This window comes from Miscanthus floridulus, chromosome 7 (genome assembly GCF_019320115.1).
Source record: "Miscanthus floridulus cultivar M001 chromosome 7, ASM1932011v1, whole genome shotgun sequence".
NCBI lineage: Eukaryota > Viridiplantae > Streptophyta > Magnoliopsida > Poales > Poaceae > Miscanthus > Miscanthus floridulus.
The window spans coordinates 124,696,219-124,767,154 of record NC_089586.1 but is presented as its reverse complement, the minus strand read 5'-3'; the positions used below and the strand labels follow the sequence as shown (position 1 = coordinate 124,767,154).

General features: G+C 47.8%; 3 protein-coding genes across 5 annotated transcripts; 1 reads left to right on the top strand and 2 right to left on the bottom strand.

Annotated features, from left to right (window-relative positions):
* The first annotated feature begins 13,012 nt into the window (after positions 1 to 13,012).
* On the top strand, positions 13,013 to 15,468 carry LOC136464609 (uncharacterized). Its single transcript, XM_066463560.1, has 5 exons — positions 13,013 to 13,248; positions 13,389 to 13,555; positions 13,931 to 14,042; positions 14,464 to 14,796; positions 15,127 to 15,468. Exons 1-5 carry the CDS (start codon positions 13,059 to 13,061, stop codon positions 15,396 to 15,398), a joined length of 1,074 nt encoding a protein of 357 aa, XP_066319657.1. The 5' UTR covers positions 13,013 to 13,058; the 3' UTR covers positions 15,399 to 15,468.
* A 363-nt stretch (positions 15,469 to 15,831) lies between these two features.
* LOC136467847 (uncharacterized) lies at positions 15,832 to 25,089 on the bottom strand. 3 transcript variants are annotated; one of them, XM_066466639.1, is made up of 11 exons: positions 24,491 to 25,089; positions 22,818 to 23,217; positions 22,262 to 22,597; positions 21,558 to 22,161; positions 21,302 to 21,470; positions 20,251 to 20,608; positions 19,673 to 19,783; positions 18,398 to 18,752; positions 17,662 to 17,884; positions 17,051 to 17,272; positions 15,832 to 16,463 (listed from the first exon to the last, which is right to left on the bottom strand). In XM_066466639.1, the coding sequence occupies exons 1-11, from the start codon at positions 25,006 to 25,008 to the stop codon at positions 16,310 to 16,312; spliced, it is 3,450 nt and encodes a 1,149-aa protein (XP_066322736.1). In that variant the 5' UTR covers positions 25,009 to 25,089; the 3' UTR covers positions 15,832 to 16,309. The 3 variants fall into 3 exon arrangements, with proteins under 3 accessions (XP_066322736.1, XP_066322737.1, XP_066322738.1); XM_066466640.1 differs by having other exon boundaries at positions 20,251 to 20,593; XM_066466641.1 differs by lacking the exon at positions 22,262 to 22,597.
* Positions 25,090 to 41,394: 16,305 nt separating this feature from the next.
* Positions 41,395 to 45,473, bottom strand: LOC136464608 (homeobox-leucine zipper protein ROC8-like). The gene is made up of 10 exons (XM_066463559.1): positions 44,952 to 45,473; positions 44,727 to 44,844; positions 44,410 to 44,595; positions 43,828 to 44,301; positions 43,592 to 43,690; positions 43,246 to 43,461; positions 42,927 to 43,113; positions 42,558 to 42,820; positions 42,322 to 42,411; positions 41,395 to 42,116 (listed from the first exon to the last, which is right to left on the bottom strand). The coding sequence occupies exons 1-10, from the start codon at positions 45,050 to 45,052 to the stop codon at positions 41,727 to 41,729; spliced, it is 2,124 nt and encodes a 707-aa protein (XP_066319656.1). The 5' UTR covers positions 45,053 to 45,473; the 3' UTR covers positions 41,395 to 41,726.
* Between the last annotated feature and the right edge of the window lie 25,463 nt (positions 45,474 to 70,936).

The window sequence follows — 70,936 nt, the reverse complement described above, 5'->3', positions numbered from 1 at the left end:
TCGTGCCGTTGTGATTGTCGGCCTTCGTGCCGTTGTTTCTTGCAGGTTGGAAACCTCCCCGTGCAGGGAAGGTGCTGCCAAAATTTTCAATTTTGAGTCTAACACATGCAATCTCTTCTCTTTTGTGCAGCCTCCGTCTACCGTATCACCGGCGGCTGATCGCGTCAACCCTACGCTGCAGTCCCATCCTTCACCGTAGTCCGGGGGGCCACACCTGCAGTCTCCGTCGCCGCAGTAGGGATGTTGAACTTTGTGATGTTGAACTTGTAATAATAAACTTGTGGTGTTGAACTTTGGTGCATTTGTGATGGATTTTTGATGGATTTATTAAATATGTGTGTGCTTGTGATATATAATGCATGTTGGTGATATAGATGTGATTACAATAGAATGTAAAAAAAATTGTAATTCTCGGGGTCTTTGTCGAGTGCCATGGGCAAGGCACTCAGCAAAGATAAGATTTTTCAAATATATATATATATATAATTTATTTGCCAAGTGCCTTGCCGCGGCACTCGGCAAAGTATTTTTTTTTAAAAAAAATCAGAAATTCTTTGCCGAGTGCCTAAACAGGGGCGCTCGGCAAAGAAATTATTTAAAAAAAATAAAAAAAACTTTGACAAGTGCCTGGGCAGGGGCGCTCGGCAAAGTACTTTTTTAAAAAAAATAAAAAAAAACTTTGCCGAGTGCCTGGCTGGGGCACTCGGCAAAGTAATTTTTTTTAAAAAAAATTTATCGAGTGCTGGGTCGGGCACTCGGCAAAATAACCGTTAACGGCCGGCGCCGCAACGGCCGAAAATATTTTGCCGAGTGCCGCCCCAAGCACTCGGCAATTTTTTTTTTATTTTGCCGAGTGCCCGAATAAAAAACACTCGGCAAAGACCCTTTGCCGAGAAAAATTTTGCCGAGCGGACTTTGCCGAGTGCTACACTCGGCAAAGCCTTTGCCGAGTGCAAAGGGCTCTTTGCCGAGTGTAAAAACACTCGGCAAAGCCGTGGCCTCCAGTAGTGAGACAGGTTGAAATTTAGCCCCCTCAAAAAAATTGTTTTACTTTTCCCAAAAATTTTTTTTATAGAATTTGCAAATGAGGCAAAAAAGAAGAAGCAAAAAAGACATTTTTAACCCCGGGGAGCGTACCAGCTAATAACCCCTCACGGTAGTGGTCACAAGTTTTCACGCAAAATATAAGCCTTGCACGTTCCTTTCTTACCGGTTCATCTCAAAGTCACTTAGTCAAATATGACGTCAGCAAATATTTTTCTTCTACTAAAATTGCCCATCAAGTGATCACATAGGTGACATTGGTCAAAAGTAGACGGCCCAACATTAATTTTGGCCCATGAGCAGAGCATTCTGGCGGTGGCGCCGCACGGTGCCGAACTACCGATGGGTCGGTGCATATGAGCACCCGCTGATTTGCTCGATTTGAAGGTCGTGGAGCCGATCTGCGAACTCTCATCCTAACGAGGAGTTCCGAGTTCGACGTATTCGGTGAGCACCTGGTTTGGCGTCATCTAGCTCCGTTTGAGCCTCTTTGTTTGCAAAGAGAGCTTTCTGAGACGAGACGTGCATGCGCCCACTTGTGTGAAAAGAGAAAAATCATCATACTTCCCAACAATCTGACACCTGCTTAGAGCAACGCTAATAATATAACCGGTTTATTGGCTGTAAGGTTCTTTGCAGCATTCTCTTAGCTCGCCCATTTAATAGTTAGCTCTTCACTGTTAATACATGGCCCACTTGTCTCTCTCACAGAGTTTCTTAGTTTATGTACCCAAAATGACTGTAAGGTTATAGCCCACTTCTCCTCTCTCTCCTCCTTCTCTTATCTATCTCAATATTTAGCCAGCTTACAACGTGTTATTATACTCTTACGGAGCCTCTTAACGTGTGGCGCTGACCACGGCGCGCTGGCATATGGGAGCAAGCGTCAAGATTTGATGGGCCCCACTGTAAAGCTACCGTCAGAATAATTTGCTTGCACTACTTTGTGCTGGGGTGAGAAATGATGGTGTGTTTGATTAGTGGAGTCATCACATGCTTCATGAGATAATGCATCATAAGTTCATTACATGAATTTTGATGAAATCAACCCATTCCTTGTGCTTATACTAATTATTAGTTTGCGAGGAATGAGATGGTGATGGATTAATTCATTCTATTTCACGAACCAAATAAAAAAATGAGGAGTGATAAGAAGATGGATCCGAATCAAGCGCACCCGATGTGTCATTGCGTCGCCCACGATCACCACAGCTCGACCTCCAGGGCCTTGTTTAGATCCCATCCAAATTCCAAGTTTTTTCACTCTCTCTCTATCACATCAATTTTTAGCCGCTTGCATGGAGTATTAAATGTAGGTAAAAAAATAACTAATTACACAGTTTAGTTGGAAATCACGAGATGAATCTTTTCAACCTAGTTGATCCACGATTGGACAATATTTGCCAAATAAGACGAAAATAATACTATTCATCAGTTTGAAATTTTTTCACAATCTAAACGAGGCCCAGATTTGAACCCTTGCTCGTTGAGGGAAAGAAAAATATGAAACTTTGCATGCGTGTACAGAGATCGTTTTGGATTTTCCTTGGCTGTGACCTGTTGGCGAAGGCACACGCAAAAACGTAGAACTTAGACTCTCTCCAACGACGAGTACCCAAATCGAGACCCATTCACCGATTTAGGTCACGCACAGTATCTAGAGTCCGGCACCTAGAACCGGTCTCCTCCAACAGCGTATGCAAAAGTAGAGCACGCTGGCCTTCACGAGCATGCTGACCTCCGCCGGCCTTCTTCTCCAGCTCGCAGGAGCCCAAATCGAGCCTCCCGGCGCCCGAATCGAGCTTCCCCGCCTCCGAATCGAGCTTTCCCGTCCCCAAATCGAGCTCTTCTCCACCACTCGCGTCGGCCGCCAGGTGCCTTCCATGGCGGACAGTGGGGGCAGTGGCGGCGCTCGACGCGGGAAGGAAGAAGAGGAGTCTCCGGCAGGCGGGCACAGTGGCCGGGCTCTGGCGGGCGGGTGCAAGAGTGGGGCGGCGCTCCAGACGCGGGGCGAGGCGATGCTCCAGGCTCCGGGTGCGGCCGGGTGGGCGAGCGGCGCTCCAGGCTACGGGCGCGGGCGGGCGGGCGTGCTCCGCCCCCAACTCCGGCGCGCGGCCATCCGGGGCGAGCACGCGGCCGAGATCCGACCCGCCGCCTGCGCGCTACCGAGCGATGGGAGGAAGGGGAGGCGCGGCCGGGCGAGCGGGCGGCTTTTGCGTAGCGAGGAGAGAGGGGACGCGTTTTTGCGTTTCCTTTGCGCCGGTATTCAAAATGAGTCGTATGAATGGGTGATCCGTTGGAGGCGGTAATGTGATAGGTAAAGCACTGTGCGAGACTTATATTTGGGTTTGGGTAGCTTTGTTGGAGCCAGTCTTACCCTGCATTTGTGTGAGTGGTAAAAGGGCTCCTCCTTGTCCTTGATCGGTTCGATCAAGCGGCCGCTTCCTTTCCGAAAGGCACCAGGCGGCAACAAAACGGAGTGTAGGCGCGATCGTTCGTCCGAATGTCCGGACACTAGCACTACTGTACTGTAATACATATTTTGGTTAACTTACTTTTTCAATTATAATTCGGTTAGTGAAATTTTGTCCTCCCTTACAGCGGCCGATGCAGCAGGACATCTTCTCGAGGCGCGCAACGGCGGCGATGGACGGACAACCCAAGCCGTGGACGTGGTGTCGGTTGGTTTGGGCAGGGAGGTTCGGCAATGGAGTGATGATGGCCGCATGGCGGTGGACTCGCAGTCCATCAGCCCAGCATCGGTCGTCGTCGCCTGCGGGAGCAGCGGGCGGGAGGAAACAAAGGGAACAACGACTTCCGTGCTACGGGCGCTGCGCTGGTGCGTTGCATCGAAATTTCGAAACAGGGTGGCCGGGCGGGTCGGGATCGGGATCGGGATCGGGGCCGACGGCCGACACGACACCTCCTGCCCTTGCGCGTACCGATCGCGTCGCGTCCGACCTGCGGATCGCTGGAGAACTGCCGCTGCCCTCGGGCCGCGTCGTGCGTTTCTTTCCAACCCAACTGCCGATCGTCGGGACGGGACGGGTGCGCCAGTTTCCTGCTCCGCTCCGGGCCTCCAGCCACCGGGACTGGAAAATCGTTAATCATGAGGTGTTGCACGCCGGCACCCGTACATAGCCGCGGACCACGTAGAGGAGTCAATAGTCTTTCAGACGGGACGAGACGGGCCGTCACAAACCGGGCTGGCGAAGAGGAGACCACCCAGGCTTCCCTGACGAAGACTGTCGCTTTGGCGCTTTGCTTATGTATCTTTACCGAGCTTTTACCGATTACCCACCCACTCCGTGAAGATTCCTAGGGATCATACAACCAACCATCCATTCCCGTTCCCGAGCTGCTCTTTCGGAATTTGGATGGTTGCCCTTGCCGTTCAAATCGGCAGGAGCAAAAGAGGCCGCGGCTGGGCCCCCAAAGCTCAGATCGATCGATCGATCCTTCGACGAATCATTTAGGCGTTTCCGCGTATTCCGCGTTCGCGTTGCGAGTGAGCGAGGAAAGCGAGATAATCCCGCCGAACGCCCCCGCGACCAACGCGCGACCGGGAATCGCCCACGGCATGGAACGCGCGAAACTTAACTACGACCCGTGATTCGCAAAATGCAGCCTCCGAGCCCCGTTCGCTCAAACGCGAAAGCGCGATACTGTGTCGCGGAAACAAACAGGGCCTTAGGACGCCGCCATATGCTTTTCCCCCCCTACATCTCGCGCGCAGTCCAGGCCAACTCCAAGCCTCCATCTACCTACAACTGCATCAACAGCGACACACACATGCCGGCCGCGTACTACGTTCTCCGAATACCTGAAAGCAAGACGATCGCTACAGTAACTGTCGCCTGCACGCAGGCAGCAGAAACGAAACGAAACGCTTGCAGGCAGGAACGCAGAGAGAGGGGTGTCAGTTTTCACCACGCCTGCGCCTGTCGCCTGGCGCCGGGCAGTGAAATGACGAATGCTGCTCCGTCCGTGGATTCAGGCAGCAACGCGCGTCGCTGTCGATCTGCCGATGGCCAGCCAGCCGGGTACTGTACTGCCGATCCAATGTGATCCGTCCATGTACTACTCGTTCGTTTGTGCACCGCCGGCGCCTCTGGTTTCGTTTCAATGCGGCGCGCATGCAGCTCAGCTCAGCTCGCTGCTGCGTTAGGTTTTACTCCCGTGCAGTGCAGTCGCGGGCGTGCTGCGAGCGAGCGAGCACGGTCGTATCGAGCTGGTAGTGGCGGGCGCAGAATGTTTCGCTGCGCGCGACTGCATGCGAACCATAAAGATGCGCACGTAAAGGGAACCAACCAGAGACGGTAGGTACGCTTGTGCCCCCCGTGTCCGCGCTGTTAAGACGGCGACAGCAGCAGCGGAATGGTCCTCCAGTGGCACTGTGCAGTGCCGAGGAGGACGAAGGCGCGGCAATCATCGTCAGGGCCCGGTGCCAATGGTGACCAACAGTGGCGGAGTTCAGGCTTTAGGGGTGGCTAGTGGACCGTGGACGTGGATAGGAATAGGACACATGCATTGCAGCAGTGGGATCGCCGGCCCTTTCAATTCTCGCTGTAGGGTTAGCGACAACAACAGTTGACTCTCGGAGAAAAAAGTTGGTTGGAGTAGGGCAGTCGGCAACAGAAACAAGTGTCGACTTCGAAAGTTTGTTTGCACATAAGCTTGCTAGTTGCCTGCTCGGCTCGATCGATCGGCCGCACTGCAGTTCACTGCAGCTGCAGAACAATATGTGCAATCTCTACCCAGCACAGCTATAGACAGGGAGATTTATATTTTTACCATTATTAAGATTGACGCTCGTCTGAATATCACTCTTAGGATGACACTTACAACTTTACTGGAAGAAGTTTTATTTTTAAATTTACCACATTTACGCATTGGCAATGCCACGCCAGCTCGACACGCTAACGTCCAGTCAGAATGGGCACGTGAAATGTCCTTGCTACCCCTGCCTTGCTCCTCTCTCCCCCTCTCCGGTAGCTAGGTCCCACAGCTCCTGTCATTGTCAGGTGGGCCCCACTCGTCATCTTCGTCTACTTGTGGTCCTCCCAAGAGGTGTTAAGCTGAAATTTGTGGTTGTTTCCCATTCGTGAGCAGAAGTTCTTGTCGGTCATCAGTTCATCACCCCCACCCCCGCTGCTGTGCTTATACTCTCTTGATGCCAACCGCAATACGATCATCTCTTGATGAAACATTGAAACCATGGGAAGGCATGCATATTACTCCTCATCATTGTACAACAAACAGCACAGCCTGCAGAGCCCCGATAGAACGTACGGACGATGCTTTACATTACTTTTAATGCAGGCAGCATGCAGTGGTAACAACGTAGAGTAAACGGCTTGTTAGGCCGCTACGCTAGGCGCACTGTTCTTTCGGCCAGGACGTAACGTAGCGCTGCCCTGAGTGTCTGGCACATGCTTTGCCGCTCGGAAAGTCGCGCGCGTTCGACTGCTCTTGGAGTAGTAGTCTGGCCTCTTGGGCTGCCAAAAGCTAGCACTCGGAAGGTGAAAGTCGCCGATCAGCCTGTTTGTTGTTTTCTCGACTGATAAATTCAGTGGGTCATGGTTTGTTGCGAAAGAAAAGTATTTTATTATAATTGTTAAGTTCTGATTGAAATCAATAAGAATAATTCCACGCTACCTGCTACCGGATCCTAACATCGATTGCCTTGTCGCCAGCGGCAGTGAAATTGGTCTTGGTGCCCATGCAACTGCAACGGCAACATCTCCATCGCGGCCTCTGCTATTCACGGTTCAGTTCTTTTATCCAAGCAGCAAGGCATGCATTTGCCTCGCCTCGGGATTCGTGGCTTATTTTTGCCGCGTATGAATCATTTGTTAATCAGCCTGTTCACTGATTGGTTTTAGCTAGGGCTTATCAGCCAGCCAACAGTGTTTTTGTCTCATAATAAACTAGCATCAGCCGGACTTATCAGCCCAGAAACCAAACAGCAAACAGGCCAAATGGTTCTCCAACATCGCAAAAAGGTGCATTTACATTTGGGACAGTATCTTGCCGATGATATCAAATGGCACACCAGATACTTCCTATAGACACAAGTGTAAGCTTATCTAAGTTTGTATGAAGTCAGGCTTTTGAAACTTTAATAACCAGCAGTGCCAATAAAATCACATTATCTTAGATAAAAAGAGTTACAATTACAAATGTAGTATTCATAATGAACAATGAATATACTAATAATGGCAATCTAAATAAAGTTTAGAACATGGGTGATCAGTTAGAAAAAGGTTAACTTGGAAGAAATTAACCTAGGTGCATTCCTATTTATGGTAGGAGGAAGTAAGCTAGCACGTAGTTCTACTAATAACCAAGGTTACATGTGGCAACAATTCACTAACCAACTGTAGTAAGTACGTGAATCATTGGCGTCAACACAGGGCCCAAGAATGTCTTTCCGAGCCGCGCTATGGCCACCCCTTCTTCACATAGGAATAGGAGACTACGCTACACTCACAATAGGACGGCCTCCAACCCAGCCCCTGCAATATGCGTGTCACCACCAATCATTCACAGAGTAGGCAAAGGCCATCGTAAATATATGCAAAATGTCACCAAGAGTACAGGGGAAAAAATGTTTCCTCAAGATGGAATGGGCAGCTAGCATGGGAGGAAGTTAAGATAGGGCATGCAACTGCCATTCTTGCGGTATGCACAAAGGTAGATGCATATACATGTTCGCTTGAACTTATCAGCCGATTTATCAGCTAGAATCTATAGTATTTTTCTCTCATAACAAAACAGCTTAAGCCGACTTTAATACCAGCCGAACAGACCCGATTGCCCATGACACATGAGAGTGGAAGCAGCTCCCAATGCAAAGAGTGGCAAATTTATGCCCTCTTTGGCGCAACTTCTGGGGGCTCCGACTCCTCGTCTCACGACACTGTAGATGAACTAGGAAGAGTGGCAGAAGCCGTTTCGGAAATCGAGACAAAAAAAATGAACTAGGAAGAAGAGGAACCAGAGAAGCCACGATTTTAAACTTCTCTAGCTCCGTACTACAGTAGTAGAACCGGAGCTGGTGAGAGCCGTGCCAAACCAAACGGGCCCTTACCTTGCTTTTGCATTGACCGTTCGCAAAAAAGAATGGGCAAGTAAAGACGAGAAGCAGTACTGTTCTGTACTAGCACTGCACTGAAAAAGATAAGAGGTCACGCCCAACTTAACTTGTCTCTAAGCTTATGGGTTTAGGGCGTGTTTGGTTCTATGGACTAAATTTTAGTCCATGTCACATCGGACGTTCGGATGCTATTTAGGAGAATTAAATATGAGTTAATTATAAAACTAATTACATAGATGGAGACTAATTTACGAGACAAATTTATTAAGCCTAATTAATCCGCCATTAGCACATATTTACTGTAGCACCACATTGTCAAACCATGGACTAATTAGGCTTAAAAAATTCGTCTCACAAATTAGCCACAATCTGTGCAATTAGTTATTTTTTTTTATCTATATTTAATATTTCATGCATATGTCCAAACATCCGATGGGACAGGGACTAAAATTTTTCTGTAGTAACCAAACATGGTTACACGCACAAAAAAAGAAGTCGTAGTATCAGGTTACGGATACTCATACATGTCAGTGTTAAGTACTCGTTGGCTGCCTTTCTTGACTCCCTCTAGGGAGCTCATTTCTGTTCCAGATCAGTTTGATCTCCCTTTTGGACCATGCTTTCTCGATCAATCTGCAAAGTCTGCATGCATGTCTCTCTCGATGCAAGATACATACATCGGGAGATGTTTGCTGGATGATGAGCAACTTTAGTTTTTCGGGATTTACAAAATTTGGGATAGTTCATCAGGCAAGGCAAGGCAATCAATGATAGTTTTTTGGTACCGTACAGTACAGGGGATGCTTTCCACAGAGAAGTTCAGAATACAAGCAATGAAGTGAGAGCTGAGATTCATAGAATTAAACCCGTTCCTTGGTTATTTCCTCGTATTCATACATAACAAAGTTTGAAACTAGCCATGTATATACAGATCAGACATCAGTAGATTTCAAAGCAATGATGTCTGGTGGTACCGGAGACCACTGTCTCTATGATCCGAGCAATCTCTCACGCACTGCAACTGCCACTGCCACTGCCACTGCTGTGCACGTACTAGTAGTCCTTTGGCCATTATTGGTGATTCGTGGAGCCAATAGCCAAGCCCCACACTTGGGTCCTCCGGCTACGTGTTGGTGTAACAAGTACGTGGGGGCTATGATAAGCTCCGCTGTTCTACAAAAGGTCGCAGTAACATACTGTACATATTGCAGACGCCGGGCAAGCCTATCCTGCACCAGCAGTGAAAACTAAAAAAGCGAGATAGAGACAACAGGAAACGAAAATATTTTGGGCCTCGTCCAAAGATTTTCATGAAAGCATGCTAAAGCTACCACACCTACTGGTGCTGCTGCTGTCCCCGCCTGCTGCGGCACAAGGATACGAACAAAACATCAACGTACCCACTAGCAAGTACTCGTTGTACGTACCAGGAGTAAAGATGGCAACGTCCGATACCCGACGGATATTTGATCTATTAGGGGATGGGATGGGATCATATCTTTACCCGCGGGTATCTAAATGGAAAAGAATCCATACCCGACGGGTATAGCGGGTACCCCTGTTTACCCGTCCCCGTTACTCGTTGGGGAACCCGACTATTTGAGCTGTCATGCGAGTATTAGGCCCCAAGAAACTCAACATAGGTATTTTGGTCCAAATCTGATCAGTCATATATATAGTTTGTGTATTCTAGGAACCCTCGTTCAATTTTTCTTCACCATCTCCGCCAGCAGCACAAGCAAGCATGTCTCACGAGCGCTCGTGCCTCTCGCTTCCTTAGTTTGGTCTCTCTGCCACCTTTGCTCGTCCTCCTCGCAACCTCGCTCCTTCTTCTCGGCATCTCCGAGACTCCGACACTTATATCCGGGTGAAGAAGAAACGTCTCCGATTGCAAAGCTGCGACCCCAAGTGTCCTTGTTTATCGGGTATGCAGTTCCGTCGGGTATCTGTTACCCGACCGATACCCGACGGGTATGGGGATGGGCAAGAATCTATACCCGAGACAGTTAATGGGGATGGGGACGGGATGAATTCTCCGTAGCGGGGAAGAGAACGTTCCAGCGATACCCGACGGGTATATCCCCGTTGCCATCCTTAAGCAGGAGTGTACTCGCTCCGTCACAAAAGAAGTACGTCGTGGGATGCATCCAAGTCAAACTTTTTTAATTTTAACTAAATTTATAAAAAATATGTGCACTAGTTAGTAGCAACTTTTCTATCGGGGAGCAATAGTAGGGTACTCGAAGAAGAGAAGTAGATACCCATCAACGCTAATTCATCGTAGCGATCAAGAACGCGACTACATTTCTCAGTGGGCCCCGTCTCGTCCAAACCGCCAAGGCCGCAGACTCCGTTTCGTCCGATCGTCCGACCCCTCAGGGGTTGGGAACGCCTCAGGCCGACCCCCAGGTGGCTCCGCCTCGCCCGACGTCTGGGGGCTGGCTCTGCCTCGCCCGACGTCTGAGAGCTGGCTCCGCCTCGCCCGACCCCCGAGGGTTGGCTCCGCCTCGCCCGACGTCTGAAGGATGGCTTCGCCTCGCCTGACGTTTGAGGACTGGCTCCGTCTTGCCTGACCCCCGAGGGATGGCTCCGCCTCGCCCAATGTCTGCGCGCGACTCCTTCCTAACGACGCGCGCTGATAAGGCACGACACTCAAGTCACCGAGGACCATACCCTACACGCCTGTAGGAAAGTACCGTCAGGATATGACAAGAAGGGCGCTTTGAGACCTTCCAGGCATGTCAGAGCCAAAACAGTGTTGTAGACGCCGACATTTATCTTACAGTGTTGTGGGCGCCGCCATCTGCCCTCGGGCACGGATCCTGACGGAAGCTCATGACAACCACTACGGTTGAGGAGAAAACTCGCGTCACCTACAGTAACGGACATACGATCACTACGCCATCTGCTCCCTGTATAGCCGCGGATCAGCACCCTGGTTCGTCGCGCCGCCCGCCGGAGCGGGATGGGACGTGACAACTTGCTGACAATGCCAGGACATGGCATCATCAGCGGACAGACGCCCAGCGCGGCCCTATCAGGATCAGCGAAACATGCACCCGACGTGGAGTTATCCCTGGCACCGCCTGCCATATCAACGGGGGCCGCATAGAGGAAAAGGAAGACCCGGCATCTTTGAAGGACCTCCTTTGCCTCTATTTTTTCTCTTTTCTTCCATCTGTAATCCCTACTCTCCTTTGGCCTATAAAAGGGAAGGTAAGGAACCCCACTAAGGGGATCGATTCAAGACATCACGCGTCATATCTCATATAGCTGAGCAGCAACCAAGCTCTCAACACCCATTCGACCCTTCCATCAGAGACTTGGGACATGTCCCTCTCTCACCTGTTTGTAACCCCTACTACGAATTTTTCAGTGCTAATAACACGAGCAGCAGCCATGAACTGGACGTAGGGACATTATGCCCGAACCAGTATAAACCTTGTGTCTTTTTAGCACACCATCCGGACCAGACATGCAATAACACAAATTTACTCGTTGGTGTTTACTCGAAACACTGACATTTTCTTTTACCCCTTCCCCAAAAAAAATTACCACGTCCTCATAGTCTGCAGTAATTTTTCACTACTGAAAAATATTTCAATATCTCATGACAACTAGGGCTACCACCCTATTCGTTGATGTTGAAATTTGGCTTATGCTGATGATTATGTTAAAATGTCATGAGAGGAAAATATTGTTTCATGGCTCAAAAGTAATTCTGAATAAGCTCAAGCGAACATTGCGTTATTACGACCATGTGTATAGTACTCCTACGTTCCAAATTATAAGATATTTTTTTTAGATATATTGTATATTTATATATAGCAAAAACTATGTATCTTGATAAGCCAAAACGTCTTATAAGTTAGAATAAAGGGAGTATTAGCCCTCTGCTTTTGAAACACATTGAATATGTATATGCAGTGCAACTATTCATGACCAATGTTTACCGCGCCCTCTGTCCCAAGATACTTGACCTTATAGAATTTAAATTTTTATCCTAAATAATTGTCATTCTCACTTCCTAGCTATTACATCTTTCTCTTCTCTCAGTATACCTTTTTTCCATTTCTCAATACACCTATCTGTGCTCCACGAGGAGCATTTTGGTCTTTTAGTTTCGACGTTGGTTTTCGTGGGAGATTCTAAAGCGTCATCTAATGTGGGACGGAGGGAGTACATACTTTCATCTATGAGCAAATTATGGAGTGTGGAGACATATCTCTCGATAGGGTTTATTTATCCAGGGCAAGGCGGAGCTTAGTGTTGGTCAACATAATGGCCCCTCTGCCCAGGGTGATTCACCATTAGTGTTGTGCCTTATGACTTATGAGCTTGTTATGCTTGAAAGTAATCACAATTCATTGTCATTGATACTTGCACCCCTCCGTTTTAGTCCAAGCTCTGCCGCTTTTATATACTACTAGAATCTAATATTCAAAGTCTCTGCGCTTGATGCATGTTATAGCAACATTCTCCGATGACAATGGAAAGGAAGTAGAGCATCAAACATAACGAATCACGAGAAAGGTGCAAGCAGTGACAAGCCCCGGCAACTGCAACTTTTGGCCCTTTGCTCTTTTGTTGCTATCCCTTTTCTTTACTTGTTTACTGGTTCTTTTCCATTGACTGGTTTGCTGCATCGCACTGCTTGCTAGTTGCCTCTTCTCTCCTGGAGCCTTACCTCCTGAGAGAGAGAAAAAAAAGGGAATGCAAATAGAGCAAAAGACGACCTCCTCACATTTCCATCCACCCAATTTGACACAGCTTTTGGTGCTCCGCCAAAAGGGCCGGGCCTCCTATTTAAGAGGGCTAGAGGAGACGCCCCTCTCCCAGCAGCCAGCACGCACCAAGCCATCAATCCATGACAAGCCATCTCAGCTGGCCCCGGCTACACTGCCAACAACACGCCATGGCCCTAGACACCCGCTCCTACGACTGTTGCGTGTCGCCTCCGCTGGATTGCTTGGACTGGGGCTGGGACTGGGACTCCGAGCTGCTTCACACTCATCACTACACTCTCGGAGGAGCTGCAGCTGGAGCTGGAGCTGGAGGTGCCGCCGTCCAAGCAGAGCCCACCTTCTTCCCGACGACGGCAACGCGTAAGTGCTCAGCTCTCAGCTGAGAGACAGGCATGCATGGCATGCTCTCGCTGCTAGACCTGCTACTGCTACTAGCTAGATGAGTAGCGGAGTAGTGAGCTGAAGTATGTAGCCGGCTTCCGGCTTCGTGCTGCCTGCAGCAGGTGTGCAGTCGCCGGTGTCGTCGGAGGCGTCCAGTGGCTACCTGCACGACGCCGTCGCTCACTGGAGCGGCCGTCGCAGCAAGCGGCAGCGGATGGCAGCGACGACGACGCTTCCCTCTCGGCGTCCGGCGACCGTCAGCGAGGACCTTCAGTGCCTTCTTGCGGTAAGTCCTACATACTATACCAGCATACAAAAATGGCAATGGTGTGGATATCGGTTACTCCTCATGTTGAATCACATAGATTGTAGAATGCAGAGACGGCACTACAACATGTGTGTGTAGGCTATGTTGTTCTTAATTTTGCTCCCAAGAGTTTGCCCAATGCAAATCCATCTTCTGGTACTCTAGCCACTGTCGATATCGATTCACCAAACGAAGCGAAAAGCTGTAGCCTCGCCGTCTCGCTAAACGATAAGCATGCATGCATCGCACGCAGAGACAGAGAGCGCCACTGCGGGCAGTGGCCTTGTGCCCTTGTCCTCCTTTTCTTTTCTAACCTGTAGCGTCGCCGCTTGTCTGGTTGTTCTCGGCTTGCAGGGCTTCTGGGATTCTAGCGCCGACGCTGAGGAAGGAGGAGCAGATTTCCGCCATGATTTGAACACCACCGCGACCGCGGAGACGGAGATACGCTGCAGTTGTTTTGTCTCAGGTGATCCGTTCGACACGTCCTTTTCAATACGCCGCACACATCGCCACACGGCCTGCTCTGCTCACGTTTCACAGTTCACTTAACCACTGTTGGCTACGCACGCACTTAAATTAGCCATTGTTTGTTAGTACGCCGATACTGCAAGCAGAGCAGCGTAAGCAGACAATGGTAGCAGTAGACAACAACAGCTACAGACAAATTAGTGGTTACTACAGTCGTACTTGTTCTTGTCAGTTCTGATGGTGATCATCAGATAACCCAGCAGCCAGCCCACTGGATTCGCTGGGCTGCTGCGGCTGCAGAGCACTCTGCTCTAGCTTAATTGCTGCGTAGCGAAGGTGTTCGGCAGCAATAGTCGCACTGCCACTACTATTGCCTCCATACAAACATAAAACTTGAAACTAAAGCTCGGACGGGGCAGGTGCATCGGGCAGGGAGGAGCAGCAGAGGGGCCCCAGCGCGCAGGTGCAGATGCCAGCGCCAGCCGCAGCGGCGCAGGGCGGAGATGAGGAGGCGGAGGAGGCAAAGGCGACGGCGGTAGTCCCCCCTCCTCGCGTCCCCGCCACCGTGCGAGCCGCTGCTCCCCCCCTGCAGCTGCAAAAGGCAGCGGCAGCCGCGGGGGCGCCCCACGCGGCAGCGTGTCGCGACGATCGCTCGCGGCCCGTCGTCGACTTCTGCGACCGCGAGCACCCTTCCCGTGCGGGTGCGGCCGCCACGACGGCGCCAGCCTCTGCCTGCCCCTCGTCGCTGTCAGGTGGGTTGGGTACTTGGGTCGATGACCGGTGAGGAACCATTATTACTCGCCCGCGCCTGTGTGCACTGCTGGGACGGGACGCTGACAGGCACTGGTGCGAGGAGTACAGACTACAGAGCAGCAGTTGCAGTCGCTGCAACATGGCAATATTTTGAACGTATTGGTGCCCAGCCAGACAAAGTGCCAAACTAGCTGCTCATGTCTGCGCAGGCTTCGGTTTATTCGTAACTCTACACGTTTCGCGTTCACAAACCTAAAGTTTGTTGAATTCTGTGACTAATTTTTTTTTACGCTTCGTTATTAAAATGCATGCGTTCGAATATGTTTCAGGGGAGGAGAAGAGAGGCGTCGGAGTGCTGTACCCCTTTGCAGTCGTCAAGCCGCTGGGGTTAGACGACGGCAGCATGACGACGCTGGACGACGTCAACCAGCGAATCCTCAAGAGACCGGCAAGACCAGTTCGGCACCCCGTTGGCCCGTTCGCGTGCGGCCCCGCCGTGTCGGCTCACGGCCTGGGCCTGTCCGGCAAGGCAGTCGTTAGCCTGACCAAGATCAGGACGGGAGGAAACGGCACCATAACCATCATTAGAACAAGAGGCTGATGGATGTGATCAACCATTTCCTTTTTTTTCTTTTTAGGTTGCCTGCCTGTTGCTCAGGATAATCATGGTAGCTTAGTAGCTGCGGATGTAAATACACCCTCGGGTTTTCAATGCAGGCTTCTGCCTTCTCTAGTTTAATAACTAGCTAAAAACACCCACTGCATTTAAATTGAATAAGCTGCAGCCTAGAATTTGCACCGCGGCACCGTTGTATCATGAGTTCATGACTCATGATTGTCAACATGACTTGTGTCTTGGGTTGAGTTGGTGAAATAACCATAGCATGAGTTATGTTGTGAAACATATCTCTTCTTGCTAGGCCGTCCCACCGCTCTCTTGGGGTCATAAGGGTCTTCAAACACACACAAACGGTGAACGCCAGACGTTGGGTGAATTAATCACACAAACAACAGATTTGAACACAAGTGTAAAGTTGTATTCATTTCCTTGATCGTACGGTACATGTTAGATGAGGTATTTATAGAGGTCCTAGTCTTCGCAATTTGTATACAATTGACTATTATACCCCTCTCTAATCAATACAACCCCTTTAAACTACAGGAGCGAAGTTGTCTATTTACTCTTTGAAACTTCGTTCTTCGCGTTATCTTGTCAATCCTCAAAGTTGCTTTCATCAGTGATGTCCTTGCATCTTTTGACTTGAAAGTCCCTGCACTGAATCTTGTTGTCTTCGCGTCTCAAGCGAAGTCGAAAAGTTGTCTTCGCACTTGAATCTCTTCACCTCTTTTGCTTGTTTCGAGCGAAGTCGAAATTTCTCCTTCGCTCTTGACTCCTGCAAGCAAACTTTGACATAAAATTTTGGTGATCAACTCCGAAGTCTCGGGCTGTGTTTTTTGGCGAAGTCAAATCCCCGACATCATGCGAGGCAGTTCCAGGATCTTAATACAGAATCATGTATCTGTTTCCTCTTCTAGGAGTATCTCGTAGATGTCAGTGCGGATGTTTAGTTCCTTGTCACGCATCACTTCCTGTAGATCTGACAGCTCCTTCAATGTCAGAACCGAGCCTAACTTTTGGAAACCATCAAGCCATAATCTTTTAGACCTGAAAAATTTTAGTGTTACAATTGATAAGGAATAGACAGTAGAAACTAAAATGAGCAACCACAGAAGGACCCAATTATCATTCAGATCTGACCATAACAAAAAATACAGATAAAGGAATAGTCAATATCAGATAATGACAGCTGCCAAAAGAATTTATAAACAGGATGAAACTAAAATGCACTTGGTGTCCTCAACGTTTTTTACAAATCACATGGGAAGTAAAGGAATGCAAAAGCTGCAACATGTCCCTAGCAAACAGTTCATAAGCTGCTCAGGTATTGTGACAACATAAATTAATAAAAAAAACATGGCCTTTCAGTCCCAAGCAAGTTGGGGTAGGCTACAACATAAATTAATAGTGACTGCATTTTTTTCTTATACAGGAACTTAAAAGCAAATATCATCCTCTAATAAGATCAACTTTTCATGGTCCAGTATCAGGAGAAATTGTAGATCAACTGCCATAACAATAAAATAACTTCGTTTTTATTCAATTGACTACATAACAATTATTTAGGAGAAGTGGAAAGGCAGACATAAAACCACACCAATATCAAATTAGAACACTACATGTCAGCATCATACCATGGACAGGCATGTATAGCTCTGAAGAACACACGCCGTGCTGCAGAGGAGTTGCAGGCTATTTCTGCCTCATAGGCTAGATAACAGCGCCACAACAGAACAGACTTCTGCAACTTATCATCAGCTAGAGCTCTCTCAAAGAGGCTGTGTATTCTATTGTCAGATCCGGCTTTACTCCATTCAAAGGACAAAGCAAAGAGCAAGGTGATTATGGAAGGATCCCTGTTGCATTCAAATAAAAATAACAAAGTCAAAAGGCAGGTATACAACAATAAATAGGCTTCAAGATATTTAGTGGAAGAAAATGCACGTATCACCCATGAAAACTGCATACAGAAAACAAGGCTATGCCATAATGAAAGCTGAATAGACAAAAGAAGTTGGAACTTAGATACAAAAAATTTTCGTGGAAAGGAGGATCACGTTCACCTTTATTTGCAATATTATTGTTTCCGAAAGAAAAACTTTCTGAAAGTGGAGATATGAGGCAAGTAATAGATGGTAAACAAAAAGAAAGAAAGAAAGAAAGAAAGAGAACAATATGCATTCGGAAATGAACTTGGAACTCAGATATGAAGAGAATTAATATGGAAAAAGGGTGGAAATTTCACCTTTGACTACATTTGTCGAGTGTGAGACGGAGATTGTTGGATACACTGTAAAGATAGCTCAGGGTTAACATGGCTGAATATGATTTTGGATTGTAGGGATATTTGTGCACTCCTTGTGATACGCTTGGCCAGACCCTTGATAGACTCAATCGGTTAAGATTTTTCTGAAGCAGTTTTATGTAGTACACCCACAAATCCTCACACTCCAAGTTATGACTGCTCTCTGAACCGAACAGATATACAATTAATATAAGAGCATTTACAAATTGAAAGTTTCGGCAGAAGAAACAAATTTGCAATTCACAGACATTGTGCAGCAACAGAAAAATTAAAGGGTGTAAAGGTGAAAAATAACAAAAACAGAAATTATCAAGGACATAGAGTACTCTAAACGAATAGCACAGCACAAAAACAATATAGAATTTACACAAGTATGAGTTCATCACGAAAGCCATCGCACGTTGGCTGTGCCGGTAACAGTGATCTGTGAGAGGGACGGAAGTTGGGTGGTTGCACGCTCTTTATATATATGTATAGATTTACACAAGTATGAGTGGCTACAGTGCAATGCAACAACTGAGTCCTGACTCTGACTGTCAAACCAGTACAAGAGGGATTAAACTTGGTTCATGCAGATAAAAAAAAAAATTATGTAGTCATGTACAGTAGCCAAATAGAAGCTTAAAATAATGCCACTGAAATCTAACAATATAAGAAAATGAGAAGTATGCTAGACCTGAAAGTGCCATTGGGAAGATCTCCTCTATCACTTCAAGCCCCGAGGAACAGCCTGTTGTCATGCTTTCAAACAAAGAAGCTGAGCAGATCAGAGCAACTGATTCTTCTTTTATACCACCACAGGAAAATGCAGATTGTAAGCTTCTAATCTGCTCTTTAAACCCTTGGCGAGCCTTCAAGACCTGAAGCCTTGAAATAGGGTCAACGAAAGGGGAATATTTTAGATTGCTCCCTAAGCAGGATAGGATGTAAACTGCACGATGCATTGAATCAGAATTGTTTCTTGAAGCGGACACTGTTATCTCCATCTCAGCGTACCAAAGATAAAGGATCGGAACCTTCTTCCTAAGATCCTGCCCAGCAAAGGCAATGACCATCAATCATAAATGAGATTAAGGTACAACTAGTACAAACAAAATTATTCTACTTGAAATAAAGGGACTTGACCATGAAGCTAGTGGCATCTGTAACTGAAATAACAGTGTTGCTGATATAGCTGACCATTTGCCAACAGCATTACCTCCTTAAAGAGATTTACTCCCTCACTTCCAAATTATAGGTCACTTTAGCTTTGTCCTAAGACAAAACTTCTTTAACTTTGACCAAGTTTATAGAAACAATACATCTAAACAACTTAGCTTCATTAAATTCTCCATGAAATATCTTGATAGTGCATTTATTTGAATTTGTAGATGGTAATATATTTTTCTAAAAACTTGGTCAAAGTTAGATAAGTTTGACTTTATGACAAAACTGAAGTGATCTGTAAGTTTGAACTGAGGGACTATTCAAGAGAGCAGACGATACACTATCATCAAGATACTTAAAGCTACTTTGTCTTCCTACAGTCAAAATTACTTGTTAGCTCCGTAAAAGAAAACAACGAATGAGCTAGTGCTTTAGTATTTTAGATAAAGCTTGCCCATGTTAAGTGTATACCCATCTCCCAGATATAACTAGCAATAAACTCTACAATACTACCAATAACCGTCTTTTGGTGTAAGAAAAGGTAACCGTGTAAATCAAGAATGGCATCAATTCACAAATCAAAAGAAAATCCCTAAAGTGACATATTTTGGACTGAGCACACGGTTGTTACCCAGACAATGACAAAACCTTAACAACAGGAACCCATGCTTGTAAACATGCATTCAAGAAACAAACTATGCTAAACCAGCAGCATTGCACATTACAACTGCAAATTCAGTAAAGGATAATTGGAAGTAACCATGTGAGCTTCCTTAAAAATAGATATAATGGTTCATAGTTTTACCTCAGTAGTTGCTTCAGTTGATAACAGTGCTGTGTCAAATATCTTCCTTGCTTGTTCAATGTTCCCATTCATTGCCTCAGTTCGTCCATATATCCCACAAAGCAAAAAATCCTGCCAAACAAACAATTATGGTAAAAAATTTTACACCAATCATCCATTAATGGGTTCATGTGAAATTATCCCAACCAAAGCATGTTGGTTCAGTTTTTACTGGGTGAATGCAAGCTCTCTTTTTACAAATAAAAACATGTATAGAACTGGAAAGAAGCACCTAGAGAATTATTAGTACAGTTAAATTTCAAAGAAGATGTAGGATGGAATTCTATCACAAATATCTAAATGCATTTCTTATTTTTAGTTCCAAAAGTGCATGATGTGTTCATTCCATGAAGCAATACAGATTACACTTAATACCACCAAATGACAAACTAATCAAATGAATAAGCTGGTCGAAAAATGACAAGCGCGTTATTGTCTTCTGTAGCTAGCTAACCACACAACTAGGCACTACCACCTGAGTTTTAGCATGTTACACTCCTCAACAAAGCAATGCAAGAAAAAAAAAGAACAAATCATACCTGTCTGTCTTTCTTCAACATACTTTTGGCCAAAGCCCGTGATGCATTAGCTTGAGTAGAGGAAGAGTTCTCTTGAGGAGTAAACATTTGGGTAGTAACAAGAACAGCTTCCTCCAAGACATGATTACGAGGGAAAACACCAAGCAGAAGCAGTATCGCATTTCTGAGAAACTTCATAAGGCCCGGCCTTTGTGAAAGGTCATGCATGCTTCCCAGTAATGATTCCAATTTATAACTATATGAACTTTGGTTCTTGTTTACAACGTCAGATACAGCACTTAGATCTTCCAGGATGTCATTTGTAATCATCTCTAAGCTCAAAATTCTATCGAGCCAACTCGGACTGTTTGTGGATGTCCTGGAATTTAAGAATTAGTGGTGAATTCACTGACCAATAATAATATCAAAGTTCATAACTGAGGAAAAATTACATAGACAGTTGTTGGCTTGGCTCTGTATGTCACTACTTTAGATTGACATATGTTTGCAAAGAGTTAAAACAAACAGAAGTAACACTATACAACCAATACTCCAGCACATGACATGAACAAAATAAATAGTAGGGACCAATAAATAGCTCCTGATATTAGATAATATATTGTCATATCGTAAGCAACTAGGGATACCATTACATTCTATGAATTTTTAGGACCATGGACTAAAAATGAGAGTATGTAAATTCGTAAAAGGAACTGGGTTAATTTAAGAATAAAAGCATCCAATTCCAATTCAAGGAGGACCCGTACCACGGTGGTAGGGGCGCCTCCCACCAAATTAGCAAATGGCAAGTTCAATTCCTTTTGCACATATTGGCTGACCATAAAAAATGGCTGAAAGCATATCACCATGGCTTATAAGGAATGGGTTTCGACAACAAAAACTGAACTACATGCATGACATATGCACTATGTTATGGGGAAAAAAGAGTCATTGATACAATATATTAACTTTGTGTTTGAACACATCTCCAGTGAAAGAATGTCTTGACTAATTTTCTGTTGTGTGAAGAGGATGATCATAGCTTATATAAACAAGAAAGTAAGAAGAATACCATCTTGAGATTTTGCCACCATAAAAATCAATAAATTGGCATATGAGAGAGAAGCGGGCCTCCTCTGAAGATAGCGAAAACAGGAACTCAGATACATCCTCAAACAAAATTACTCTGGAAAGCTGGTCATTGTCTTCCCCAGATGGTGCATCACCAGAATGAATTGATCCTATTTTTATAAAGTAACATCCAGTGTTAGCATTAAGTTAACTTCAAACAAAAAAATCTAGTAATAATTGAGACAAACTCCGATTACCAGATTTTTCATGAAGAGGCATCCATTGCTCATTGTCCCGTGACAACTCCATCGAGGCCCATCTATTCCAGGTTTCTGCATCTTTAACTTCACTATTGGACTCTGCACCTACATCAATACCAAGCTTTTTCAGCAAGGATTCAACATCATCTTGTGCAGGTGAGTCCTCAGCATCATTTCCATCGCTCAATGATGGTTCCAGTGATTTGTTTGACAAATCATTTGCGTCAGTATTACCCACAGAAGGATCAAACCAACCACTCCAGCCTCCTGTTTCAGTCTCTTGTGAATTTTCTTGCATAGACAACTTCTGTCTACTCTCCTCATCTTTTGCTAACCATTCAGACCATCCAAGAGCTCCATCTTCCCCTATTCTGGCACCGCCACTGTTCCAGAAGTGTTCAAAGAGCCTTTGCTTACTGCTTGTCGTCAGATACAGAGGAGGGGCGAATAAGCTAAACTCCATTTGCGCCTGAAATAGCCCAGTTGCTAATTCCCGATGTCCTGTCTGCCACTCAAATCGGCACAGATTAAAAAATATATCCACTAACCCCACTTCTAGCTGAACTAAGGAAGAAGATTTGGAATCCATGCTTTCATTATCCTGTGTACAAAAAAAGAGAGAAACCATTAGCAATGTTTCATAGTTCGTAGGGGTATGGGAAATAGACAAAGTAATTTACAGAGAAACATTGAAGTTAAACCTGCCTACATAGCTTGGTGCAAGCTGCAGATAGAGCCTGTACAGCATACACGTAGGACTTCCGAATTTCAGAAACTTTGAATCTGGAGAATTCCCCTTGGCACAGAAGCAGATACTGTTTCCACAACTTACAGCTCTCTGGGTGCTTCATAAGTATTTGCTCCCATTTAGCCAATAGAGTCTCAGTGCTGTCCCTCTTGCCATATGACTTCAGAAGGCAAAGCAATAATTCCTCACTATCTGGATTAAGCTCCACAGCCTTCTCCAATATGCTAATTTTCCTTTCGGTAGTTTGTAAACGAGCAGCCTTTTGTGGCTGAGTACTAGCAACTTTGTCCTGTAGTTCAGCGGCAAAGGAAATTACAGAACAGAAGTGTGAAATAATGACTGAAACAAAACTCTAGTGGTGAGTCAAAATTGTCGAATTTCATTTCTAAGAACAAACTATTTGTCCCAGAATGAAGTGAGCAAAATAACTGACAATGTAGCACTAAGGCAGAATAAGCATAGCTTCTTGCAAGAAACATCATAAATAAAACCATAGAAATTCATGATACCTGAAATTGAGCAAAGGCCAGCCAAACTTTTTCATCGTGAGGACGTTCACGAGACATCTTATTGAATTCCCTAGTCCGACGAAGTATTTCATCTTCCCAAGATTCCTCTAGCTCCTGTTCCACAGCTGTGCTTTTCACAGGAAGTGATTGTGTATCAAAGGGGACAAAATCTTCAGCAAGCATTACAGAGGTGTTTCCCTTAAATATTTTCAGATGTTTGAAACCCTTATTTCTTTCAAAAACTGCATTTTTTGCTGAATAGTAACGGCCTCCAGCTCTAACTTTGTTATCCATTCCATCCAAGTCTGAATCAAAATCAATATGTGATGAACCAAACCTCAAACGATTTAAACCAAGTGCCTCCAGCATGTTCTGGGATCTGTAGTGTGCAACATCCATTCTGCAGATGTCCTTGAGGTGTTAGACTTCAGTGAATAGCATGTCAAGATGTGCTAACAAAACAAGTTCAAGTAAACAAGACTGAAACAGAAGATTTAAGATCTGGTAATAGTTATTAGTCATAGGTAAGTAATGATATTCTAACCAGGCCATGAAATGAATACACAATTTTTTGTAGCTTGGTGGTAGTCCAAATATTACAAGCTTTAATTGGGATTCATGTTATACACTTGCCCTCATTGGTGCTAACAATTCCAACTATGGCAATGCATATTTCTCAACCAAAGGGGGTTCAATGATATGGTGATTTTGGAGATTGTGACTCCTAATTTGTGTTAAAACAGACTAGGGATGAGAAATCCAGTGCATCAGTTGGAGCTAGAAAGTACCAAGTCTATATAAAAAAAACGGAAATGTCAGTAGCTAAATTTGTGCTATTTTCTGACATCTATAGAAGCAATAAGCTATACAGTAGTGTTAAAGGTTGATCAAATCAATTGTTGCAGTACTCCCTCTGGTTTGCACATACTCGATGTTTTGGACAAGGTTTGAGTTAAACTTTTAAAGTATCTTGTTCAAAATTTTGAAGATCATATGTGTCAATTTGCCTTGAAAGGTACATTTTTATGAAATCATAAGTTTTTACAAGTTCATTTATATTCTAATAATAGAAAATAGTGGTCAAAGTTATGTATGGAGTCTGTGCCATTGCCCAAAACCTCAACCATTTGCTTGGAGGGGGTAGTTTAAACAGAGTTTACAGTATTCGTATTATATTGTTCTGTGGTACAATTTCAAGCTCAATTACTTCATATAAACATGCTGTAGTGTTACCAACGATGAAGACATGGTGCGTCATATCATTATGTTGATTCAACAGCCTTTGAAATAGTCTGATATTAGATTATTCTAGATGTATCAAACACAAGTACGGAATGTGCAAAAGTTGCACAGAATGAACCATGGTTTGCAAGTCATCATTCTGGGTTTAGTGGAGAACATTTCAGAATCTCATGTACAAATAACTGGGCCTAGGATTTCAGACAACTTGGTTAGCCTAGGGCAGGTCTCTACTTAGTGCGACGTTTTGAAATAATACTGATGCTGAGACATTTGATCTCACACTATCTGAACACGTCATCATGTTACAAATAAATAACTTCAGCAAACTAAAAGCGCAGCAAAATTATTATTAAACATGAATTCAGCACCATAGATTTGCTACAGGACAGAAATTGGATTTGTATGCTGCATTAAATAGTTCACGATCAGACCTGTAAAGTGATCCAAAAGCCAGGTTATCATGGTCGCCCTTCGCGTCGACATAGTAATCCTTAGCTGGCTTCGTCTCCGAACCAGCCCAGGCGCGAACCCCAGCCTTCCGCGACGCCGCTGCCCCATCATAGCGCCCCTTCTCGCGACTCCGTTTCCTCCTCCCACTCTCCTTCCTCCGCGACCCCCTCTCCTCGTCGGAGGATGGCGACGAAGGCACCAGCTCGTATTTCGCAGGGGCGGGCTGCAGCGGTGTGTCCTCATCGGACGAGGGGCTCAGCGGCGGCGGGAGCGACGAGGAGGTGGTAGCCGGGATGTTCAGGGAGGAGGCATCAAAGGAGAAGCTAGGGTTTGAAAGCCACTGGGATTCGGCGGTGGGAGCGGAGGAGGTGGAGGCGGAGAGGGGGAAAAGTGGGAATAGAGAGGATGACACCGTGGGCGGGTATGTCTCATGTCCTTCGCCAGCAGCGGGGAAGGTGTCCGTGGTGACCGGCGGCGAAGGCTCCGGCGAGGGCTCCATGGCGGGTGCGAGCTGTCGAGCGGGAGGGGGGCGCTTGCCGCTGGGGTCCTCACCTCTTCGGGGACCGAGCGATGAGGCTGCAGCGAGTGACGAGGTGGACTGGTGGAGCCGAGCGGCCTTTGGTATATGGGCTTCTTTTTACTTCATCTATATGGCCCGACCTTAGATGCAGCGGAGAGATGTACAATGAGCTGTGAAATAACCTGGGCCAAAATTAGATAGATAGAGAGGTTGAGGGCCGAAAAGGGGGCTTATATTCCATCGAAACGCAGCCTATGCCCCTCAAAAAAAAAAAAAAAAACGCAGCCTGTGGCATAAATGTAGTATTATCTTATATCTCTACCACTAAAACATTCATAATTATTCCGTCCACATGTGCGACACCAAAGCCGCTCCATGCGATCAGATCAAGAAGGCAACGCGCACTCGCTCCATGCGATCAGATCAAGAAGGCAACACGCACTCACTCCATGCGATCAGCTCAATCCCCATAACAGCCACAGCAAATCAGGAAGGCAAAAATCAATTTCCATAACAACCGCAGCAAATCAGAAAGGCAAAAAATCATAAAAATTCCTAGAACATTTTTTTATGCAGTACTCTAAGACTCAACGGGTGATTGTGTGCTTTATCCGGTCTCTGGCTCTCAAAAAATTGAAGTTATCTTCGACATGAATCATACATTATGCATCGCTTCTAAACACCTAGCTAATCAAGTTAATTACAAAAATATGTCAAGGTGCCCAGTACACCTCTGATGCGTTCATTGCTTTTATTTTGCCCTTGATTGCAGGCTTTACATACTAGGCATGCCACATAATATAGCATTCATTTGATTTTTCATGATAAGACATTAATACCTGTTGTATGCATCTTAGGTTCCTGAAGGTACCTAGAGAGATTCTTTTTACGGTGAATGGTGTTGTGTTCAAGAAGACATTTTCATATGCTGGATTTGAGCAGCAACCAAAGAAGTTCCTGAATCCGAAGATTCTTTTGTTAATATTGAACTATAATTAAAATCTGAGAAGGAAAATGAAGAGATCAGGTATTTATACCGATTCACTCAAGACCCACCTGCTACAAAACAGAATATGTGCTCCATTCTTTATTTATGTTGCTTTATATGCTTTTCAATGTTTGCTCATACTGGCTCCATGTTTCCAACATACCTGTAGATTATCTGACCCTCTGCAATACCAATTAATTGTTGATGCTGAATGAACATTATTTATAATAAACTGGATAAATGTGTGAAACCGAGTGTTTTTAGTATTTTTGTTAGGTATATTATATCTCTTACAAAAGCGTATGGTTTACCACAAAATTCTAAACATAATATATGGACTCTGGTGCGGGTGTCTGTGTCTGGGTCGGGCTCGCTTGGACACCCTTCTCAAACATCATCGTCCCTACTGTACGGTTTAGCAAATTTTCTTTATTGGTGTACGAAAGAAATGGATGTCGAAGATTTCTTCTTGCCGACATAAAACATTATGTTAGCCGCATCACGGAAAGAATATCAAAGATTTCTTTCTGTCGATGTAAAACATTATCTTAGCTGAATAAAAAAAAAGTTTATACAGTCGAGTTAGTGAGCCTGCGACGCCGCGCTCTCTGCTAATTTCATAAACTTTTGAAAGGTCCTAATGGCTAGAGGGGGGGTGAATAGCCTAATAAAAATTTCTACAACAACACTTAACCAAATGGTTAGATAATTATGAGGCGAAGCGAGTGTTGCGCTAGCCTACTCAAAATGCAAGCCACCTACCATAATTCTAGTTTAGATAGTATCAATTCACACAAGAGCAATGACACTACCCTATGTTAGTGTGCTCTCAAAGGCTAACTAAAGAGCCACACCAACCAAGCATGCAAGCTCTCACAACTAGCTACACTAAAGAGCTTGTCAACTAGTTTGCGGTAAAGTAAAGAGAGTGATCAAGAGAGTTATACCGCCGTGTAGATGAATGAACCAATCAATCACGAAGATGAATAACAATGATGACCAAACACCTCGGAATCAAAGGATGAACACAATGATTTTTACCGAGGTTCACTTGCTTGCCGGCAAGCTACTCCTCGTTGTGGCGATTCACTCACTTGGAGGTTCACGCGCTAATTGGCTTCACACGCCAAACCCTCAATAGGGTGCCGCACAACCAACACAAGATGAGGATCACACAAGCCACGAGCAATTCACTAAAGTATCTTTTGGCTCTCCGCCGGGGACAAGGTCAAGAACCCCTCATAACCACCACGATCGGAGCCGGAGACAATCACCACCTCCGCTCGACGATCCTCGCTGCTCCAAGCCATCTAGGTGGCGGCAACCACCAAGAGTAACAAGAGAAATCCGCAGCGAACCACGATCACTAAGTGCCTCTAGATGCAATCACTCAAGCAATGCACTTGGATCACTCCCAATCACACTACGATGATGAATCAATGATGTAGATGAGTGGGAGGGCTTTGGCTTAGCTCACAAGGTTGCTATGTCAATGAAAATGGCCAAAGATATGAGCCACAGCCGGCCATGGGGCTATAAATAGAGCCCCAATCAAATAGAGCCGTTATACTCCTTCACTGGGCAAAACGCGCTCTGACCGGACGCTCCGGTCATACTGACCGGACGCTGGCCCTCAGCGTCCGGTCGCCCGATGGACGCCACGTGTCATCACCTTCAAATGCTGTTCGTCATATTCCAACGGCTACGAAGCTGACCGGACGCTCCGGTCAAAACTGACCGGACGCTGAAGCCCCAGCGTCCGGTCGTTTCCAGTAAGCTCCCCGAGGCATGTTTTTTCGACCGGACGCAGACCAGCGTCCGGTGCTCAACCCTACCTACTGTGCCGTCTGACAGCTTGACCGGACGCAGCCTTCCAGCGTCCGGTCGCTGAGTGACCCAGCGTCCGGTCAGTAGACCGACGCCAGCATCATTTCGACCAACTCCATTTCAACTCTAACTTCTTTACCCTTGCTCAAATGTGCCAATCACCAAGAATTTTGCATCCGGCGCAATAGAAAATAGACATTGTGCACATGTGTTAGCATATTTTCACAAATATTTTCAAGGGTGTTAGCACTCCACTAGATCCTAAATGCATATGCAATGAGTTAGAGCATCTAGTGGCACTTTGATAACCGCATTCCGATACGAGTTTCACCCCTCTTAATAGTACGGCTATCAAACCTAAATGTGATCATACTCTCTAAGTGTCTTGATCACCAAAACAAAATAGCTCCTATGGTTTATACCTTTGCCTTGAGCTTTTTGTTTTTCTCTTTCTTCATTTCAAGTTTAAGCCCTTGATCATCGCCATGCCATCACCATTGTCATGCTATGATCTTCATTAGCTTCTTCTACTTGAAGTGCGCTACCTATGTCATGATCACTTGATAAACTAGGTTAGCACTTAGGGTTTCATCAATTCACCAAAACCAAACTAGAGCTTTCAACTTTGCCTTTTGAATTAAATGTCACTATAACTTCGGTATTTAATTTCACAGTATTGTTATCTTATCATGTGATCCGTGTGTTTTTAGTATAAAAATTTAGCTGTCCCGTAGCAACGCACGGGTACGAACCTAGTTATCTTATATTTCAAAATGACTTTATGCTAATTTGATATATAATAAAACTGGAATTGAGGGTATTTCTGTACCTGCACGTTATTATTCAACCAATTGATCAGCATAATGGACTTTTGATCCAGCTGTCTCGACCATATGGTTCCTGGGCAGCAATGTGGCCAGTGGTCAAATGGGAAAATATCTGAGAATTTGAAGTATACAGAGAACGGAAGAAATAATTTTAAAAATAGCAGAACAGTACTGCAGTAACAAATTTGTACTCCTACAATTAATCTTTTTTCATTAATTGTCTTCAAGTTAGTGATATTGAACCTGCACGATCAATAGCTAATAAATATTCTATCCGTTCTGAAATATAATTCACTTTAGAATTATGCTCAGTCAAACTCCTTTTAATGGTGATCAAATTTATAGAAAAAATGCAGCAACGTCTGTAATATAAAAATAGTTTCATTATTTTTCTATTAAACACTTATTAATAACACATTTGTCTGAATTTATAGATATGCTTAGAAAGTTGATCCACACAAACAACATGAGTAGCTAAATTCATTCGTATTTTATTAGGTATAGATTTTTTTTATAAACAGACTTGTTTATTTGTTTGATTGTATTATCTTCTGTCCACGCGCCTCTGTTGTATCCATCAGCATTAGCTCCAATGGCTTGCTTGGAGTTGTTGTTATCTTTTTTTCTATTCCGATCTCATGATTGCACAACTTCAGCCGAGACCAGATGAATGTACCATCGGTGTCATCTTGTTGAGCTCAATTGTTCGACAAAATCATTTTTTTCAAGACTCTTAGAAATTACGACACTCCAAACCTAGATACTAGATGGTTTCTATGTTCATTAATTAGGATGTCAATTAAGTAAACGATGACATGCCATTGTAATTAAAGAAGTGAGTCAAGAGAAAACAGTTTCTTAGACCAAAAAAAAAACACTCGAGACGAATACATGATTGGACAAAAAATCATCTATCGAGAATATGGTTTCTATATGTAGTGTCTACATGACTCGTATAGCAAGTATAGGGTTGGGATTGTCCTTATCTATTTCCTAAACACTCTTAAAATTTTTAAAATTTAAATTCAAGATCATCTTTTTAAAATTTAGATTTCAGATCATCTTGTAAATCGTAGGTATGTGTATCATGGAATTAAGGTGCTCGACGAGAAAAGTGTGCGGACATGGGTTTCCTTCCTCTGTCCACTCTAGATTTGGATAAATGGAGATGACTTCCGTGTTTATACATGACAACACTCACTTCAATTAGCAAAGTTGGACTAAAGTTCTCCCACTTCATTTTCACACATGAATGGACCTTTGAGATTTATTTGGAATTATTAAAAAATTCTATTGGGCCAAGCCCATATATTACAACAATGAGAGAATTATGTATTTGGCACTGAAACAAATCAGTCTTTCGCATTTAGCACTAAAAATTTTGAACTTTCTTATTCAGCACCAAGTTGAAATTTTCTTCCCTAGATAGCACTGCCGTCCATTTGGGCTAGTAACGGCGTCAAGTGGTTGGTAAAATGACATAAATGCCCTTCTTTGTAGCAGAAATACATAATGTCAAATAGGGAAATAATAGATGGACATGTTGTCAAATAAGAAAATTATAAATATCATAAATATATTGTGAACTAAAACATGGGATTTTGATAATCGAAGTATGCAAATAAATAAATAATAAATTTCAAATAAAACATGGGATTTTGATAATCTAAGGCAAGAGCAGATCCCGCTGGGGTAGGCTTAGCACGGGAGGGATTTGCCCTGTCTAGTTAGCTTGGTCAGAAATTGTTTGATGCAATTTAGCAGCTCTCTCATTTTAGTTTGATCAATCCTATATTCTTGTCAGATCATCGCAAGACACGAAGACAACAACAAACAGATATTTCTCCATAAATGCTTAGAATAGTATAGGTTTGAGCATCTGGTGTCACAGCTAGCCAATCATCTAGAGTTCTCCACAATTGAACATCAGAAGTATACAAGTACTCATATTTCTCGCTCAATCACCGAAACTACGAATTACTCCCTCTGTCCCTGAATGAGTTCTCTAGGCAACTAGTAGTGAGCTACATATCAAGCATTGAAACCTAATAAAGTAGCAAGCCTCCCAGAAGTTGCTCCTCTTTCCCTCCTTCTTGTTCCCCTTCCTGAAGCACTTGCACTTTATATGAAAAAAGCGAACTATGTTAGTAAAGAGAGGCAATGTTGCCTGCATCCCAAGCTAACTGGGTCACAGACACTGAACCTACGATCCAACCTTGGGTGTGGCAGCATATGGTTCCCTTCAACTCTTAAACTCTGGCTAAGGTCAGCAGAGTAAATAATGATGTTTAACTGAAATGTCCATTTAGATGAAAAATTGAAAAAAAATCATCAACAATGGAAATTGATTGCTGCTGATATTTGGCACATCATGAAGAAGACAATTTTTATTTCATTGGAGATCCAGGGAAGCTTGAAGCAAAATGGTCTTCGGATGATTTGTGAGATTGCTGGTAAAAAAGATCCCTAAATAATGGCGAATAGATGTAGCAACAGGGCACAAGCCTTCCCAATGCGTATTTTACTCATTTACAATTATAAATACATAATTCTCTTGTTAATTTCATCGCGAAAAGTGCAAATTTGGACTCATAAACCATGGTTGTTTTGTCTTGTTTCTTCACTGGGAAATGTTTGACTGGGACTACAAGTAATTAGCTCAATGAACAAGCGAACTAAATTTTGAAGTAAATATGTATGAAGTCCCCATCATTTTTCAGGGTTCAAGTGGAACAGACCTGCTCGATCCTAAATTTTGCTGACTCATAATGCTGAGGTTGGTGTGTGTTCTAAAAACCTTCAGCGCCATCTATAGCCTGTTAAAACAATGCAACGAACTAGAAAATTTAAATAGAAGCTCAAAACTAGAAGTAATTATGTGTGTGGAATAGAACTTCATAATTAGAAAGATCTAATGACCTCACTTATAGTATCAACAGCGAGTTGTATTTGTCTTCTCAATACAGCATCTGCCATCTGGGAGAAGATTGGGGCTAAATCCACAAAAACAACCTGTTTCTGTAGATCACTAGGAAAATCTGTACGATACTGGAGAAAAGCATCCACAAAGATTAGCAGAACACATTTCATTTTGGAAACACATGAAATATATTCAGAAAAATATCTCTTAAAAAGTGCTATTTAATTTGGTTGCCCAAAGAGGAAAAATAAATTTCAACAGCATGACTGCATGAGACTGGTTCTTTTTTGTTTTGTTGGAAGTAAACAAGATCAATCCAGGACGTAGAGGCATAGATTTTTTTTCATGTGCAAAGTAAACACTCTATCTTCTCACACAACAATGTTGTCCCGTAGCCATAGAAAGCATAGTTGAACTTGAACACAACAGCCAGCTGCAACCTGGTGAGTTTCTTGTCTTGGGTTTTCACAAAGTCCCCTGAGGCCCTGAGTAGTGGGCAGCGGTGGTAGGTGGCAGCAAGGGTTCCACTGCCTGCAAGTGCACCAGCAGGATGGGTGGGGCTGGACCGCTGGAGGCAGTACATGAGTTCAGACGGCATGGCAGATACTGACTTTTTGGCTGGGAGATTATCTTCAGTGCCAAGAACATTTCCAGCATTCAAAGGAACAATTTCTTGAAATCTGACAACAAGAAAAAGAAGTTAAACAGTTCCCAGCACTCAAGAGCATATCGTGAAGTTAAATTTTGTTTAAAATTTAGAAGCCCTTGGCGCTACACACCCTAAAACATAGATATCAGCTGGAGGTGAAGAATGAAGCCATTCATCAAGATTCAATCCCCTTAGGGATTTACCTCCAACATTCCATGTGGAGGCAAAGATTCTACAAAAGCAAGGAAACAAAAGTGATCAGTAAAGTCAAACTGCAAGAACTATCTACAAGCACAAACAGGCAACTGACTGATTTTCAACACTGAAAATCTGAGATGCACACTACCATACTACTACTAGCACACAACAGATCAGTTGGTCCGCGCTTTCCATTTCGTTTCTAATCTCACAAGGCAAAGAAGCACATGGAGTGGAAAAAAAGAAACTCTACCTGTAATTCTGAACTTCTGTGAGGCGTGCCGCATCGACGCCGGGGGGATCGGGCGGGGCAGACGCGGCGCCTGGGGCACCTGCCGCGAACTGAGGCACGAACCGGGGGGGAGGAGAAGGGAGACGCGCAGCCTCGCCGCTGGGATCCGCCTTGCCGCCGGGAAGAGTCTCCGCCGGTAGCCAATGGCTGGGGCGGACCCGCCGCTTGGGGCACCCGCCGCCCCTAGAGCCGAGGGGGGGGGGTGGAGGAGAAGGGCGACGCGCTGCCTAACCGCCGGCAGCCGCCTTGCTGCCGGCAGCCGCCCTAACCCTAGGCTACGAATCGGAACGGAAAGTGTAGGAGGCCGACGCGTTTTGCTTCCAGTGCCTGTTCGTGCGATTCATGAAGGAGGAGGGGCAGTGCTGTCCCACTATGAAAAACCTGACACAGTCAAAGTAGTCCACTAACAGATAAATAGATGAAATGGACGGTAGTGCCATATAGGGAAGAAAATTTTAACTTGATGCCAGATAATAAAGTTCAAATTTTTAAGTGCTAAATACGAAAGACTGATTTGTTTCAGTGCCAAATACATAATTCTCTCTACAACGATCCCCCACCGTTAGATCATTATAAAATCTAGCTATACACAGTCTTTTTTTATTACTAATCTCCTTAATTTTAGACCTTCTCGATGAACATGGGTGATCCTTTTAACATTGTTAGATCTGATATAGAACAAAATTAAAGTGAACTGTAATTTGGAAGCAATGGAGTTACATCTTAAAAACCATCATCGCTAACTCACTATCATTGTTTCTGGTCTTGACACATTACTTGCATTAATAGTCAAAAGGAAGGGATGTTATTCTCAGAGGAAAAGCAAGGGACGCTAGGGTCAGTGTGTCACCATAAGTAAGTTCTTCAAAAGACATCTCCTCATTTCCTTTTTTTTGTGTGTGTGTCTAGTTTATTGGATTTGATGGGAATCCGCTACATGTTTCTGGATATCTAGTCAGATCATATTAGCTCTGCTTATATTTGAGGAAAAAGTCTACTTAAACCCCCCACCTATCATACTTGGTCTACTTCACCCCCAATTATGAAACCATTTGTTTTACCCCTGAACTATCTAAAACCGTCTGTTTTACCCCTGGACGGTTTTTCAGCGGCGGTTTTACTACAGTAACAGCGGGGTTGCTGTAGTAACGGTGGGTTTGCTACAGTGACCGCGATTTTGAATTTCCTTTTTTTAATTTATTTTCGGTGAATTTTTGAAAAATCATAGTAAATCATAGAAAAATCATAAAATGAAAAATCTAATTTTATTGGACTCCACATGAGTAGATCTACACAGTGAATATATAATACGGTATGCTTTAGTACAATTTTTTTTGTAGCTTTAGATTAATTGGAAAATCCAATTTTGTCTGTAATTAATTAGAATTTATCTATAACTAAGTTATACATAGTCCAATGAATACGAAATTTTTACTATAGTTCAAGCATATAATAATTAGCGTACCATAAAAATTTCACCACAATTGGACCATAGAAGCTACAGCTATGAATTATTCCAATTAATTACAGACAAAATTAGATTTTTCCAATTAATCTAAGGCTACAGTAAAAATTTTGTACTAAAGTATACCGTATTATATATTCACTATGTAGATCTACTCATGTGGAGTCCAATAAAATTAGATTTCCTATTTTATGATTTTTCTATGATTTACTATGATTTTTTAAAAATTCACCGAAAATAAATTAAAAAAAATTCAAAATCACGGGTACTGTAGCAACCCACCGTAGCAAACCCGTGGTTACTGTGCCAAAACCGCCGCTGAAAACCCACCCAGGGGGTAAAACAGACGGTTTTAGATAGTTCAGGGGGTAAAATAGACGGTTTCATAGTTGGGGGTGAAGTAGACCAAGTATGATATGTAGGGGGTTAAGTAGACTTTTTCCTTATATTTGACTAATGAAATTGAAAACATGTGGTGTCCAAAGCTGCTCTGCAGGTAACGGCAAATGTGTCCCCACAACGTGATCCGTACTGAGGATCTCGGTTCACCCCCGGCCCTCATTAAACAAACTGCATTTTTCTGGAGCATGACTGAGACCTTGCAGGGTCTAGCTATAATGCGTGGCTTAAATTAAGGGGGTGTTTGGTTTCATGGTCTAAATTTTAGTCCATGTCATATCGGACGTTTAGATACCATTTAGGAGAACTAAATATAAGTTAATTATAAAACTAATTACATAGATGGAGACTAATTTACGAGACGAATTTATTAAGCCTAATTAATCCACCATTAACATATATTTACTGTAGCACCATATTGTCAAATCATGGACTAATTAGGCTTAAAAAATTCGTCTCGCAAATTAGCCACAATCTGTGCAATTAGTTATTTTTTTCGTCTATATTTAATACTTTATGCATGTGTCCAAACATCCGATGGGACAGGAACTAAAATTTTCCTGTGGGAACCAAACACCCCCTAACAAGACTGGAACCATCACACAGAAGCCATAAATGCCTCAAATTACACATCAGTAGTTCATGTACTCCTGTACGTGTTTCAAGTGAATTCGCCTTTTTTTTTTTGGTCAAGTACAGCTGTTGTACCGGTGAGTTGCAAAGACCGCTCCATTTTTAGCGCGTAATATTATGGCAATCAAATTGTATTGGAATTGTCTGACGAAATGACAGCGACAAGAAGGTACTATTCTCGAGGAGAGTACAAGACAATCAGGTGACCCTCTCCTCCCTCTCATCCCCATCAGACTAATGTTTTTCTATCGCATGATAATAGCATGATTCTTCTGAAGATGGATGCGTTGGGCCATGTACAGTGCACAGGCTCTTACAGAGACGCTTAGACTGCCCACGGTGTATCAAATATCGATGCTGAAACAAGGAGAGAGAATGTTGAAACAAAGAGAGAGAAGAATTCAGCATCGATGCAACACATTGCAGGGGGCGGTGCTAGAGCCAGAAAACTCAGGCATCGAGGCATGTAGAAGCATCGGTGCTGAAACGAATAAAAAACTATTTCACGAGCTGTTTCAGCATCGCTCACATTGTGGGCAGCCTTAGTGGGAGAGAGAGAAAATTTCGTCAGCAAGCGTCTAAACTTAGAATGGAAGAATAAAATAAAGGCGCTTAGCTCGTCTGGTACAAACCGTTTTGTGCGGCAGCGAAGCACCCGTCACCGCGGTATCGCGCAAGAGCTCCTCTAGGCGTCGCTGCCGTCCTCAAGCGCCTGATTTGATCCATCCTAGAGTACAAGCTGGCAAAATAACAGCCCAACGGCCCATAACTGTCCATAAGCGTCGACCATTGTACAGGCCCTTACGGAAACAAGTTTATTGTCCAAATTCAGAACAGAAGGGCCAACAGGATCTCCGGCAAAGTGGCAAACCCGCGCTATCTCGATCGAGTGCCCGCCGGCGGCATCTGGTCCTGTCGCTGACTCGCGTGATCGCGTCGCCGATCGCCTGAAAAGTGAAAGGAAAATGACCCTCGGCCCGAGCAAACCTGAATCCTCGACCCGACACGGGAACCGTGCTGAGATCTTGTCGACCTGCAAGGGAGATTCACCGGTCATCGTCGAATGACTTTGCAGTCCGGGCGTCCGGCGGAGCCTGCGGCCGCTGCAGGCCTACCGCAGCGCCATAATCGCAGTCGCAGTACATCCAGCAATCTTAAACCATATCATTATCATGTATTCATGGAGTAATTAACCGTGGAAAGGACTGGAGGAATGGACCATGCTGCATGTCCTCTCTGCAACATGTTGGCGACGTTCACAGGCACCAGGCAGTCCTGCCCTTGTGGACTGGACCGTCCAGAGGCTGGAGTAGCTCGCTGATTAGATTAGCACTCGTTCAGGAGGACGACGGCAGCAGCTCATCGGCCTTGCAAGCCGGCTAGCTGCCGTGCCCTGCCCTGCATGCCCATGTCGATCTAGCTGGGAGAGTTAAGGGGGCTCGCATGGCTATTGGCCGCTGGATCACAGCTTAAATGCTTAATTGACGCCGAAATGTAGTACGTACCTAATGCTGGTGTCTGCTTACTGTATACGTGTATGATGCATCCAGCCATGTTGAGTCCATCATCTGGGACCAGCATGTTGCATGTAGTACATTTCTTGGCATGTTGCATGATCATTACTTGCAGATTGCGTTGGATGGGTCCACAAACCAGCTAGCTAGCTTCCTGTCAAGGGTAGCTGAAAGCCTGAAAGGATGTCTGTTTTTTGCTTTCTTTTCCTCCTTTGCCCTCCAAAGAAGCAGGCTTAATCATGAGTTTTCAGCTGTCGCCTTCACTGTTCGGACATGCCATTACACTGCATGCAATGGCAGTGGCTGTGTTATGGCCCTGCAAATTATTCATAGCTGGTCTGAACTCTTAACTCGAGCAACCCCAAACAAGTCTTGTTTATCAAGCTAGATATTTTAAAGGCCAGGTATTTCAAAGGCTTTGGACACGATCAGTTTTTTTTTCCGCGAACGTGCGACATGATCAGTTGGCAATTCTTGCTAGAAGTTTTCTAGCCTTAACTGGGGTTTAGGCGTTTAGCTTGAAGTGGATAGGCTGGATTTCTTCTATCCTAGCCATGTCCTCTTCACGAATCCTTACCAATGATCAATGATCAATCAGGAAAGAATATTAAACAGCTAGGGAGTTGCGCCAAGGGGATCTATTATTGCCGTTTGTGTTCATCTTCTGGCCAGTTGGCGGCCAAAAGGGCACTATGAATCCAGACCTTCCAAGAACAGTGAACTTTATGCTGATGATGTGAACTTCTTTGCGAACATTAGATGCAAACGAGCTCAACAGCCTCAAAAAATTCTACTACATCTGTTTGGGGAGTGTTCAGGTCTCAAGACCAAAATGTCAAAAACAGAATTTTCCCAATCAATAGTGGACAACAGCGTGGTGACTTCACTCATCTAAAACTTCCTTGAAAAGATAGGGAAAATCCCAAGAAAATATTTAGGCCTCCCTTTGCGCACCAGAAATCTGAGGAGTGGAAATTCAACCGTTGATTGATAAAATTGGGACATGATTGCCGAGATGGAAGGGAAGATTGCTATCTACTTTAGGATGTGGGACACTAGTGAAGACGGTCAGCCTATTTATCATCGAACATATATTTTTTTCCGGGTCATTTAAGATGAAGCTTCTTGTGGCGAGGCGAAACCCTGATAAGGTTTACGGAGGTCACTCATCAATTGACCAACAACATGTCTCCAAAAAAAAGGAGAGGTTTTGAATTACAAACCTAGAACATTTTGACAAGGGCTTTAAAGCTAAGGTGGTCGCGGGTCCGATGGAAACAAAAAGGGTGGGCCAGAGTAATATAAGTTGGAAGTTCCTTTAGTCACAAATTATACTAGGGCCTCTTCAATGCTTCAACAATAGTTGAGGTGGGAAATGGAAAAACAACACACTTCTAGTTAGCTAGTTGGATTAACGAGAATTTGACTAAGAACATTGCACCGACTCTATTCCATAAGATCAATAGAAAGTACATTACAGTACACAAAACTCTATTGAACAACAAGCGGATTGAACATGTTTGCCCTTTACTATCACATTCGGACATAACAAAGTATGTAGCATTTTTGGAGGGAATCAAGGAAATACACAACAGGATACGACGATGGAAGTTACATACATCAGCGCTGGATTGAAGAAGGTGTATACATGACAGTACAATGCCTAGTAGATTCATTTCCAGGGGACCTTTGGCAAAAATAGAATTATGCCAATATGGAAAGCTAGGGCCAAACCAAAATGTTGGTTCTTCGCTTGGACACCTCTACACAAAAAAGATTCTAACGGAAAACTTGAACAAACGAGGATGACCGAACTATACGGTAGGTTAGCTTTGTGGCGTCCAAAGGGAAACTCACACTCTTATACAAGAATTGATGTTTTACTAAGCAAATTAAACCTGGTCCTTTATTTGTAATTGGTTTGGTTTGATGACTATCAACACATAGTTGGTATGGGAGGTTCCATCGACAAGCCGCTGAAAAATCCTTCAATGAAATCATTATTAACTCCTGGTTGAATATTTGGAAAGAGAAAAATAAGAGAACCTCCCTACAAAAGAAGTTGCAACCTTATCAAGTAGCATCTCTTTGCCAGGATGATATATATATGGCAGTACCACTTGGCGCTACACCCGGATGTTTCTATGTTAGTGGTGTAATCGGTTATCTAGTTGTCCTTTCTGTGTTGTTCAATGTGTTTTTTTTTATTGTCGTGTGGTGGTGGTGTAGTGGGGGTTGTGAGGGTATTTATTAACCCGGTTATACTTTTGCTTCTTCTTTTTATATCGTCTAATAAAACCACGACAAATGTTTTGACATCTTTTTTTTAGAAAAAAAACTCAACATCTCGTCTCTTTTTTTTTTGCGAAAAGGATAAATAAATAAATAAATAAAAGTAGAAGGATCTGGAAAAAAATATCGAAAACGACACCTGCAGATCAGGTTCTGAATAAAAGTCGCTTTCGTGTGTAAAATAAACTGCATGCCACCCGGGTGTGGGCAGAAGCCCGAGCTTGGTACTCCATTTTCGATCAAACTGATTGGGGCCTTTTGGGCTACACGGGCGAAAATGCGCGGCGCCACTTTATGTGCAGCATCATCCACGCCATGTCGCCATCAGTGGCGAACTAGGAGTGATCGGCACGTTTGCGTAAACGAATCCGTTTCTGAATTTTGTCTAACACCAGACCGTTCCGTTCAGACTTCAAATGAGCAAACAGCAAAGGCAGCTAGCATCCTTCGGCCTTCGATAGGCCGAACCCGATAGCGTATTGTGGGCTGACATCGACCTCAGCCCAACCCCAGCTTTAGGCCCATGTCATTTATCTAGTTTTTAAACCGCGCGCGAACGAACCTACCACGATCGTGTTATTTGAGTAAATTAAAGTAGCATCATTCGTGTTCTTGGGCTTAGGAGTTGCCATCCACGGACCACGGTGCCATGGTTGTCAACAGCAAGTAGCCCGAGGCAGGCAACGCTTCCGTTGCGACACATCATTTGGCGTCAACGGAGACCAGCACCTAGCACGGACGGAGCAGGACCAGGAGAATACGGCGACAGACGAGCGAGACGACGGGGCGGGTGCGTGCGTGCCCCTCATCGCATGTTGCAAAATGAATGAGCCGCGATATGCCTGGGACGGAGAACACGCACGCACACATACACAGGCCATTCCCGGCCGGCCGGCATTGATGAAGCTAGACGACCTAGCCAACAACGATTCCAGCTCCCGGACGCGGAAAAAATGGGATCGATAATGACAAATTAGCTAGGGCGCTCTCTGCTCGATCGATCGACGACGCTGTCGCAACAGCATGGCAAATTGATTGCGCCATTCAATACCGGTGCATCGCCGTGCTTACACGTGTTGGCAAATAAACCCAAGGCGCGTGCATGCATGGCCCGCCTGAATCGAGAGCGACGCACTGATGCGCGGCGCCGGAGAGGCCGGACCGGACCCCAGCAGCAATTCTAAGCCAAGGGCGCGTCAGAAGGTGACACTCGTGATCTGATAGGTCCTTTTTTAGTAGTCGCAAAAGTTGTGAAGTCGGTGAGTTTCTTCTACCTTGTCTTGTAGAGAGCCGTGGAGTCGGGACAGTGATCAGTCCGAATTACCTGCAAGGTGCAGCAAGCAACCAGTGCATCGATGGGCTGCAACAACTGCGAGGGTGCGTGGCTGTGGGGAACGCTAGCTAGGTAGTACTAATATGGGCCGGCTCATCTCGTCGTCGCCCTCCGCTGTAGGCTGTAGCGTCTCTTAATTCTGGCAGGGGAATGGCAACCACCCGTATTAATAGAGAGCAATTGCAAGGGCCGGGCCGGGGAGGAGGCGACGCGAGCGTATGCATGCATCGCAACGTCGCGATTCAATTCAATGGCGGCCCCTACTGACAGCCTGCGCCCCGCAGGCAGCCTCTTAATTCTCCACCCTGAACAGCACGTACACCCTCATTTTGCATCGCATCGCGGACAGATCGATAATACTCCTACATTACATGCATGCAGTGCACTGATGAGGTGTTAGGTGTACACCCCCAGCCAGCCAGCCAGCAGAGTACCGCTGGCAGGAGGACTCTAGTAGTGCACACATCACAAAAGCCTCTGTTCACAAATCGACAACCGGCTAGCTCTTATACAACCGCAATCATGACAGATTTCACGAGCCAGATAATATTGAAGGCCTTAACTGAAGCAGGGAGCGAGAGAGGAAAGAATGAAAAGGAACAATCAAAGCAGTGACAGTGATATTTGCCTTAATTATCTTTACTAAAAAAATAGAGAATTAATGATCATTGAAGGCTTAACACCATTAATTAGACAGAAGTCAATACCCGAACCATTCATCATCCTCTGCTGCAAACTGCTACAAACTACAGAATGGGAGACTGCAAATGGGTGGCAAAAACTATGGATGGAGAGGTGGGGAGAGAGAGACACACACAGAAAAGAGGTAATGGAATTAATTAAACAACCGAGCGTGACGGCAGCAAGAGGAATGAGACGAGCATGGTGCGTTCTTGACTCCTCCGTTTCATGCAAAGCCTCGCGAGCAAGCAAGCTTCAAATCCTGTAACAGGGACGGGACACCTAGAGCAAGAGGAAAAGTTATCATGCATGCATGAGTGGCAGAGGTAGAGGGAAGGAGAGAGAGAGAGAGAGAGAGAGAGAGAGCTGAATAATGATCATGCATGGGTGATCGGACGGCGCAGCAACAGCGGCAGGTGAACCCCAAGCGGGCGGCACCATGGCAGCAGCCCGCCTCCTTGAATGGGCAGCATTGAAGCCCCCCAACCAACCAAGAACTCCGACGCGAACCAACGCCTTGAAGGGAATTCACTCCTCGCAGCAGCCAGCAGCAGGAAAGCCGCAGGCGGCCGGCCGGGGGCGAGGAGAGGAGACCTACGCGTGCATGCAGCCCGGCAGCATGCATGCATATGCACACACGCATCAATTCCATGGATCCATCGGCCGGGCCGGGGCTCCATCAATGGCTGGCGCAATTCAAGGCCGCCTTAATTTGCTCCACAGTGGTGCTGATGAGGCTGTTGACCGTCGCCACCGACTCGGCGTTCAGTTTCGACGACGGCAGGCTGCTCACCAGGATCTGGAACGCCACCGTCACCAGCGACCCAGCCGCCGCCGGGGCGCCCAGCGGGCCCGCAGCGCTCGACGACGACGACGACGACGCGCCGGGCCGCCCGTCGGGCAGGATGGTGAAGCCGGACGGCAGGAGCGGGATCGCGGACGGGTCCTCGCCGCTCATCACCACGTTGGCCGCCGGGATGTCGATCGGCGCGTACACCACCAGCGAGCCCGACGCGTCGGTGCAGCTCTCCTGCAGGATCAGCATGCTGTTCTGGCTCGCGTTCAGGCCCTACACACACACACACATGTGCATTGCCGCCACATGGCATCTCATCAGACATAATAATGGTCAATGGAGAGTAGCGCCACATATAAAACACGTGCATCCGCGGATGGCATTCGTTGACACGTACGTACTAGTGCACGGCACTAGTTAGTTGTAGTAGCAAATTCAGTCAGATCAGATGCACGCGCGACGCGAATGCGATGCTTACTCTGAGCAAGGAGATGCAGTTTCCAGGGTGGGAGCCGTTGGGGATGCGCGACACCTCCTGCACCGGGTTGCCGTGCGACAGCACGTCCCACTGCAAGCGACAAAGTAAAGGAGCAGGAGACGTGAGCGCGGTGAAGGCACGCTAGCTAGAATGCGACCCGACGCCCCTGCGGAGTGCGGACAGAATGGAACAACAATCAGAAGAAGAATCCTCGACGACGTGGCGTCGCAGCGGACCTGGGAGCGCGTGTGCTCGTCGCGAACGAAGGCGAACACCCGGTCGCACGGGACCGGCAGCCAGATGGACGTGGCCGCGCTGAGCACCACGCCGCTGGGCTGCCCCGGGTGCGTGCTGCGGTGCACCATGACGCGGACGCCCACGTCGTTGGGCCCCGACAGCGTCGTCCACCGGTGGAGCTGCGACGCGCTCAGGCTCGCGAAGAAGCTGCTCACCATCCGCTGCGACAGCTTCATCATGCTCCGCTTCCCTTCCGGCGTCACTGCAGTTAGTAGCTTTTCATGAGATTTACGTCCAGGGCTAAGCCAACCGACAGACATACAGTACGAGTATATGCATGCCGGCCAATTCATCAGAAACACACACACCTCCTGCAGCTGCAATGTCCCGGTGCGGCATGCCGGCCGTGGCAAGGCACGCGCACCGCTCGCACGCCCTCTGCAGCGCGGCGAGCCACCGATGCGCCCCGAACGCGGCGCCGCTGAGGATGAGGTCGCGGTAGAGCAGGTGGATGGGAACCCTGTCCTCGATCTCCATGTGCTCGACCCAGGTCACCTGATGAACGAATACGCGCACGAAAATGTCACGCGAGCCACGACTCCGTACCATATTACGCGCACGTGCAGCGTCAACGCACATGAATGGCAAATGCAATCGCAAAGCAAAAATGCACTTTAACTACAGTACCTTGGAGGAGCCATCGGCCATATCGGCGATGAGGCAGCCCGATGGGAGGCGGCACGAGCGCGACGGCGGCGCGCCGAACCTTGCGTCGCGCTGCAGCAGGTCCACCGAGATGTCGGCGATCGCCCACAGCCCGTGCTCGATCTGCCGGCAGTAGCGGAGGAAGCAGAACTCGCGCGTCGGGACGACCGGCGACATCACGTGCAGCTCCTCGTACATCTGCATGCGCCGCGCGACACGCACGAATAGACACGCAGGCAGAATTAGTGGTGAGTGAGATCAAGAAGGCAGACGGCCCGTGCGAACGTGACAAGAGGGAGGGATGGATCGGAGGGATCAACTGCTCTACCAGAACCAAAGACTCGCTCCGCCCGGCCATGCCGTTCACGAGGACGTCGATCGTGCGCGCCTTGGACACGATGGCAGGGAAGAAGTCCATCCAGTTGCTCTGCGAGAACAGTGACAACAGTGCACGTCACGCTTACGACGTGGTAGGAGCGAACCGTAATAATGCTAGATATATTATCACGTAACGATTCTCAACAGCTATTAATCACAGCAGCCCGGAGCAGAAAATAAAGTTACCGAGTCCATGAACATGTCGACGAGGCCGATGGCGCTCATGAAGACGAGGCCCGAGTCGCGGGAGCCCTCGACGTGCACGTCGGGGCCGCGGAACGAGCCCCCGGGCTTGGCGAAGATGCTGTCGTACGTGTCGACGTTGAGCACCTCGCGCCCGTCGGGGCCGCCGCCCGCCGTCTTGACCCACAGGTGCTCGCCGGCCTGCGCCATCCTGATGAGCTCGTCCATGGCGCGCGTCGCCATCTCAGCCATCATGGGCCGGTCCATCTCCGACACCGTCATGGGGAGGTGGAACGGAGGGTACCCCGAGGAGCCGCCGCTGAGGAGGTCGAGGTCCAGCGACGGGCCCAGCGACGGGCTGCCGAGCCCGCCGACGGACAGGTCCAGTGACGACGACATGGACAGCGGCTGCACCGGCGGCAGCTGCGTGATGGGGCGACCCAGGTACTTGGACGTCAGGCTGGACACCCGGTCAAGCTGCACATCACATGAAACGCGCGTGCCACGTCGTCGCCGTGTGAAACGAGAGCGCGATAAAAATGAGGAGGGGCGCAAATGCGCAATGGAGAATGCGAAGCGGCTTGCCTCTTCCTTGAGCCGCGCGTTCTCCATGCGCAGCTTCTGCTCGTCGAAGTAGTCGTCGGTGACGGGCGGGCCGCCGCAGGTGGGGCAGATGACGTTCCGGAGCGCCTCCCGCATGGCGATGTTCTCGCACCGGATCTTGTCGTTCTCCGCGCGCAGGAAGCAGTTGTCCTGCCGCTCGTGCTGCGCCTGCAGTACGCCCCCATCCAGCGGCCAAACAAACAATCGACACCGAAATTAATGGCCGTCATCTCGAACAGGAACGCGAATCAAATAGAGGACCAACACCAAAGGAAGTAACAATGGCAAGTTTACTATACCTTCATCTGCGTCCGGCGGTTCTGGAACCAGAACTTGATCTGCCGGGGCTCCAGCCCCAGCTCCCGGCTCAGCTGCATCCGCTGGTTCTCGTCCGGGTGCGGGCACTCCTTGAACATCCTGCGCGCACGCACAGGCACAGACAAACGCCGCCGCCATTTGAGCAAAGCATCCAAAACGAACAGATACAGGCTAATCAACCAGTAGATAAGGAAAGGTGCACGTACGCCTCGAGCTGCTGAATCTGGCGCGGGGTGTGGCGGTGGTATCTCTTCTTGCGGCGCTGGGCGTCGGAGCCGCCGTCCATGACGTCGTCGCCGAAGTCCATCGCGGCGCGCGCACGCCTCGCCTCGGGCGGCCGCTTGCTTCGAGCGCAATCCGGGCAGGGAGGGCTGGCGGCTTGGACTTGGCAAGCTAGTGGACTAGCGGCGGTAGCGGGCGGCTGGTACTAGTACCACGAGGTCTAGCTATAGCTAGCTCCTCCTCCGAGGCGCTATATAGCCTCGCTGCTACGCAGGAAATAGCAGTGGTGGTGGTAGCGGAGGTACGCAGCAGTAATCTCGCTGGTCCTGACGAAGCAGCACACTACAGCTCAGGAGGGGATCGAAGGGAGGCGCTCTCTCTCGCCAGGAAGAAGAAAGAGAGAAATGAAGAGAAGTGGTGCAGTGGTATCGATCAGGCCTCCGCTTGTTCCACCTGGGCTGGCGCCATTAATTCCGTTCCACCCTTAACTCCCGCCCTTCCCTTCCCCCCTCTCGCTCGCTCTCTGATGATGAGAGTGGACTGAGACAGGCCGGGCGGCAGCAGGCAGGGTATGACCGGAGACCTCGCTCTCGCTCGCTCCCTGCCTCCCTGGGTTTGCGTTGCTGCGCTGCGCTTTTGCCTTTGCGCGTCGGAACGGAAGGGGGGGACGACGAGGGAGGAGCGGTAGGCGGGGCGGAGTAATAACCGATGCGAATTAAGAGCCGGAGGAGTATTTAAAAGGGCCCCACCACCTCGGTTCGAGGCCGGGCCTACTGCTGCTTTCTTGGGTTTGGGTGGGAACAGCTGGAGCCATTTAAGGCCCAAACGGGTCGGGCCTGTTGACTTTTCCTGCCACACCCGTAAGCAGACAAGTACGATTCCAGCCCGCTTCTACAGTTCGCGTATGGTGCTCCACAGTACTCGTAGGAGTGGTATTTCTGTGCTGGCTACGGCTCTTAGGCTTAGCCCAACCTGTCAGATGTGTTGCGTTCATATACTGGAGTACTCCGATATGATGATATATACTAGAGCTGACGTGCAGTTCCAGGATCCTGTGTCACGAGAAGTAGTCTGCACAAAAATGTTTTGCAGGACACCTGGAGTCAAACGTCCTATTTGTTTGTTGCTTTCAGGGAGGGTTTAGGCGTGTTGGGCTCGACTTGTTTCAGCTTATTCTCTCTCACAGAACACTATTGAATTAGCCAAAACCAGCCGGAACAAACTAGTGCACAGTACTTTTGTCTACCAGGCGAACACACCCCTTATCAGCCAACCAACCGTGTTTTCCTCTCACAACAAACCAGCACCAGCCGGACCTATCAGCTCAGAAACCAACCAGCGAACATGCCAAAAATTAAATCCAAGACACCCTCAAAACAGGAATTAATCACTGTCATAATTAATTTACTGATTTGAGCTTCCAATAAGTAAATTTATTGTTGTTATCTGGCCGATATCCAATCCTACTGTTCGCAAAAAAAAGATATCCAATCCTACTGAGATCCACGATTTTCTTTCAGCTGGATCATTTGAAATTACTATTTATTCTAGCAGATCTTTAATGGCAAATAAAAAAAAACATCGCGCAATGCAACGCCGGTTCCATTTCCTGAACCATGCCTTGTTGGGCGGATTCACAAACGGGCCGGATTCTTCTGCCTCGCCCAGATCCGGCGCTGCGCTGCATGCAACGCAAACGCAACCCTGGAAAGAGACGAACCGGCATTAAATCGTTGGTGGGATTCCCAAATGCGATAATGGTATCGGGATCGAAAACCAAAAGACCGAACTCAAGACTTCCTTCTACGGGGTTGGGCTGTCCGGCCGGCTGGGCTTGGCTCCATCCACCGATTCCATCCCATTCCCATACAAGTGCAGCGGCAGACCATACATGCAAACCGGCACATGTTGGCACTTCCATGGCCACACGCCCCGATTTGGCGCACGCTGCACGCGTGCATGGCAGAGCATGCAGTTCGTCGTCAAGCCAGGCCAGACACCAGTTCAAGGTCCAAACTTGGGTGCACCAACCCAAACCCATGCATGCATGCAGAATTCAGGTGCTTCGTTCCAGCCCTAAGATTCTGAAATCTCGGCCCTAGGCCATTAAAAAAATGTGTCTCGCACGATCACGATGCGCTTAAATACATGCGTTTAAACGAGTTCGTCGCTTGACCAGCTTTCTTCGGAGAGTCTGTTTCCTAAGCCAGAGGCACTTGCTTCTCGCTTTGCTCCCCATGCGGAGGCGTGCCGGATTTTGACGACGCTTCCCAGTGGTAATCCAGCAGTAGTAGAATCAGCCTCTTTTATGACCCCCTACTAGGAGGGAGTGACACTGAAACATCGGAGGTGAAGACCGATGTGATGTGCATTGACTTTGAACGGGAATGCATAAATATACACGTACGGCATGGCAAGCTCCGATCCATTGGCTTTGATTCAAAATAAAAAGGAGTAATCATATGCATGCATTGATATGAATATGATACGTGCGACCGGCAGGTAAATTCATGGAGTATTCAAGTGTTTGAATGTCCTTTTCAAGTTTTCATTTCCGGAGGTGTTCATGAATTGATAGATGGAAGCCGGAATGGATCAAGTTCCGTCGTCTCTTAATTGTTCTGCTGGCCTCAGGTGGGAGAAAGCTCATTTTTTCCAGAAAAGAGGGACGTCCTACAAAAGTGTAATACTACTAATGAAGTGTTTATTAATACTCCTCTCGGCCCCTCTCATTGCCTTTTTTTTAAGAGTTTTTAAATAGATTCCAAATTTATTAACCGTGATCGTTGGCAAGTGTCTCACACATGACGAGTAGAACAGGTGTAGTACTACTGGTGGTACTAGTGACGTCGATTGTGAAACAACAAAACTAGTGGTGGTTCCCTTTTTTATGCTGGCAGTTCATCAGTAGCCTACAGTCTTTTTCTTCAAGGCGCTTCATACACAATCTTCATCATACATGATGCCACGCTGCATGTAGTAGGAGTATTAAAACTTCTGAAGAGAGGGCAGCATGCAGGGAGACTGCGAGAGCGAGGCCAGGGAAAAAAAAAACGGGAGTAGTCGTTGCTGGTGAGGAAGATACTCTACATTGAATAGCTATTTCTGGTTTCCATTTACTCCCAATTCATAGCCCCTCTTAAATGTTCTTGCTCTCACATCCTGTGCATATCGATTGAATTCATTTGGCCGAGTGCTTGGTGGATGGATGTATTTATCACGAATCATATCTCGCTCTGATGTGTGCAGTCTTATGACGAATGAATGAAAATCGATCGTCAAGCTATTTTTAATTGATTGATTGATTTAGGACAATTCGTTCGCGCTTGGTTGGCTCTCGTTCACCAAAAATCGAGCGAGCGCGGCCATGCAATATGCATGCATGGGGGCGTGAAGGATTTGCAAGTAGTGGTGACGACGCTACACGCGAACGTTGGTGCATGGGGATGCATGGAGGCACAATAATTTTCTTGTCCATGTATATCACGGCCAATGCAAAAGACCCAAGGACGTCTACGACTGATTGCATTATGATTCGCTTCGTTGTTCCGATTCATTTCCAGGGCTCCCCCTCCCCGCGCCACCGGACCGGACAGTACCGCAGGAAAGGAACCCAACCCAACACAGCAAGGCATAAATAAATGACGAAACCCATCCATTGGCCTGACGTCGTCCTCTCCATTGGCAGTGGTATGCGCCTGGCAGTGGTACGCGCCAGCGCCACACACCAACACACGGTGGAGAATACGGACGGGCGGACGGGGCTGTCTCCGCGTCGCCGTCCCTAGCCCTGGGCATTCGGTATTATTGAACCGAACCGAACCGATTCCTCGGTTCTTCGGTACTTCGGTTACTAGGGGCATCGGTACCGATCGGTTCTTCTGAAGAATCGGTACCGACCGAATTCGGTTTCGGTTAGTTCGGTTCGGTTCCGGTTTCGACCGAACTAACCGAACCAAGGCGCAGTGCAGCGCAGGGACTCCTGCAGGCGGCCAGGCGCAGCGCAGGTTCCTCGGTTTTTTCGGTTCCACAGGTGGAGAACTAGACAGGAACGGGAGGCGGCTCGGGGAACTCTCGAGGAGAAGTAGACGAGGCTCGGTTCCTCGGTTTTTTTGTTAATCGAGGAGAGGAACGGAATTAACCGAACAAAGTTCGGTTCCTATGAAATGAGAACCGAGCAGGGAACCGAGACTTCAGTTCTCGGTAAATTCGGTTCGATTTTCGGTTCTCGATAAAATTTGGTCAGAGCTAGCCGTCACCCGCCCTCGCAAAGTCGCAAGGCCGCGCACGTACGTCCGCCTCGCCGTCACCACGCCTGAGGGAGGAGAGGACGGGAGCAGGACAGCCGCCGGGTGGGTGCCGTAGCGGTAGAAAACTTCTCGCCGGATCGTGGGGCGCGGGACTCCGGACTCGACCCGATCGATCGTACTTGGCCCCGCGCTCCGGCCGGTTCCTCCGCGCGCAGCCGTGCAGCGCGTGCCTTCCGCTCGCGCGGTCCGGGGGCTCGTTCGGTGGCCAAAAGGGCGCAAGCGGACGAACGGAACACAGGCGCTCTGTCTCCCTCTCGGCTTGGGTTGGGTGAGTGATACAGGGATCGGACGGACGGCTGCTGTCCTCCGCTACGCGTGTACGGTGCGTGTCTGGGTCGAGATGCGGCTGCTGCGGCACGGACGCATGGTGTGGTCAGGACTGCCGAGTGTTGACTCGTCACAGGATGGGCCCGCGCCTGATAATGGTCGACGCATGACGCCGTGGCCCACTGGCAGCTGGCGCGGGAGACGCGCTCGCGCCGCAGTGGGTGGGGCTGCAGAACAATATATGTGGTCGGGTGGGACGGGCCTGGGTTGCATCTGCGAACAGGCCCGGAGCCTTGGACCCTCGTGGGCCGAAGGAATTTTAGCCCAACTATATAGCTCGGCCTTCCTTCTTTATACGTTGGCTTAGCGCCTCCTGTTTCGTATAGGTCCAGCTTTATTGCTTCAGTTTTTTTTTTACCTTTGACTAGAAAAGCCGCTCTATCGATGAAGCTGAATCTGTTTCGTGGACTGTTTGATAAAACAGCTTCCCTGGCCTGTTGTAACGAGTAAAATACCCATAATACTCTTTCTTTTTTTTATCCATTTTTTTATTCCCTTTATTTTTATTCTCTCTCTCCACCTTATCTCTTCTCACCGCGCGTGGTAATCTTCCTCCTCTCCGGCCGCTCTACGTGCGACATGCACGAACCGTCCCTGGTCACCTTGGCCTTTGCTCCCGCACCGCCCCGGGCACGTCGGCCCCTCCTCCTGCGCGCGTCGCCCCGGCCACCTCGGCTTTGACGCGACGGCGACCCATCGCCTCTGCTCCCGCTCCGGTGCCGGCCCCGTGGCTCGACCACTCCACCCCCACACGTGGCGTTGGCCTGGGGCCGCCCATCTCCACGTTGGGACCCACCTCCGTCGGAAGAAGCTGGTTGAACCTGGTTTTTCCAGCTTCAACATCTACTTTTTTGCATGTGAAAGCACATATTCCGAAAATTATGAAGTAAAGATGTTTCATGGAAACCATTGGTTAGAGAAGTGGAAAAACAATTTTTGCGAAGTTGTGCCCAAATCTATACCAAACAGGCCCTTACTCTCCTTGAAGAGAAAGAGAACGGAATGGCATCACCGCGGGAGACACTCATATGCACCGACCGATCGGGACTGTGGACTGTGCTGACCAGTTCTAGACTCTCGTCTTTTTGGCCTAACAATCCCTGTCTACCATGTGAATAATCAAAGATACATCATGAAACATCTTGTTTTGTATCACATGAACATGCCTAAATACACAATGGAACATTTAATATAGAGGGTGGTTGGGACGGCTTTGCTCCACGTTTTTTAACCAAACGGTTTCAACTCCACACACTCTGTTCAAGAAAAAAGAGTGAAGTTGTGAGAGCTCTTAAAGAGGTGCTCCACGATTTCCAGTTTTTTTTTTGGAGCTACTCCTTAGTAGAATTTGTGGAGCAGACTTTGTGCAGTAGTTCTAGACACCCTCATATACAGTGCGAATTACATCTAAGCGGCCTTGCCCGCTGGTCTTACTGGACAGTGCTTAAACAAAGCTTCTGCTACCTAAAAAAATATTCTCAGTCCGAACCCGCCTCGAAACATTAATTTTCTTTGTTTTTACATTGTAAAATAGCGGGCAGCCCGGTCCGAAATGCGAGGCCCGAACCTGCCCACTAGACGTACGGCTCTGTGCCTCTATCGCAGGCGAGCACCGGGCGAGGAGGCGCGGCTAGCTGCCCACGAAATGGCGTTTGGGCCAGGAAGATTTAACTGGGCTAGGACCACCACAAGTAGATATTAGACGAAAGTGGGCCGGCTGTACATTATATTGGACAAGAAATAAAACGTACGTATGCCAAACAAAAACAATACAGACGTCCATTTGGTTCCACTCAAAAAAAAGAAGACGTCCATTTGGTACGTACCCCAAACTCGACTAACTGGGAACTAGCACACCAGAACTGTTGGGTCCATCATTGTTCAACCCAATAATAGCATAAATAAAACTATATATTTGCCAAGAAAACTACGCGAGCTCTATCGCGTATCCGTTGCGCCCACGGGCAGGCTCGTCACTAGGCAAGCGTGGACTGTGCGACTGCACCGGGCCCGACTTGCGAAGTCCCGCATGTTACGCATTCTCTCTCTTCTTTTCTACTTCGATCATCTCAAATTATAAATCATTCTAATTTTTTTTTTGAGACAAAGCATATCAAGTACTTACTCGGTACTTATGTGCTCAATACTTTCAAAATGATTATGTATTTTCTCCTTTACAACATATAACTAAGTGCCAATATGTTTGGCAGCACACTTGACTTGTTGTCTTATGAGTTAACTTACTTTAAATGGTTATTGTTGTTGTCACCATTGTTAATTCCGGGTACAAATTTCCTTAACCTCTTTTTACCTGTTCCTTAAGCCTCATGACAAGCTATACTATAGTATGCATCTCTGATGACACCATAACTGTTTCTTTAGAGCTTTTCCACAATAATATTTCAACTGTGAGTGTTAGCAACTGCTGTGGATTTCACTACACATCTCGCTAAGACTTAACTTTTGTACCCTCAACTATTTGAGAGTACTTATTCTTTCTTACTCAGCATGAGGCCTATGATACTTTACAAAATTGCAAGACATTCTCAACTCAATTCCAGTGATCTATATCTGAACTGGACTTCTGCTAAAATATATTGGATATATAAACTACGTCAGGGTAAGTTCTCACTTGTACTTATACACACATCAAGTTTTCAACAGCTAAAGTATATGGAACCATATTCTTTTGATCGATCTCATATCGGTTTCTGGAACACTTAAAGTTTTCAAATCTATTACCCTTGACTATAGGAGCAGGTGTAGATTTACTCGCATGCATACTTTACTGTAACACCCCTGGTGTTACGAGCTTGTTTAGCACTGTGATTTAGGCTTAAGAAAAATTTCCGAAATGATTTTCTTGGATTTTAAAATTTAACTTATATTTAAAAGTGTCACTTTTGGCGAAGTATAATGAACAACGGGTTAATTAGTTCCTAGATGTTTTATTTCTACGAGTTAGTATGACGTATGGACGAGTGCGTAAAAATGCCTGCTAGCAAATAAATAGCGAACAATTTATTCTATTAGATTAAGTAGGAGAAGCAACTTTTATAAATAAAATACAATCCATTAATAATAGAACGATATATATTTATAGCCTTGGTCTAGTGACATGCTTAAGTATAGGCTCGTTTTAGGCCCTATGTTAAGTTGATAACGTATCCGCGACAGCTGCCCGTCTGGCCGCTTCATAAATTTGCATGGTTGGTGTGAAACACGTTACAGACGTGAGATAGCGCATCAGCTTAGCAGTCTTCATTTACTTTTCCGGGCGCGGCTTCAGCGTACTCGCTTTGCTTTGCAATTATGCAACGTATCATCTCCCGTTGTGGCTCTGCACCCCGGCGCATCCGTTGCCTGCGCCCCTGTCTTCTCTCCCTCGCTTGCGTTGTGTCTAAAATTTTAATGGGAGCACGTGGCTCTACCGTGTCCACGCCTCATTGCTCCCTCTCCCTGCGCTCCTTCTTGTGCACGCCAAGGCCGAGCTGTTGTCTGTCTCTGCTTTGCTTGTTCTTGACTGTCTTGCTTGCCTCTGTAGCTGTGGTCTTATCCATGCCAACCAGCATGTCCTGTCGGCCATGCTGCGCCACGTGCGTCTCTACCCCATGCCCTGTTCTCGACGTCGCCGTGGCTCGCTGCCGCTGCTGCCTCGCACACTTGTGCACTCTTTTTCTCTCCCTTCTTTTTTCGGCTGCCGTGAGGAGGCGTCCCTGCTCCATGCCCGTAGTAGCCATAGTGTCTCGTCGTGGCCGCTGTCGGTCGGTCTGCTCTGACTTTATCTGGTGAGCTCGCTCTTAGCTCCTTGCTATCCCTCGCGTGCCAGCCTTTTTCTTTGCCTCGTCCGCTCCCCTCCACTGCTTGCCTCGCGCCGACGTCCCCGGTGTCCGCGGCACAGCCATGCCCTTGCTCATTAGCCCGTCCGTCTGCGCCGAGCCCGGCCACCGCCTCTATCGCTGCACCTGTCCGTCGTTGCCTGTTGCTACCCCCACGACCGCTCTAGACTGTTGCCACGCTCGTGTGCCCACAGCACTGCCCCTCCTTTCTCCTTCCCGCTGCCTCACGCGAGTACCCACCCATGACCGTGACCTGGTCGGCATCGACGCCTTGTCGAGCTGCCTCCTTCCTCCTTGTTCTAGAGCCGTGATTCGCACCCTCCAATGCGCCCCGCCATGGCTGTGTCCACCGATGCAGGTGTTGCCCTGCTGTACATCCACCGGGGGTCACGCGCCGCCGCGCCTAGAGCGCCGCCCATGTTGCCCGCACCGCTCCCCCTCCGCTGCTGCGGTCTCGCAGCACCACCGCCGTTCACCTCCCGTTCACCGGAGCCACGCGTAGCTTCGCCTGCCAATCCACTGCCGCATCCCACGACTGCCACGCGCGTGCGTGGCCAGGGTGCCATGGGCCGCCGTTGGCCATGCCGACGGCGCTAGCGTACATAGCCAGGTCCGCCGCTGCCCCCGCACGCCGCCCTGCGGCAACACCACCACCGGCGAGCTGCTCCTTTGGCCGGCGGATGGTCTTCCCTACCGCGCTCTGCTCTTGAGGAAGGGAAAAGTTGAGGAAGCACGAATAGACGTCTTTATCGGGTTTATTTTGTAAAAAACGCTAGACTCATAGGTTTACAAATAAGGGCGTGGTTAATTTCAGGTAAGCTGAAGGGCCCTTTCGCAAATGTGCCATCGCCTCCAGTGCCACACTAGGCCGCGCTCGTCTACGCGTGGGCTGGTCTACCGCGCTGGGCCGCTTGGGCAACGTTTCCGTGATGGGCTGCGCTCGCCACGCCTAGGCCGCGCGTCTGCATGGGCCGCCGGTCTCTGTTGGGCCACGCACGCCCGTCCCCGACTGAGCCGCCTACGACTGGTCCGCCATGCGTTCGTCGGGCTAGGCTGCCTTGGCCAATGGTCCAGGCCATTGGGCCGAAGTCGTTGCCTCCAGCCTTTTTGATTTATAGAGCGAATTCTAATTTAGCTTGTAAAGTAAATTTGTAAATTCAAGATAAAACTGTGTAGGTGTCCAAAAATTATAAAACCAATTTTGTTAGGCTCCTAAAATCATGATCTATCTATTAGCGTATTTCTTTCATCTAGTTTGAAGATGTTTCTAGGGTTGCTCTAATTAATTTAGAATACTTAATGTTGTAAAAATACAAACTTGTAGGAATTTCCGTGATAAATCGGTGATAGTGTTGTTTACAAAAATTTTATAGTAAATTACAAATATTATTAGCTGCTCACTGTAATTTTTGTAGCTTTGGAATACTTAGTTTGCTAGATAGACAATGATGCCCTATTTCGAATAATGATTAAATCGATAGAATGAAATAAAGAAATAACTTGGGTTTATATAACTAAAATAATTATTGGGAAATAACGTCTTATTCGATAACATGGATACATAGATTAGTACGATAGTTGTTAAAACTAGCTCATTAACTTGAAAGGCGTAAATCGTATTTTTCGAATCGCGGTTGCAGTTGATTAATTACGTCTTTGCATTTGCATAGCATTGCATATCATAATAGGGACGTCGATGGACCACGGAGTCATCGGGAGTCGCTGGAGAAATGGTGCTTTTGGAGATTGAGTCGCCATGATAAAAAGCTAACTTCTGATTATATTTTTACCCAGGCAAGTCCTGGTGCATAACCGCTACTTTCTGCACTTTAAATTATATTTGTGCATTAAGTTTTTAGGAGTTGAATAAAACCCACTTATATATATATATGTATATATATATGTATATATATATATATATCTTTATCCTGTGAGTCTTACTAGTATTACATGATCGTATAGAATGCTATGCTATAGGACTCCGATAGAAGTCGAGTGATTGCCTGCCACTCGTGAGAGATAGAAACAATATTACTGTATTATTATCACTTAGAAAATATAAATGGTAGAAAGGAAAAATGGTGATCAGGTAGGGATATGGTTTGGGTATTAGTGGGTGTAAGAGGTTGTGTCACCGCGGTCGTGGGGCATAGCTTGGTTACACTGCGTTCGCTGTCTGTGTCAGTTAAGGACCGGCCGTTGCATAAGGCTCTAGGCAAGTCACAGACTTATTATCCCGAGCACATACTTGGATATGGGCGCTTGGAAGACTTGTTACTTGTCATGGGTTCTGGCTCTTTCCGGACCGACTGTCTTGGTGGTTTTTGGGTTAGGAGGTCCTTGCACTGCACTGAGTCTAGGACTCAGGGGCAGGGGCTTAGAGTCCTAGTTTGGACGGGGACCTAGACCCCGTGATAGGAGGGTAGTGGGTTGGTTCTGCTTGTACCTTGGGTACAAGCGGGGCATGTGTTTTTGGAGTACCCAGCTAGGGGCATTGATTTATGAATCGCCGGTGTTCTGGTATGGCTTGTCTATGGTTTAGCATCGAAGTAAGAACTGGAATATGAAAGACATAAAAAGAAAATCTAATTGCTTACCACTTACTTGAAGTAGCACAGGTGCTTATATAGAATGGTTAGTTAATGAACTAACGCACTGCTAATAAAAATCGAATATAAGGACGCACTTTTAGTAATGCTCCTGTAGATGCAATAAACCCACAAGCCAGATAGCCTTGCATATCCTTAGAGTCTTTTCTTTTCTTCTGTTGGGTAAGTCTTGCTGAGTACAATTGAGTACTTAGGGTTTTATTCCACCTGTTGTAGGTGACAGGTGGAGGCTAGAGCTGACCTTTGTGTGTGGATTCCTCCTTGTGGGCTCAGAGAGGATTTCCTTTACGCTGCGATCATAGTTTTATTTGTAACTCTCACCAAATGTTTTTATAATAGAAAATTTTATAATCTATTGTCATAATTTATATATTGATGCTTCATCTTGTCATGAATAGATATTTATTTTTGCTGTAATTCTGATCACACGTTTATATTCCGCTGTTCAATTAAATTATTCATAACTCTGATAATATGATTACATTCCGTTGTTATAATAATAAATATTGTACTCTGATGTTGTGTTAAAAGTGATGTAAGAGATGGTTAAGAATGATGTAAGCTTTATTCTCTTATTTATGATCCTGATGGAAAAATATGGATTTTTGGGTTCTCCCCTAGGGTGTGCCCGATGAAACTACGTAATTTGGTATTCTCCCCTGAGTACTTAGTGTCTAATGAAAGATAAGTACTCATAAGAGGCATTAGATTAGGTGGTTCTGCCACATTTACTTCTTTAGAATCTTTTCTAAGTATGCATTTACGATAGTCCTAATACCTTATTTTCTTCTATCCCGATGAATTTTGATTCCTAGAACCAATAACACTTCACCAAGATCATTCACATTAAAACTAGAGGACAAAACTTCTTCTTCTCCAATAACAGATTAACATCACTACTAAGGAGTAGAATGTCAGCTATTCACAAGATGTGAAAAATGAATTTTCCATTCTTAATCCTTGCATAAACGCTATCGTCCTTCTCATTTTCTTTAAAACTCAAACTTTCTTGTTGTTTTTCATCAACTTCAATACTAATGTCTAGAGACATACATTTAACCCATAAATAGATTTCTATAGGTGGCATCCCATATGTTCTTTTATTTCATGACAAAACCTTTTGGATTGTGCCACGTAATCGTTTTCATATAAATCCCCGTTGAGGAATGCCATCTTTACATCCATCTGATGTAACTCTAAATCATAATGTGCCATTAACACCATTATGATTCTAAAAGAATCCTTATATAAGACTGGAGAGAAAACTCTCATTGTAATCTATTCATTCTCTTTGCATAAAGCATATTGCCATAAGTCGTGCTTTATATCTTTCTACATTCCCTTTGGAGTCACGTTTTGTCTTGTAGATCCTTTTATAGCCTACTATTTTAGCTCCATTAGGAATTTCTTCTAAATCCCAAATATCGTTGGTATTCTTCGAATTCATTTCAACTTTCATAGCTTTTTGCCATTTAAACGAGTAAACGCTTCTCATGGCTTCTTCAAATGAGGTGGGATCACCCTCCATTTGAATTTATTTACTAACATAGACTTCATAGTCATTGGAAAAACTAGTTTACTAATTTTTTGAGACCTCAGCTACTGACACTTTTATATGGGGCTGTTGTTGCTCTTCATTGCCAAGAGGTAATTGATTCTATAGGCTCATGTATCACAAGATCCTTGTTTATATTATTCATCTTCTTCGAAGAGCCAACAACAGGTGTTGTATTACAACATCAATAGGTATTAAAAAACTTGTCACTCCTGAGTTACTGGAGTGGGCACGTAGTCCCTCTTCTCTTCAAGTCTTAGGTCTCTATATATCTCTATATACCATGCTCCCCTAGATCTTCTCATGTTTTCTAAAGATAGTATATCTTCAAATTTCTTATTTTAGGTTTAATCCATTCTAACCTCATCTGGCTCTTTAAGCACCACCTTAACATCTTAGAGGCTGACTACGCTATCTTTCTGTTAGAACCTTAAAAGGTCTAGGAATTTAGCTATTTCTCTGCTTATAGGTATCATTGTTGTAACCGTTGTACTCCTCTGATGGTTACATTCATCTTAATTAATCTTTATCTCACTCTTAATGAAGAGTATCACATTCATCTTAATTAATCTTTATCTCACTATTAATGAAGAGTGTCTTTCTTAATTGATCTTTATATTCTCTCCCTCGAAATATGGCATAAACTTTACTACCATAATTTCGATAACTATTCAGAAAGCTTGTAAACGAAGAGACACTTATAACTTACTTCACTCACATGATTATGTCATGTAAACAAAGTTATTTCTTGATCCGTTTAGGAGTACACTTTCCTTAATTCGTTTTAAGAATTCAACGAGGTCTTTCATTAGCAGTACTTTTGCAAGTCACGCTTATATTTTTTTCTTCTCCTTTGATTAGTATTGACCATGACGATGCATTTTTATTGTGCCACGGTCAATACTGAGACAACATAAGAGCTACCTAAACTTCTCTCGCTATACGGGATACAAACATGTGAATCATAACAAAACTTCTGCCATGCAGGATTGACTAGCATAAATACTATGCCAAAACTTCTCCCCTTGCGGGATACATCTATACGAAAACTTAGTCATAACGACTAGAACATTCAGTTATACTTTATTTTCCAATTAAATCTTCTCATTGGTTTTAATTTAATTAAAAATAGTAAACTAATAAAAAAAATGTCCTGAACTGGCTTGTCTCAAGCCTTTTCACTCACATACCCCAGCATTGCAGCCTATTGGCATACATCCGAGTGATCTTGTCGGTAAAAAAACATACAATATGCCTCTGCATCAATTCTATATCACCGTTAGGTAGAAAATAAAATTGATGCATTAAAACTCATAAATTAACTGGAAATCCATATAACTACTCTTCAAAATTAAATTCTCCTGTTGGTTCGAATTTAATTAGAAGATAATTAACTTCATTTAAGTGGAAACTTGATAACAAAATACATTATTTTAGTTCAGGAACATTTCTCGGTCCTTATCTACTCTCTAAAAAATTGACCACGTTGGTGTAAAATTTATCAGAGATTTAAACCTCAAATATGAACTCATTATAATATTTTCATCATCAACATTGGTCAGAAAATGACAATACCATAATCTGACTTAAACAAAAATGGACTACTCCTCCAATTTAAAATTTTCCGTTGATTCAAATTTAATTAGAGGATAAACTTAATCATAATTTACTAAATACAACTGCTCTTTAAATTAAATTTTTCCGTTGGTTTGAATTTAATTAGAAGATAATAAACATTAAACTTTGCAGCGGAAACATAAACATAATTTATGAATTTTACAAATAGGAAAAACTCCTCAAAAACTAATTTTATTTGAGACAATAATCAATTTCTAGGAAAATCCTAAATTCACTGAAAAAGAAAAAAAAAGGAAAGGGCTCAATTCTTCACTGTTTACTCGGCCCGATCGCGGAGGCGGCCTGGCCCAACTACGCGCGCGCCCACGGCGCCTCCCAGGCCGCAACCTGGGCCTAGGCTGGCAAAGCCGCCCGCTGCATGCTCCTGCCTAGGCCGAAAGCTGGTCCGGTTGATCTGCGCCATCTATTTTCATTCGACTGCCACGCGGTGATCTCGGGCGAATAAAACCTCGCGCGGCGTCGTCTTCCCCGAACCCTAGATCATTTGGGTCTCCCTCTTCTCTCTCTGTCTCCCTCTCCTCTCTCAGACCGCAGCCGAGCGGAGTGACCGAAAGTGCCCGCGGTGGAGGAATGGCGCCGTCACCGGCCCTCTGCCAGCGCGCGCGCTCCCCAACGGGTGAGCGCGCTGCCGTCGAGCGTCCTGGCGGTGGTGCCCTTGCGCAGCATGTAGCCGTGGCCTAGCGCGACGTGTAGCCGGTGCTCGCGATGGAGGAATGGCGCTATCGCCGGCCCCCTCGCCGACGAGCGCGCTCACCCACCGTCGAGTAGCCTAGCAGCGGTGCCCTAGTGCAGCGTGCAGCTGTGCCTCAGGGCAGCGTGGGGCCGATCCCAGAGTGCTTCGGTGAGTGGAGGCCGACGAGGTAAGCCACCTCTCTAGCCCTTCCCCTTTCCCCCTTGCCTTCTCTCTGTTTGGATCTTCTTTTTCCTCTTCTTCTCGGAGCAAGTTCGATCTAGGGTTAGGGTTAGGGTTAGCCTTACTGTTCATCTTCCCCATCAGTCTTTGCGGGTTAGGGTTAGGGTTCGAGTTGTTCTCGGAACCGAGACCCCTTCTTCGCTCTTTTCTTCACCTGATTAGGGTTAGGGTTCACATCGAACCCTTTGTCTTTCTTTCTTTCGATCCGAACCGGATCTATCTCATCTCCTTCTAAACTATTACTTCCCCTATCGGATCTACGCCTAGAGCAGCGTCTCTGATACCAATGTTAGATTCTTAGGATCATCTAGGTGTAGATTAGAGGATGAATCAGGTACTTGTTTAGTTCAATTCAACCTATAACTTGATATAGAGAGGGAGACAGTGAGAGAGGGGAATGTAGGAGTGGCTGGCCGTCATGGTGTAGACGTCTGGCATGGCGCAGAGGCTGTGGTGGCGCTTTCCATCGCTGGCAGCACCCCTCTCGATCGGTCTAGGTTTGTGGAAGTAGGTGGGGCGCCCAGCGGCTCAGTTGAACCTCGTGTCATGCGCCCTAGCCCCCACCTCCTTCTATATGGTGCCGCGCGACAGGGTCCAGCAACCTTGGTTTGGTTGGATGCCCCCAGTTAGAACACTGGATCAAGGCCCGACTCGACCGTTGGACCGAGTCGGATAAGATCAACACTAACACTACCCAGGCCAGTGCGTCGACGGCGCCCCAGCAGCTGCGCATGCGGCTTGTGGTGGTCGCTGTCATCGTCAGCAGCATGTGCAGCGGCGCCGCTAGTGCAGCAGCCGCGCTGCACAACAGCTCCCCGTACTGTGGGAGGCTCACCTCCGCGGCCGCCGCGTCGATCAGCATCACGCACCGGAACAGCCACGTCGACTGCCACAGTGCAATTTGCATGCATGTATGAGCAGAGGAGGGCATGCACGAATTTTTTTTATGCATGAATGATGAATGAATCGCGCGAGCATGTATACGCACGCATCGTGAACGGTAAACTGGGCAGAACCTACGTAGTACTAGTACGTACCTTGGTGCAGGGGGTGCCGTTGACGATGAGTGTGGCGACGTCGGCGATGGCAAAGACGACGGCGTTGATGAGGGCCCACAGGCAGACCACGAATAGGATCGGGACAGCGACAGCAGGTGGAGTCGTCGTCGGTCGTCTTGTTGTTGTTGTCCGCCAGCATGACGGCCAGCGGCGGCGAGATAGACAACGAAGAAAGCAGGCTTCACGTCCACGTCCACGTCCACGTCCACGTCCACGAGCATGGCCATGATCTGCTTGACGACCTTGTCGTCGTCAACCGGGACAGGGACAAGCACGACTGGCAGCGGAGGCGACACCTTCTCCTTGTCCTTGGACACCGGCGGCAGCGAAGCAGCAGCTGCAGCAACCTGGTTGTCGCCCATGGTCACCGTACCTTGTTGTCGTTCACCTGCAGCCGGGCGGACACGTTCAAAGGGATGGGACGGATCAACGGATCATGCAAGGCCGGAAGCGGGAGCACGATGATGCACATGGACTCACCGGTGGCTAGCTACGGGAGGATCGCCGGCCGGCCGGATCGACTGCTTGGAATGGAATGGATCGCCGGATCGACTGCTGCAGGATGACGACGATTACCTGCTGAGATGCCGATGATGAGATCCCGAGTGCAGTTGGAGGCGCCAGGGTTCAAGAACTGGGATGGCTCTATAGTCCCGTTCGCTTTGCTGAAAAACAAACGTGCCTGATTTGTTGGGAGAGAAAAACACTGTTCCAACTAAAAAACAAGTTGAAAGTATGGATTATAAGAGAAACGAAAAGGATATATATATATATATATATATATATATATATATATATATATATATATATATATATATATATATATACACACACTACCCTATAGCTGCCTACAAAATAACTTATTCTGTAGCTACTTTGAGTTACGATAATTACTATGTTAATTTACGAGATTATAGTAACTCCTTACTGAGTAGTTTACTATAACATTATGGTAAATATCCTCATTATTATTATTATTATTATTATTATTATTATTATTATTATTATTATTATTATACGCGTGAGCGTGTGAACCCTACCCACCCATGCATGCATAGCCTACTACTAGTGCCCACCACCACCAAGCTACCTGCTGCTGCTTCAAGTCGAAGCACTGTGCCTGCTATGTGCTATGGTAGCTAGGCATTACACGCGGACGCGTCGATGCGACAAACTGCATCTATATGATCCGTCACTTTCCCTAGCTATACTTACTTTCTAGGCCAGTCGCTTTTATCTTTAATTAATTTATTTGCCAATAATCTAGAAACCACTTATCTCAAAGTGCATTTCTGAATCTCAATGTAAGTCCCCCTCAATCCCTTAGACCGTCTCCAACAACCGTGACCCAAAATGCAAGATTCATTTATCCTTTGAGTAGTGCTACAGGCAAATGGTTCAATACCTATGTTGGGTTCATAAACCTGGGGTCCCTCGTGGATCGGCTTCACAACAAAGGCTCGACCCAAGCAGACAACGCGCAACTCATGGGTCGGCCCAAGTATCTGAACAACAGGTCAGAAGGGCGATCTAATCACCGAACGGAAGGTCTGGCCGAGGAGGAGTGACGCCCGTTTTCCGACTTCGGCCTACCTCTCCGACCGGAGGGCTCACTTCGGCCTCCAGCCCACCTCCGGACGGCCTCTCCGACCGAAATGCCTGGCCAAAGCACTACTTCCGACTCCGACCCCACGTCTCCGACCGGAGTATGCAAAAACCCTGCTCACCGCTCTTCTCCGACTGGCACAATCAGAGCCAACTAGGACCAACTGACCAGGGACGCTCGCTCAGAAAGGACCAGGGAACGAATGGAGAAAGTAAAGCAAGGCGCACAAAGTCAAACCACGATACCAAGGATCGTACCCTGTACACCTACAGAAATAGTACTCTGTAACCTCCCTGACATAAACAGTGTTGTAGGCGCCGACATTTTCCCTACAGTGTTGTGGGTGTCATTAACTACCATACGGTAAGGCTCCCCACATGCCTCTGAGCATCGACAGTATTGTGGGCGCCGGTATTTACCGTACCGAGTGAACATGGTGAAACTCCTCACATGCTGTCGGTGTTTCGGACCGAGGGGTCCTCAACCGACTAGTGAATTTGAGCTGCGTGCCCCTAATCCCGGATGGTGATGCAAAGAGACACAAGGTTTATACTGGTTCAGGCAATCGAGGCCCTACGTCCAGTCTGAGAGATCGATCTTGTATTCCTTGCACCGAAGTGCTAGTAGTAGGGGGTTACAAGCACGGTGAGAGAGGGAGCTAGTCCTAGGTCTCGGCGAGGTGTCATATGGGCTGCTTGAGATGTTGCTCTCAGGCGGCTGGGATGTGTCTGTGTGTGTGTTACCAGGTGTTCTTCTCCGTCCGTCCTCCCCTAAATGGCCTAAGTCCTCTCCTTTTATAGTTGAAGGGAGGACAAGGACAATACATGTGCTAATTATACGGCGTCGTGCCAACAGGGGCGGCATGGCCGAGCCCTATGGCCTGCTCCTATGGCGGCGTGGTCGTCGGACTGGTCCATCCTTGGAGCACTGGGGTGGCGTGGTGGTCACATCCGATCCTGTGCGTCATGGGAGCTCCAAGACTGCCTCGGAGTGGATGCGGCGGTGAACGTGCGAGCCGCTGTGGACTAACTGTGCACGAGGCCGAGGCTGCACCACCGTGGAGGGGCCTCAGCGGACATGAATCCTGAGATAGCCGAGACCCTGGTGCATGGTGCTGAGGCCCAGAGAGAGCGATTGACCCGGTGTGCCGGCTTGAAGATGGCGATGACCCGGGCCTGGCCATCCATGTCGTGTTGTTTTCAAGGCGGGGATCGCAGGGCATAGTGTGGTGCGGGCGCTGATCGTGTGCACAGCGTCAGGATACAGTGACCGGTAATCCCCGCCATGCCTTGTCCTAGCTGGTATGGTGCTGATGCGCCCTCATGTCCCGTCGGCCATTCTGTGGTGTCGAACCATCGTCCGACTGAGATTGTGGGAGTGGTTGACATATTAATGAGACATGACGTGCTGTTGGGAGGGTCGGTCGAGGCGGGGGGCGATGGGCTATGGACAAACCGGCCTCGAGCGATATGGAGAATGAGGCCTTGCGCGAGATGGAGAATGAGGCCTCGTGCGAGACGGAGATCGGACTCCTTGCCGAGGCCTTCCGCGAGAGGCCTCGCGCGAGGCGGAGATTGCACTCCCTGCCAAGGCCTTCCGTGAAAGGATTCGCGCGAGGCGGAGATTGCGTCAGGACACCGAGACCTCCTATGCGGGGCTCGAGGTGGGGCGGAGAGCCTGGTAGGCTCGGACATGGTCGGTGAGGAGCCTATGGCTTAGCTTCTAGCTTTGCTTTTTGGGGGATTTAAGTGACCCTTTTGATGTTTGCTTGGGGTACCCGGTTCTACGGTACCCAACAGTAGCCCTCGAGCCCCCGGGGGAGTGCGTGCACTCTCCCTAGGGGTTTGCCGAGGCTTGGTTTATAGCCGTTCCCATAGGAATTGGGTTTTGCTTCTTGAGGTTTCGGTGGGTGCGTGCGAGCGCACCCGCCGGGTGTAGGCCCCCGAGGCCCTGGAGGAGTGAAGTTACTCCTCTAGGGTTTTTTTCGTTTTCATGTTTGAGTGAGGAGTTTTTATCGTATTTGTCGAGCCCACAAGTGTAAGTTCGGGTCGCGGGGGTCTCGGCGAGGTTACAGGAAAAGCCCTCTAGCCTCCGCACAGAGCGAGAGGTCCGTCAGGGGTCCCCTAGCTTTTGGTACGACCCTCACGCTTCCTTTTCGCTCGGAAGGAGGGGTGGAATGTGCCAGGCTACCCTCGATGGGCACAAGCGTGGACACTTCCGATGAGCTGTTATCAGGTGAGTCCGAGTGGAGGCCCATGCCCCGTTCGCTAGGGGATAGCTAGCAGTCTAGAGACATACTCCAAGAGTACCGGAGGGTTTCTCTAGTGGGTGCCGAGGCTGTTCGCTGGGCCTCGGTGGCTCGGTGCCTCCCTACAATGGGATCCCATTTGGAGACTTCCCTGCCGGTCTCAGACACGACTTAGGATGCCTCAAGCGATTGTTCGCTCAGGCCTCAGCCATTCGTAGGCTCGCCCCGAAGTCGTCCCTGACTCTGTTGCCCTAGGGCGGCTGTCAAAACCTCTGGGGGCCCAGCCTTCGAACCCCTGGACTGTAACGGGCTCGGTGCCCTTTATCATATTCGTAACAAAACTTCTAGCGCGGACTTAGACCGTTTGTCTTTGTCTTGGGTGCAGGAAGAGCCCTCGAGCCTCCGCCTAAAGCAAGAGGGCGATTAGGGGTCCCCTAGCTTTTTTTATTCGACCCTCACATGTCCTTTTCGTTCAGACGGAGGGTTTGTTTGCCAAGCCCATTCGGGTGCGAGCCGAAGCCGCCTGGTCTCGGCATAGTTGTAGGAAGAGCCCCTAGCCTCTACACGGAGCGAGAGGGCCGTCGGGAGCTTTCTTGACTTTTTATACGCCCCTCGCGCGTGAGGGTTTGTTTTGCTGAGGCCCCTTTGGGCGCAAGCCTGGGTCGCGGGGTCTCGGCATATCTACAGGAAGAGCCCCCTAGCCTCTGCACAGGGCGAGAGGGCTGTCAGGAGCTCCCCTGTCTTTTTATACGACCCTCACACTTCCTTTTCACTCAGAAGGAGGGTTTGTTTTGCCGAGCCCCTTCGAGTGCGAGCTGGGGTCACTAGGTCTCGGCAAGGTCGCAGGAAGAGCCCCCTAGCCTCTGCACAGAGCGAGAAGGTCGTCGAGGGTTCCCCTGACTTTTTGTGTGACCCTAATGCTTCCTTTTTGCTTAGAAGGAGCGGTGGAATGTGCCTCGCTACCCTCGGTGGGTACGAGCGGTGGCACTTTCGGTGAACTATTATCGGGTAAGTCTGAGTGGAGGCCCGTACCCCATTTGCTAGGGGACGGCTAGCGGTCTAGAGACACACTCCAAGAGTACCAGAGGATTTCTCTAGTGGGTGCCAAGGCCGTTCGCTGGGCCTCGGTGGCTCGGTACCTCTCTACGGTGGGATCCCATTCAGAGACCTTCCTGCCGGTCTTGGACATGACTTTGGGCGTCCCAAGCGTTTCGCTTGCTTGGGTCTTGGCCCCGTATAGGCTCGCCCGCGATCGTCCCTGACTCTATTATCCTGAGGTGGCTGTCGAAACCCCTTGGGGCCCAGCCTTCGAACCCCTAGACCATAATAGGCTCAGAGCCTGGTTCCTTCATATGAAAGGAATAGGCCGGGGGGAATATCTTCCCTATTGGCCCGGCAATGGCTGGCGTGCCTTTTAAGGTGGTTTTCTGGGGAGGTGAAACGACGCCTGCTGCCGTAGTGGCCGAGCATGACGTGGTGGATGGGACGTAACTGTTCTCGCATTTAATGAGGAAGACGTGGGCGCATGGGCTGGTGAAATCGGCTCTTGGTTAACTGCGCCGGATCGGGGGGAAACTTCCCCGATTTCATCGCCCGTTCATTTTGCCTTCCCCCTGCATAAATACTCGAAGAGTCTTGCCCCTCCTCACCTTACCTTGCCTACATTAGCTCTGCCTCTGTCGAGCCATCGCTAGAGCAGTGGGTGCCAGGAGGAAGAGGGGAGAAGAGCGAGCCTAGGGAGAAAGCAAGAAAAAAGCGAGAGCGTGGGAGAGAGAGAAAAACTCACCGCTGCATCCGATCCCTCCATCGCACTCATGGCCGGCGACATCATCGTTGTCGAGGCAGACCCCTAGGATCCGTCGGACGTTACCAAGGAGATGCTTCAGTCGCTTGTGGACGGTGGACTCCTTCACCTGGTGATGGACCCTACTAGGCCGGAGTGGATTGCTCCATACGACAAGCCAGAGCCAAGGCCTCGCGACGGCTACATTGTGAGCTTCGTCTCCTTTCACGAGCGCGGCCTCGGCGTCCCGGCGGATCGGTTCATGTGGGCGTCCACAACTTCAATCCCAACTCCATCGCTCAGGCAGCTATCTTTGTTGCCGTCTGCGAGGGGTATTTGGGGATTGCTCCCCATTAGGAGTTGTGGCTCCACCTATTCCGGGCGGGGCACACCACCAAGCCGATGGGCACGTCAGGTATGAGGAAGGCGATGAGGGCCAGCGGCTGCACTCTCCAAGTGCGCCAGGACCGCCAGCACCTCTACATCCCGGCCCAGCTTGCGTCCTCCAACCTCTAGTGGTACACGAGCTGGTTCTACCTTCGTAACGATGATGGAGGACTTCCCCCTTACACTGGGCAGATTGTGGGGAGATGCCCGGAGAGATGGAAGTACGGTGTCCCGAAGGATGACCAGCCCAAGCTACAGCCGCTTCTAGAGGGGTTGGCGAGGCTACGGGGCCATGGTCTTACCATGGCTGTGGTCGTGGCTGCCTTCCACCGCCAGAGGGTGCTGCCGCTGATGGCTCAGCGGTGGCGGCTGTTCGAGATGAAGCTAGGTGAGCCCATTGAGGGCATCCGGATGTCCTCCTCTGCCCTTTCCGACGAGGAAATTCTTCGTCGGGTGGGGGAGACGGTAGAGGCGAAGCTGAGGGGCGGCAACTTGACCCCTATCGCGATGCGGCCGTCATGGGGGTTCCTCTCGCTGGTAAGTCATGTGCCGCTGTAGCCTCCGAGCCTCCTCAGTCTCCCCTTACCCCTTGTTCCCTTATGCATGTCCGTCGTTCTTGCAGGGGATGAGGGACGTGTGTTCCTCTCCGCCGCCCATTCTCGAGGATGCGAGGCGGCGGGCAATCAACCGCGCGCACGCCGACGTGCAGAAAAAACGGAAAGATGCCAAGGCGGCGAAGCGCACAAAGCAAATCCTCGCGTGCGAGGAGCTGGATAAGCGCCATCGTCAACAAAGGAAGGATGGTCTCCCATTGGAGGAGTCCCCATCGCTGTCGCTGTCGACGAAGGCCTCAGACGGGGATGATGAGGTGGGGTGAGGTCATCTAGACCATCTCCCTGACATAGTGGAGGTGGTGCCCGGGGCATTAGCAAGCAGCCTGGCACTCCCGGGAGGAGGAGGAGAAGCGGACCCGGGGTCAGCGATTGCCTGCTCCGGGGCTGAGGCCAACACGCCCGAGGCGTGGGCGTTGGGCAAACACGCCGTCAGCCCGGTGGGCTCAACAGCGATGGTGGAACAAGTGGCGGCGGAGGCGATGCTACCGCCCTCGCAGAGGACCGATGGGGCGCCGGGGTCCTTTGAGGACCAGCTAGCGCCGATGGACATGGAGGCGATGCCTCTGCCGCCGCCTCCGCCTTTGCAGACGAGGTTTGCCGTGGCGAAGCGGTTGCCACTCCGTTCAAGGTAGGTGTATTTTTGGCAGGGTCATAGTACCTTCCGTTCGCCCTTTGGTCTCACGCTGACCCTGTAGGTTATTCTTCCTTAGTTGGAAGCGGCCTACGGACGAGCTTCCCTTGGCGCCCCTTAAGGCGCTCAAGGCAAGCCCCAGCTCCTCCGCCCACTGGGTGGCAGAGGCACAGGCCGCTATTCAACATGGCGTGACATCGGCGAGGGCTAACCCAAAGGAGCCGGCCACCCAAGGAGGGGCCGCCGAGGCGGCCCCTACACAGACGAGGGAGGGAGTGCTTCTGCCCCACGAGGGCGAGGCACACGAGTCAGATGGGGCTGGCGTGCCCTTGGTTGCTGAGGCCCCCGAGCTCCCCGAGGCTGAGGCGACGGAGGCTAGGGCACCCAAGACCACCGAGACTATAGTGGCCACGGTCGGTGTTTCTGTGACCACCGAGGCCACGATGGCGGAGGCCGGAGCCCTCGAGACCGTCGAGGCCATAATTACGGAGGCCGGAGCCCCCGAGATCACCAAGGCCGACGTGATGGCGGCAAGGCTGTCTATCCAAGAGGTGGAGATGAAGGCGGCGAAGGCCTCGGTGGCGCCCTTGGGTCAGGGCCCGCCGTTGTTGCGAGAGAGCGCCCAGGAGGCGGAGGTCTATCCGATCTCCTCCGACAATACTTCCCGAGTGCGGGAGGTGGTCGACGCCAAGGAGACCGGTGCCGTGGAACAGCTGACTCCGATCTTGGACGAGGGGAGCTCAGCCCTCGTGCGGGCGTGATCCGAGCCTCACGGGTGGGATCACCTGCGGGTACTATGGCGGAGCCAAGACGACCCTAAGGGGGGGCCTCTATTTGCCCTCGAGGACACAGCCAAGGGCAGGCGCTGGGGCACCTTCGAGCAATACTGCCAGCTGGCGGAGCAGTCGTTGCGGACGGCGCTGTCCGTGGTGGTCGACGAACTGCCCGGAGTCGCCCAGGTTCGTGTTTTCTTTTCTCGCGCGACGTTGTCTTTTTCTGGGTTTTGTTGCAATCAATGACCCCTGTTCTGCTTCCCCAGGAGCTCGAGACCCGATCCCTTGGGAAGTCGGTCTTTCTCCGATAGGAGAGGGGCATCTGGGACCAGCTTCAGCGGTAGAAGGGCCTTCTTGCCGGCGCCAACGAGCTCCTGTCGGCGCAGAGCGTGGAGGTAGAGGACCTCCACCTTCATTGTGCCAATGCAAAGGTCGAGGTGGCCACGGCCCAGGCACAGCTCGCCCCTCTGGCGGTGCGGGTCAAGGAGTTGGAGGAGGAGCTCACCCGCGCGGTCAGCGATCGAGATGCCTTCAGGGGCTGAGCCATTGAAGCTATGGCCTCGGCCGTGGCTCTCGCAGGGCAGCTGGGGGCGGAACAGAATGCACACCAGTTGATGAAAGGTGCCTTGGATGAGGCTCTTACTGCAGCTGAGGCCTCGCGAACCGAGGCTATGGTTTGGAGGGGGACGGTCGAGGGTGAGTTTTAGTCCCCTCATTTTGTTTTCTTTTCCTTATGTTCGCTCCTTAACTCCCTTGTGTGACATAGAGCTGGGGAGTGAAGCTTCTAGGGTAGCTGAGGCTTCTCGGGTTGAGGCCCAGCGCTTGAAGGAGGAGGCCAAGGCTTCCTGGGCTGAGGCCCTACGCTAGAAGGAGAAAGCCGAGGCCTGTCAGGTCGAGACCCAACGCTGGGAGCTGAAGGCCAAGGGTGAGTTCCATGGGCTTCCGTTCCTAATTTAGGTTGTTTTTTCCCTCGCTCAACCTTATTCTATTCTCCGTGGTGCAGAGTTAGAGGCGGAGATTACTCGAGCTACCGAGGCTTCTAGCGCAGTGCAGATGGTGGTCAAGACCGAGATCGGGGAGCATGAGGCGCTGAAACATGCTGCCCTTTCTACCTGCGAGGCCTTGGAGGTTGAAGGGGTTCAGTCAGACAGCTCCCTAGGGAGCTGTTTGATCGTGCTGAGCAGCCAGATGCGCGAGCGGCTCCGAGGAGCGCTACACACGGGTGTCAAGCGCGTGTTGGCCGTCATCTCTTCTCACTACATTGGTGTCGACCTCCCAGCCATCAGCGATGGGTATGTCCTGCCTGATGATGACGAGGAGGCCGATGCGGCGGTCACGAAGCTAATGGAGGCGGCAGAAGGCCCTGGCATGGCGCTGGCGACACTCTTCGAAGATGAGGTGGTTCCTCCCCTACCATCTGCCGGTGCTGAAGGCCCTGAGCCTTGACCTGGGCCCCAGGGGCCATGTAAAAATAGAGTAGGAATTATTTTTGTATCGTAACGCTTGTGGCCATCGAGGCCTTTATTTTTGAAGTATTTGTATTTCTTAGTTGTTTTTCTCATGTTTCCGAGCCTCTGCCCTCTGTTGCTCCTGATCAGATTTCATTTGCAAAACACCTCCTTGGGGCCTAAGCCGTCCCTTGGGTGAGAGGTAGTGAGGGAGTGCCATAGCCCGGAGG

What these genes read in the sequence shown, in the direction of transcription:
- LOC136464609 (XM_066463560.1), top strand. Translation starts at nt 13,059, where the DNA reads ATGGCCCTAGACACCCGCTCCTACGACTGTTGCGTGTCGCCTCCGCTG. An exon ending in CTTCCCGACGACGGCAACGC is followed by an intron (nt 13,249 to 13,388) that starts GTAAGTGCTCAG and finishes TGCTGCCTGCAG; the next exon opens with CAGGTGTGCAGTCGCCGGTG. An exon ending in CTGCCCCTCGTCGCTGTCAG is followed by an intron (nt 14,797 to 15,126) that starts GTGGGTTGGGTA and finishes AATATGTTTCAG; the next exon opens with GGGAGGAGAAGAGAGGCGTC.
- LOC136467847 (XM_066466639.1), bottom strand. Translation starts at nt 25,008, where the DNA reads ATGGAGCCCTCGCCGGAGCCTTCGCCGCCGGTCACCACGGACACCTTC. An exon ending in TGGCCTTTGCTCAATTTCAG is followed by an intron (nt 22,598 to 22,817) that starts GTATCATGAATT and finishes GCTGAACTACAG; the next exon opens with GACAAAGTTGCTAGTACTCA. An exon ending in CAACTGAAGCAACTACTGAG is followed by an intron (nt 18,753 to 19,672) that starts GTAAAACTATGA and finishes TTTGCTGGGCAG; the next exon opens with GATCTTAGGAAGAAGGTTCC.
- LOC136464608 (XM_066463559.1), bottom strand. Translation starts at nt 45,052, where the DNA reads ATGGACTTCGGCGACGACGTCATGGACGGCGGCTCCGACGCCCAGCGC. An exon ending in CAGATTCAGCAGCTCGAGGC is followed by an intron (nt 44,845 to 44,951) that starts GTACGTGCACCT and finishes GCGTGCGCGCAG; the next exon opens with GATGTTCAAGGAGTGCCCGC. An exon ending in TGGCCGATGGCTCCTCCAAG is followed by an intron (nt 43,114 to 43,245) that starts GTACTGTAGTTA and finishes TTCGTTCATCAG; the next exon opens with GTGACCTGGGTCGAGCACAT.